At 37.4% G+C, this 71,349-nt stretch overlaps 4 protein-coding genes and 1 long non-coding RNA gene across 9 annotated transcripts in view; all 5 read left to right on the top strand.

Moving 5' to 3' along the window:
* The window catches only part of LOC133873151 (probable LRR receptor-like serine/threonine-protein kinase At1g67720), an 8,104-nt gene extending 7,997 nt beyond the window's left edge, over window positions 1–107 (top strand). For both annotated transcript variants that reach the window (XM_062310880.1, XM_062310881.1), the window contains exon 15: window positions 1–107. This exon is cut by the window's left edge and continues 436 nt beyond it. The gene's annotated coding sequence lies outside the window, so the exon portion shown is untranslated.
* A 12,481-nt stretch (window positions 108–12,588) lies between these two features.
* LOC133872316 (nuclear transcription factor Y subunit B-like) lies at window positions 12,589–52,093 on the top strand. 2 transcript variants are annotated; one of them, XM_062309803.1, is made up of 5 exons: window positions 12,589–12,731; window positions 44,174–44,401; window positions 44,492–45,131; window positions 45,273–45,323; window positions 51,731–52,093. In XM_062309803.1, the coding sequence occupies exons 2-3, from the start codon at window positions 44,187–44,189 to the stop codon at window positions 44,703–44,705; spliced, it is 429 nt and encodes a 142-aa protein (XP_062165787.1). In that variant the 5' UTR covers window positions 12,589–12,731; window positions 44,174–44,186; the 3' UTR covers window positions 44,706–45,131; window positions 45,273–45,323; window positions 51,731–52,093. The 2 variants fall into 2 exon arrangements, with proteins under 2 accessions (XP_062165787.1, XP_062165786.1); XM_062309802.1 differs by lacking the exon at window positions 12,589–12,731 and adding an exon at window positions 43,794–43,987.
* Window positions 19,308–20,756, top strand: LOC133873927 (uncharacterized). Its single transcript, XR_009901185.1, has 4 exons — window positions 19,308–19,388; window positions 19,732–19,834; window positions 19,964–20,022; window positions 20,520–20,756. It is a non-coding gene; the product is annotated as an uncharacterized LOC133873927 (long non-coding RNA).
* LOC133872868 (probable LRR receptor-like serine/threonine-protein kinase At1g67720) lies at window positions 34,193–42,372 on the top strand. Of its 2 annotated transcripts, none has more exons than XM_062310501.1 (15): window positions 34,193–34,543; window positions 35,626–36,160; window positions 36,407–36,912; window positions 37,010–37,142; window positions 37,284–37,355; window positions 37,473–37,541; window positions 37,619–37,690; window positions 37,970–38,038; window positions 39,151–39,305; window positions 39,383–39,624; window positions 40,129–40,255; window positions 40,325–40,393; window positions 40,496–40,682; window positions 41,150–41,285; window positions 41,838–42,372. In XM_062310501.1, exons 1-15 carry the CDS (start codon window positions 34,465–34,467, stop codon window positions 42,171–42,173), a joined length of 2,787 nt encoding a protein of 928 aa, XP_062166485.1. In that variant the 5' UTR covers window positions 34,193–34,464; the 3' UTR covers window positions 42,174–42,372. The 2 variants fall into 2 exon arrangements, with proteins under 2 accessions (XP_062166485.1, XP_062166486.1); XM_062310502.1 differs by having other exon boundaries at window positions 34,199–34,543; window positions 35,629–36,160.
* Window positions 52,094–58,580: 6,487 nt separating the features above from the next.
* LOC133872275 (E3 ubiquitin-protein ligase UPL4) lies at window positions 58,581–68,914 on the top strand. Of its 2 annotated transcripts, none has more exons than XM_062309752.1 (18): window positions 58,581–58,826; window positions 59,454–60,144; window positions 60,255–60,365; window positions 60,473–60,589; window positions 60,705–60,863; window positions 60,959–61,120; window positions 62,489–62,641; window positions 62,723–62,844; window positions 62,928–64,083; window positions 64,260–64,307; window positions 64,719–65,948; window positions 66,063–66,293; window positions 66,393–66,497; window positions 67,682–67,762; window positions 67,846–67,914; window positions 68,010–68,138; window positions 68,236–68,319; window positions 68,475–68,914. In XM_062309752.1, the coding sequence occupies exons 2-18, from the start codon at window positions 59,503–59,505 to the stop codon at window positions 68,538–68,540; spliced, it is 4,665 nt and encodes a 1,554-aa protein (XP_062165736.1). In that variant the 5' UTR covers window positions 58,581–58,826; window positions 59,454–59,502; the 3' UTR covers window positions 68,541–68,914. The 2 variants fall into 2 exon arrangements, with proteins under 2 accessions (XP_062165736.1, XP_062165737.1); XM_062309753.1 differs by having other exon boundaries at window positions 59,390–60,144.
* Window positions 68,915–71,349: the final 2,435 nt, after the last annotated feature.

Genomic DNA, 71,349 nt, shown 5'->3' with positions numbered 1-71,349 from the left:
CTTCTTGATGTTGTTACATTCCTCCTTAAGTTTTGAACATGAAAAACCCATTGGAGCGGTGGTTTTTTGAGTGTTAATATCTAGTTGTGGATGAAAGGTTTTCCTAATGAATCCAGCTAATTCATGAAGCATAAATCATGCCTAATGCCTATTTGCTTGTCACAATGCCTAAAATTGGTTGGGGGATTGCACATGTCTAAACGACAAGTCAAGGCAAAACCTTGGATGCTCTCCTCAGGAGAATTATCTAGTAGCTCTAGTGCTCTACCGTCTTCAACTGATGTATTGAATGCACTTTAAAGGTAAAGGTGGACTGTACGTTGCGGGATCTTTAACGGAAGTTCACGGAAACGGATCCTCTCCATTTCAAATGAAATGGATAGGAGTAGTTAGTTGATTTATGAAGAGTAAAATGGTTATTTTATTTTTTAAAACAATTTTATAGGTAAAGGTTGATTGTACATCGTAGAATCTTTATCGAAAGTTCACAGAAACGGATCCTCTCCATTTCATTTGAAATGGATAGGAGCAGTTAGTTGATTTAGGAGGAGTAAAATGATTATTTTATTTTTTTAGATAATTTTATCTCTCCTAAGCCCTTCTCCACTCTAACTGGTCTTGTCTATATTATTTGAGAGGTTATTATTAGCCATTCAATTTACCCGTTATACTGCTGACCTAAATGGCTACTTTTTTACATTCATTTTACATGGGTTGAGATAATGTATTTTAAGTAGTATTTTTTTTTTTTTTTTTTTAACATAAAACACATTAAGTTAGCTAATGTGAAATGAATGTGATTAATGAGTGTGAAAAATATTATTACTCTAAAGAAACTTATACACTAAAGTGCTTGACAACTGCTACGATGGGATAAAGACCCTTAGAATTTCTTTGTTTTCACACTATTTGATTTTTTTATTTTTTTTGGGTAGACATGGGCAGAGTTGTATAGCAGATTACAAAATAACGTTTTTCTTAGTTTATAGTATAACTCGACCTTGGAGTTTTTAAAATTATAATTATTAATTTATATTAATTATTTCAACATTTTGAGAATTTCTAAAACTCTCGATTTTTTTTTTTTCAAAATTTGCTTTCCAAATTATGTGTTACAATCCTATGAGATAGTGACACATTTTTCGAAACAATAAATTACATAGGATTATGGTACATCATTAGAGCATTCCTAATAGTTTCATCAAAATTTTCAAGCTAAAATAGTTAAAAATTATTTTTCTTTATTTTAACCATCAACTTTTTTAAAGTACCCCTCAGCAGCTTAACTATTTTAGTTATCCACTATTACTATATATATATATATATATATATATTTCAGATTTCTTTATTCTTTTTTGAATGTTTATCTTTCTCTAATGGTCCTATTTTTAAAATTTTGATTTTTTTTCCTTATGGTCATATTTATGAATATGAAAATGTACTCTCATATTAGAATCTAGAACATTTCTATTTGGATGCTAAGAAAACATAGGAAAAAAAATCAACCAACCAACTAAAACGACCCAAGACCTCAACAACCGTAAGATTAAAAAATATATTCAAAATTTTTATTTATTTATTTATTTATTCTCATCAAGCCATTACTCAACGATCAACATTCTAAGGGAGAGGATCGAAGAGAATGGACAGTGTGGGAAAGAAACGAAATAAATAAATAAATAAAATGGAGTGAGAGAAAACGAATTTAGTGATATTTTGATTATTTGGTGAGTGAACATTACTCACTATTGTTGGCGAATACTCTTCACCCACCAAAACTTTTTAGTTATAGTAGTGAGATTGTTGGAGTGTATTTTTGTGTGTTTTCATCAAATTGCTTGAGGCTGCTAGGAATGCTCTTTGGGGAGCAAATTTTGGACAGAATTTTTGAAAAATGTAGAATTTCTCGGTGGTAAAATTTGAATAATTTAATAAAACAAATTCATTATCCCAGAAAATTGAAAAGACCTTAACATGTAAGACATAATATAATGAATTAAGGAAAAAAGAAAAAAGAAAAATTAAGAATCTTTTACAAGTAGAAAATTTTAAGATAATAAAATATAAAAATCATTTAATTGTAGAGACAATTGTTATGAACTTATGATTCTAAGAACTTCACTTTGGAATTATTTTTAAAAAATGTAGAAGATATTCTATTATAAATATTTTCTTAAATTCCAACCTATATTTTGAAATCAAATATATAAGATTTTTAGAAATAATAATTACTTAATCCTAATAATTTAAAATGAAACCTAATTTATAAGATTTGATTAAATATACGTGATATAATATCTTCAGAATTTTAGAAGATTTTGATAAAAAAAAAAAAAAAAAAAAAAAAAAAAAAAAAAGTCTAAAGGATCTTAATTCAATATGATGAATTAAAAGAAAATTAAATGGTGACTACACACTAGAAGGACTAGTAACGACGTCGTGTAGGTAATGAATGACTTATGACAGCCCCAAACGAGCGGTGAAAACACTGGTAACCAGAAACTCTAAACACGCAATCTAATCAGATCGGCGAACCCAATCCAGAACAGAAACCGCATGAAGACACGGAAAAAGTGCAAGCAATATAAAAAAAAAAAAAAAAAAAAAAAAATTCAAGGAAACCCCCACAAAGCCAAAGAAAGCCCCTCCCCCAAAAGAACAAAAACCAACGGTGCTTATACACCTCGTTCTCTCATCTCAGTCGTCTCCTTTCTCCTCTCCTCTAGCGTCCGATCCCCCTTCCATTCCCACCCGATCTAAAGCCCCTCACTCTCTCGCGCCCAAATACAAATTCGGTACCAAACCCGCTGGCTCTCACATTTTTCACTCTCTCTCTCTCACATGTGCACACAAAGCCACACATACACGTACACAATCACAACCCCCTCATTCGCTTTTTGTTAGGGTTGATAATTTTTTATACGACTTATAAACTCAGCAAAAATACGACACAAAAAATATTGAGTTTATGGAGCAGAGTAAATATAATGCTGGTGTAATGGAGGAAATTAATGAAGGAATGCTGGTAGAAGTAGTAGTTGTATTGATGATAGTAGAGCAACAATAATGGCAGAATTCGAGGTGCCACCCTCCAGGAGACAAAGCAGTAAATGCTAATAGAGATAACCCTAATAACCTAGAGGCCTTATATTTATAGCCCCTTACAATTAGACCCATTAATTCATAGACAAAATAGACCCAACTAAGGCCCAACGCACTGGTCCTTATTTACTAAGATCGGTGGCCCAGGTCTGCTGCCCCAAAACGCACCGTTTGGACCCACTCCAGCTGGAACGCAACTTTCGCTACTGTTAACCTTCTGAGCCACGTGTCCCCATCGCAACTCCATTTCTTCCCAGACTTCTCCCAGTCTCTTCACTTCTCCAAGACTCCATCTTTACCCCTCTTCTCCTCTCAACACTGTAACAACTACCCCCCTGTTCAGAACACCTTGCCCACAAGGTGTGGGTAAGCGTCCTTGAGACGGTGGTACTCTTCCCAAGTGGCGTCGTTGGAGGTCTGCCCCTCCTAGCGAACGAGTATTTCGACTAGAGCCCGGTTGTTCTTCGGTCGCGACTGGCGGTCCAGCACCTCCACCGGTTCTGGCTGCAGAACCCCTCGTGCATCGACGGGAGGTAGTTTGGGTATGGGCACCACCGCGGATCCAAGCTTCGGCTTCAGTTGGCTCACGTGGAAGACCGGGTGGATTCGGGCCTCCGGCGGTAGCTCGATATCATAGGCCACTTTCCCCACCTTCCGGAGCACCCAAAACGGCCCATAGAACCGAGGCGAAAGCTTCAAGGCGCGGCAATGGGCGATGGTGGTTTGGCAGTACGGCTGGAGTCTCAGGTAAACCTCTTGGCCCACCTTCAATTCTCGCTCAGCCTTTTTTAGATCTGCATATTTTTTTATCCATTGTTGAGCCTGCTTGATGTTGTGTTGGAGTAGTTGGAGGATTTGCTCCCGGTTTCGGAGCACCTCGTCCACCGCCTCCACGCGAGTGGTACCGGGGACATAGCTGAGGAGTCGCGGCGGTGGAACCCCGTAGACTGCCTCGTAGGGTGTCATTTTAATGGCGGAGTGCCAACTGGTGTTATACCAGTATTCAGCCTAGGGAAGCCAGTGGTTCCACTCCTTAGGGTTGTCCTGTGCAAAACACCTTAGGTAGTTTTCTAGGCTTTTGTTCACCACCTCCGTCTGCCCGTCGGTCTGTGGGTGATAACTTGTGCTGAGCTTCAGTGAGGTTCCCTGCAACCAAAATAACTCCCTCCAGAATAGGCTAGTAAAAGTCGGATCCCGGTCGGAGACTATTGACTGGGGCATCCCATGGAGCTTGAAGATATTCTGTATGAATAGCTGAGCTACCTTAGCCACGGTGTAAGGGTGAGAAAGGGCTGTAAAGTGGCTATACTTAGACAACCGGTCCACCACTACCAGAACCACGGAGTGCCCTAGTGAGAGGGGGAGGCCTTCAACAAAGTCCATAGAGATGTCAGTCCATACTCTAGTTGGGATGGGAAGGGGCCGAAGAAGCCCTGCCGGCCGAGTATTTTCATGCTTGTTTTGCTGGCAAATGTCACATTCCCTAATGAACCTCTTGATTTCCTTTCGCATCCCCTTCCAGTAGAAATCCCACTTAGCCCTTTGAATGGTTTTGTCATACCCAGAATGCCTCGCCATTGGATCACTGTGGACAAACTTGAGCACTTGGGCCTTGATCTCAGGGGACTTCCCTAAGCCAATTTTCTGTTTATATAGTAAAACTCCATCTCGGGTAGAGTATTTCCTACTGTCCAGCTCATTCTTCAACCACTTCTCCCATAGTGGTTGTAGGTCTTCATCACTCTGATACTGATGCTTAAGTTCCTCAATCCATTCTGTCGTGGGGATAGACAGCAAGAAGAGGGTTCCATCTTCTTCCCAACCCTCCTTCCTTGATAGGGCATCGGCCACCCTGTTTTCCACTCCTTTCTTGTACTCTACTACAAAGTCGTACCCGAGCAGTTTGGTGATCCATTTTTGCTGAAATGGCATGCCAACCTTCTGTTCTAGTAGGAATTTTAGATTATGTTGGTCAGTTTTTACCACAAAGGGCTTGCCTAATAAGTATGGTCTCCATTTTTGAATTGCTGTCACCAATGCGAACAGTTCCTTCTCATAGACTGACATGTGTAGGGCCTTGCCCTTCAGAGCCTTACTCAAGAAAGCTATCGGCCGATTACTCTGCATTAACACTGCTCCTATGCCCACCCCGCTAGCATCACATTCAATTAGGAACGGCTGGGAGAAATTCGGAAGGGCTAGAACAGGGGTTTGTGAAACTGCGTTCTTAAGGGCTTGAAAGGCTTCTCGGCCCACCTCAATCCAAGTAAAAGAATTGTGGCGCAACATGGCTGTTAAGGGTGCAGCTATGGATCCGTAGCCTTTTATAAACTTCCGGTAGTAACCGGTAAGCCCTAGGAAACCCCGTAGTGCTTTGGTAGTTTTTGGGAGAGGCCAATCAATCATAGCTTGGATCTTCCCTGGATCAGCACAAACCCCCTCAGCCGAGACGATGTGGCCTAGATATTCCACCTCCGAACACCCGCACCTACACTTGGAGAGCTTGGCAAAAAGCTGGTTCTGTTTCAGCAAGGTCAGGGCCTTTGTGAGGTGTTCTAGGTGGGAGTCCATATCCTTACTGTAGATTAGGATATCGTCAAAAAAAATGAGCACAAATTTCCATAGGAAGGGCTGAAAAATGTGATTCATTAGACTTGGAATGTGGACGGTGCATTGGTTAGCCCGAAGGGCATAACCAGAAATTCAGTGTGCCCGGAATGGGTTCTAAAGGCTGTTTTAGGTATATCGGATTCCACCACCCGAATTTGATGGTAGCCGGATCGAAGATCCAACTTAGAAAAAATCTTAGAGCCCTATAATTCATCTAACAACTCATCAACCAAGGGAATTGGGAACTTATCTTTTACTGTCACCTTGTTGAGAGCCCGGTAGTCCATGCACATCCTCCATGTGCCGTCGGCCTTCCGCACGAGCAAGACCGGTGATGAAAAGGGGCTGTGACTCGTCCGAATCACCCCGGAGTCCAATAGTTCTTGGACTATGCGCTCTATTTCCTCCTTCTGAAAATAAGGGTATCGATAGGGCCGAACTGAGACGAGCTGGGCTCCTGCCTCCAGCGTAATTGAATGGTCATGGGCCCTCGAGGGAGGAAGTCCTTTGGGCTCTTGAAAGATCCCCTCAAACTGTTCCAACACAGCTTTAACTGGGCCCGGTATAGGTGGTTGCTTGTCTGGCCTTAAACTCGCTGATTGACCCTGTATCTCTCGGCCTTCCTGGCTGCCCGTGACTGAGTGGCCCACTAAATGCAGCAGTAGCCCCTTTTTCTCCAGCCGAGGGAGCTTAAAAGAATCTCCTCCTTCTAGGTTAACCCTAGGCCCTTGCCGTAGGCCTTGTAGGGTGAATGGTACTCCTCCCAAAGTGAACTGCATAGTGAGGACCGAAAAATCCCAAAGAATGGGCCCTAGGGTTCGGAGCCACTGTATGCCCAAAACTGCGTCACACCCGGCCAGTGGTAAGATGAACAAATCTGTCCTGAAAATAACCCCTTGTAATTTAACCTCGACCTCCCTACTACGCCCGGGACTAGCCACTTCTTGTCCGTTAGCTATTTGGACCGTAATTCCGTCCCTGGGCTGAGGCTAGATTCCTAGCGAGGCTGCCAATTTTGCATCCACGAAATTGTGGGTGCTCCCCGAGTCAATGAGGACAATAACCCTGTGGAAGCGGATGACTCCGACGATCCGCATGGTTTTCGGGCTTGGGGTTCCCGTAATGGCACTCAGCGATATCTCCGGGAATTCCTCTAAGAAAAATTCCCTAGGGTCCTCCTCGGTTGGGATAACCGGATTACCTTCTTCTTCCTCCTCCTTTGGCATGCCCTCGGTGAGGAACAGCTTGGGCACAGTGCATACATGGCCGCGAGTCCATTTGGAGTCACACGAGTTGCACAAGCCACGTCGGCGTCTCTCCTCCATTTGTGCTTGTGTGGTTTTCTGCACCGGAACCAATGCCTGGTTCGGTTGTGGACCCTATTCGGATTGAACCCGTGTCTCACAGGGGCTTGTGAATTCGGCTTGGTTTACCCCATTGAGGTAGCCCAAGGAAAAATCCCCTTACCATTACCTAGAGGAAGCTCTAAGCTCATGCTCCGCGGGGAGTGGTTAAATGGGGTAGACCTCCACGGGGGTCTGACTCCACGTACCAGGCTGGACAGACACTCCTCCTGAATGCGAGCCAGGGAGTAGGCGTCTACTAAATATTTTGGGTTGAACATCCGGACGGGTAGCCGGATTTCATCTTTCAGCCCACCAAGGAAACAGCTGAGCTTATGCTCATCAGGTAGCCGGTGTACCTTAAGAGCAAGAATATCAAACTGGTTCTTGTAATCCTCTAAGGAACCCACCTGGCACAGCTTGGAAAGGGTTTCCATGGGATTGTCGTAGGGACCCCGGCCGAATCTGATCTGAATTGCCCGGGTGAAATCCGTCCTAGAAGAGTTTGCATTGCTGGCCTTGAGCTCCTGGAACCACACCAGGGCTTTTCCATCCATGTGGAAGGCGCAAATGGAGAGACGTTGAGTGTCTGGTGTGCAATACATTTCAAAGAACTGCTCAGCCCTGCAACACCAAGTCTCAGGGTCTTCCCCGTCGAAACGTGGGAATTCCAGCCGAACAGTCTTGGGTTTAAGACCTTCCCCGGAATAAGAACTTTCCGGAGAGGAATGGGTCTCACCGCCCAAGTTGGTGGGGGGTGGTGGGTTAGGAACATGTGGGTTAGGTATATGTGGGTGGGTATGGTTGTTTGGGTCGAGATGGTGGTGGATATGGTTGTTTGGGGAGTCGGTGTTTAAGTGGGTTTCAGTGTTTAGGATGGGTTGTTTTTCTGGGTTTCTGGGACGGTCATCCATAAGGAGCTGTACCATCTGTGTTAGGCGGTCTACAGCCTCACGGGTGTTCTGAATTTCCGCCCAGGTGGCCATTTCAGCTTGGAGACTAGTAACTTGGCCTTGAAGCTGAGCCAACTGTTGGGAATCTTCAGCCATGGCAGAAGAACGGGTTTTCATAGGCTGGGATCGGGGCTCTGATACCAAATTGGAGCAGAGTAAATATAATGCTGGGGTAATGGGGGAAATTAATGAAGGAATGCTGGTAGAAGTAGTAGTTGTATTGATGATAGTAGAGCAACAGTAATGGCAGAATTCGAGGTGCCACCCTCCAGGAGACAAAGCAGTAAATGCTAATAGAGATAACCCTAATAACCTAGAGGCCTTATATTTATAGCCCCTTACAATTAGACTCATTAATTCATAGACAAAATAGACCCAACTAAGGCCCAACGCACTAGTCCTTATTTACTAAGATCGGTGGCCCAGGTCTGCTGCCCCAAAACGCACCTTTTGGACCCACTCCAGCTGGAACACAACTTTCGCTACTGATAACCTTCTGAGCCATGTCCCCATCGCAACTCCATTTCTTCCCAGACTTCTCCCAGTCTCTTCACTTCTCCAAGACTCCATCTTTACCCCTCTTCTCCTCTCAACACTGTAACAGTTTAGGTTTGGGGTAATCGGGTTCAGACAGGGGCAGAACCAGAAGTTTTGGTAAGGGAGGACGAACTTGTTTGTTTAATTTTTTTTACATCAAATTACTCATTCAATTTGAAATTATAATTTTAAATTTGAATGATAAGACAATTTCGAGGATGCCTATGCCTCCAAGGTTCAAAGACTAAATCAAAACAAAGCCTAACTGTTTGTTACATTCATTGGGCTCTTATACTTGCCCCTTATTACACACATACTGCCCAAAGCCCATCTACCAAGCTTAGGCCCTAAGTTTAATAAAACCCACCCCTTAAAGAATGAAACGACAACCCTCTAGAAAACTAAAGCTTCCTCTGCACGCCTCAACCAAGTCGCATACAACTGTTCCTCATTTAGCCTCCACTTGCTATCTATTGCTGCCACGTAACATAGGGGATCGTCTTCAGCAAGTCTTCGCAAGTCCTCACTTCACAACTCTTCCAGAACTCCTTTCCTGCCCCTTTCTAGATTGTACCGTTACATGTTGAGCAAGTGAGCATGGTGGAGAATTTCCTGCTTTTGACAATGGAGTAAGAAGAAGAAGGTGGTGGCGAGCGCAAGGAGCCAAGGAGACCAAAATGAAAGAGGGGTCAAAATAATTATTAAGGGGACAAAAAAGGAAATGAAAGAGACATGTTTTTGGTTTTTTAAAATGAAAGAGGGGTCAAAATATGAAGAAATTATTTTAGGGGGGACAAAAAAATTATTGTAGGGGGACAAATTTATAAATTTACATATTTTAAAATCAATTTCAAAACTTTTGGGGGGACATTCGTCCCCCCACCCATCCACCTGGGACCGCCCCTGGGTTCGGGTCAACCTGATTATGACACGATTATAACACGTTTATTTTTATTTTTTATTTTTTTTTAGAAAAAGTCTCCAAAACGGCAAAAGCAAAAAAAATGAGAAAACCATAGCCACACCACATCACTTTTCTTTTCACTACACCTTCTTCATACGGTATGCCTTCTTCACCTCACCTTCTTCACGTCGCACTGCTCCTTGGCTAACCTTCTTCACTTCACAATTTATCTTGCGTGGGGGATTTGAGCGCCAAGAGCGACTTGTTCAGCTTCGGGATCTTGTTGTTGGAGATCATTAGCGGCAGGCACGCCATCGATGTGCTACAGCCTACCCTCGGTGGTCGACTGGGTGGTGCCATTGATCAAGCACGACAAATGCGCCAAAATCTACGACCGTCAGATCGGTTCTCAAATCCAACTGTCCAAGCCCAATCGAACTTGCTCTACCTCGTCACCTCGTGTCCTCCGTCCTTGTGGCTTGTGGGGTGAGGCAGTGCCGATGAGCATGAGCACGTGTTATCTGAATGAGCAGTGCTTTACAGCCAGCTATTTCAAATATACAGTAGTTATCTGAATGCATTTTAAAATAATATACATCAAACAATATTCTGCGCATACCTGATTGGAGCTTCATTATCTGCACCAAACTTGAGTTTGGTCCCCATCTTTGCCCACAATGCCTTCCAAAAGTAACTAGTAAATTTGACATTCCTATCTGAAACGATAGTCGTAGGAAGACCATGGAGACGAACTACTTCTGCAAAAAACAAAGAAGCAACACGGGAGGCATCAAAAGTCTTGGAACAAGCTAGAAAGTGTGCCATCTTTGAAAAACGATCAACGATTACAAAGATGGAATCATGACCCCTAATTGTTTTAGGAAGTCCTAGAACAAAATCCATGCTAAAATCGAGCCAAGGAGCACTCGGCACAGGTAATGGGCTGTATAATCCTGCATTGGAACGGTTCCCTTTTGACAATTGGCAAGTTCGACACCGAGCAATAATGGTCGAAACTTGCTTTCGCAACCCGGGCCAATGAAAACAATCTTCTACCAAAGAGATTGTTTATCTCTTCCAAAATGTCTTGCAAGTCCACCTGCATGTAATTCACTAACCACAAATTCACACATGGAAGAATTTGGTAGACATAACTTTGTTCCTCTAAAAACAAACCCATTGAAGATGGAATATTGACCCTCCAAATCTTGTGGATTGTTGAGTAATTGCTTGTAAATCTTCCCAAAATCAGGATCCTCGGGATATTGCTCTTTCACACCGTGGAACCAATTGACATCGACGGTAACAGTGTGTAACAAGAATGCTTTACGGCTGAGTGCATCAGCCACTCGATTCTCAGTGCCAACCTTGTGCTTTAGCACAAAAGTGTATTGTTGGAGAAATTCGACCCAACGAGCATGCCGTGCATTGAGGTGTTTTTGTGAATGAAGATGTCGTAAAGAATCATGATCCGAAAACAGCACAAACTCACGATGTATAAGATAATGACGCCAATGCTTGAGGGATTGAATGACTGCAAAAAGTTCCAAGTCATACGTGGAGTACCTTTTCCGAGCATCATTCAACTTTTCACTGCAAAATGCTACTGGATGACCGTTTTGGCTGAGCACGGCCCCGATGCCCAAGTGAGAAGCATCACAAGAGACTTAAAAAAAAAAAAGGGAATCTCAAAATTGGGTAGTCTAAGTATAGGAGCTTGAGTAAGCTGTACCTTGATAGCCTCAAAGGCCTTTTGAGCCGTCGTAGTCCATACGAAGGCTCCTTTTTTCGTGCATTCTGTAATGAGTACCATGATGGAACTAAACCCCTTCACAAACTGCCAATAGAAAGAGGCTAATCCGTGAAAACTTCGAACTTCATGAATATTATTAGGTGATGGCCAATCACTGACAGTGCACACCTTTTTTGGATCAGCGGCTACTCCATCAGCCGACACAATGAATCCCAGAAAAATAACCTTGCTTTGCGCAAATGTACACTTTTTGAGATTAATAAAAAAACTTTCAAAACGTAATGTTTGAAATACCTGGAGGAGATGATTCATGTGGTCTTGGAGGCTTCGGTTGAAAATGAGAATGTCGTCAAAATAGACAACCACGAACTTATCAATGAATGGTTTCAAAATCTGGTTCATAACACGTATGAATGTGCTTGGGGCGTTTGTTAAGCCAAAGGGCATAACTAGCCACTCAAAAAGTCCATCCCTTGTTTTGAATGCAGTCTTCCACTCGTCCCCTGGCCGAATGCGTAGTTGGTGGTAACCACTTCAGAGATCAATTTTTGAGAAATATGTAGATCCATGAAGTACATCAAGCATATCATCAAGGCGAGGGATAAGAAATCTGTATTTTACAGTAATCTTGTTGATAGCACGACTATCAATACACATGCGCCAACTACCATCTTTGTACACAATTAATATATTTTTGTCCCCAAGGAGTAGCTCAATCAGCTGGAGACCATGTCACATGAAATGGAAGTTACTAGTTTGAATCCTCCCTCCTCCTCTTGCGCGGATATGTCAAAAAATAAAATAAAATAAAATAAATATATTTTGTACTATTATATTATTTTAAAGATTTTTTTTTTAAAAAGAAAAAAGAAAAAGTTGTAGTGGTGGCCGAGCCACCCCTTTGGGCCACATGGGGTGGCCGGCCACCACCATTTGGCCTAGGGTGGCTTGGCCACCTCCAGACTGCCCGGTCTGGGGGTGGCCGAACCACCCCCAAGCCAAATGGGGGTGGTTTCGGCCACCCCCATGTGGCCCAAAGAGGTGGTTGAGCCACTCAGAATTTTTATTTTTTTATTTTTTTTATATATATATATAAAAGAAATCATTAAAATAATAATCACATCAGCGCTGAAGTGTATCACGGGAACAGATGTCGTGAATGCATGCCGACACCTGTAGGATAACGTGCCTATACGTTAGTTTTGGATGGAAAATTAGACGAAGTTACCATTTTCGTCTTTTTACATACCACATGTACCATCTATGATAAAAAGTAAAACTCAAAAAGCAAAAAATAAAGTTTTAAAACCACGGGGCAAGTTTCTATTTAACCCTAAAAAAAAATCAAGAAACCCACCACAAAGCCAAAGAAAACCCCTCCCCCAAAAGAACAAAAACCAACGGTGTTGATACACCTCGTTCTCTCATCTCAGTCGTCTCCTTTCTCATCTCTTCTCCAGCGTCCGATCCCCCCTCCATTCCCACCCGATCTAAAGCCCCTCAATCTCTCGCGCCCAAATACAAATTCGGTACCAAACCCACTGATTTGCTTTGGGCTATGGATACTTTAGGGTTTGAAGACCACATCGATCCGCTCAAGATTTACCTGGCCAAATACAGGGAGGTAATTTTAAATCTTACCTCTCTCTCTGCTTGTTTGCTGAGAAAACGGAAAAAATGGAAACTGAGAAAAAGAAAATTTGGTTTGATGTTTGTGTTGTTGCCTATTCTTTCCCTGGCCCCAAACAATGAAATGCTTATCCTAAATCATCTTTCAGTTTTTCGGTTGTTTGGACATTTGATTTGTGATGTAAATTCTTCTTGTTTGATTTGATACTTATGAGTTTCTGTATAAGTTTTGACTGACAGTGTATTTTTCGTTTCCTTGTTTTATGGTTATTGGGTTGCTGCAGATCGAGGTATGTTAAGTTTATCTCTTCCATTGACGTGGCTGGTTATTAAAATTTCTTAATTTTGATGTTTTTGGTTTATTGTTCTCATTCTCATAAGCGTCTCTTAATTTCAAATGTTGGATTTGCAAATTATGGTATTTGATAGGGTGACACCAAGGGGTCAGCCAAGGGTGGAGATGCATCTACTAAGAAAGATGTTCAACCAAGTCCAAATGCCCAGGTGGAATGAGATTCTTTTACACATCTAGCTAGCCTTTTGTTTTTTGGTTTATGTATGAATTGGGCTTACTTTTATTGATTAGAATTAATGTGCAAGCTTGTCATGGCATCTTATGGTGGCTGTCTTGATGATGTCTGTCAGATTGGTCGTCAAGGTTCTTTCTCGCAAGGTATTAATTACCCAACTTCTCAGGTAATCTCTCTCTCATTATAAACAACATAAGTGCACATCCTTGCTGAATTATATTTTGTTAATAGAATGTTAATAACCTTTTGGGAGCTTTTTAAAAATCAACTCAGAGTGGTTCTGTCTCTAGTCGCGACCTCTCCTGACAGAGTATTGGGCAAATTTTTTTTGGGGTGACCGGTCAGTGCCACGTTAGGGAGTATAAAAAGTGGGAGTAAAATGCAAGTGTCTAACATTTTTCCTCTACTTTTATTAAATAAAAGTCAACTTTAATTCTTAAGCATTATAATTTGGATTACCACTCCAATCAAGTTATCGTTCATTTAGTATGCGGAAATTTTGTTTTGTGAAGTGTTGAAAAACAAAGCAAGAAAGAGATGATCCTAATCTTTTTAGGCACTCCAATTTTGTGAACTTTTCAATCAGCATAATTTGAGGGGTACGTGGACTTTTTACAAATGTTGTGAAGTTTGTGGGACATTGTCAATTAGGTATAATTTTTTTAAAAAAAAATAAAAAATTACTAAGGGTATTTCTATGATTGGAAAGACATTGATAATTTGGAAGAATATTGTCAATCGAGTGGTATTTTGAGAAAAGTATCTTATAAGCCAAGATACAAGTGGTTTGGCTAATATCCATTGTGGAATGGGACTCTCTAGCGGTGGTTATGGCTCTTCTGCAGTCGTTTATTGTGCAAGATTGAAAAATCGCTGACGTCATTTCAGACTCTTATCCCTGCCATTCCAGCCGCTTCTTCTTGCAAGGCTAAGAAGCTTCGTAGAAGTGTCAACTTTTGTACCCATTCATGTGACTAATTGGGCCCTCGAATAGAGTTCACTCTAATTTTGTTCCTACTTTTTTCTTTTCCCCTTCTTATCCCATCTGTAGTGAAAAATATTTCCCTCCCGTTTGTTTGCAATAGTTTTCCTTGTTTTGCTGTTTGTCTTCTGTTTTGATTTCTTTTTGGAATGTACTTAGGAGATTTCATTTACTCTTTTCTAAATTCAAGTCACTGTTGAGTGGGAACTGGGAACTCTCTTCATGATGGTCAACCATTGGTAAATTGCTGGTCAAACATTTCACTAAATCTTCTTGATTTAATTCAAAATATGTATTTTTGATTAAAAACAAAAAGTAAATATTAATTCACAGTCAACTAATAAAATCAATGTATTATTGGCTTAGGTGTCGTAAAACGTGAAAATTTAGCTCTTTTACTTGATTTCTTGTTTGTAATTTTTTGAATTTATATTATTTCTTTGGAATTTTTTCCTTCTTTCTTTGAACTATAAAAAAGCCTTGAGTGGATTGAACATGCATGCCGTGGCATTTCAGAGGTTTGGGGCCATTTGATAAAGAGTTTTGTTGTGATTTTTTTTTTTTTTTGTTTATATAGTAACAATAATGGATTGATGTGAGATGAATGTGAAAGAAAGAATATTTGATTTTTTTGAGAGAAAAAAAAATGATAATAATAATAATAAGAAAAAGGGAGAAAAAGAAGAAATGAGTGTTGCGAGCCACATCCGGATCAGGATTCTCTCAAATTTTCTTTAACATTTGAGATCGTAAATTCTTAAATCCTAGTCATTCTTTTAATCTAACAGTTCACATTCAACACGAAATAATGTTAAATGAATTCAAAACTCATAAATATAGACAAAAATGCCCTTCGAGTCTCACTGCCCTTTAGCTGTGATGTTGACGGTGATTCGGCTGTTTTGTTGAAAAAGGGCCAGATTTCAGCCAGCGATGGTGATTTGGCCATACTGCTTGAAAAGGGCTAGATCACGGCTAGTAGGCTGGAATCTGACCGTTTTGGACGGGGAAGGGCCTCTCTTTTATGAATTTTTTATGTTGAAAGGCATTTTCGTGTCTATATTTGTGAATTTATTTTGGATTATTTTAGCATTTATTTTATGTTGACAACTGGCACAATATGAGCCGTTAGATTAAAAAAAGGGCTGGGATTTAATAATTTGAGATCTTAAATTGTCAAAAGAAATTTGAGGGGTCAAAATTTTTCTACAAATCGGTTTGTAAGAAATTTTTTACAATCCACATATAAGAGTGACATGTGTCCTTTAAGTATTTGAGAATCACATATTTTTTTATTAATGCTATTAAAAAAACATGTGATTCTCACATACTATTAAAATAATATGTATTTTTTACATGTCAAGGAATACATGTCACTTTTATATGTGGATTGTAAAAAAATTTTGACAAATCAATTTGTAAGAAATTTATGTCGAATTTAAAGGATCTTAATTCGTCGTACCCTGGGCTATCCCTCTCAACCAGAAAATCTTTTCTTCTCCAATTTTCTTTCAAGCTGGTCAACGGACGACAAAGCAGGTGAAAGAAAACCCGTTCGTAGACCGCGTGTCTTGACACTTCTGTATATTTAGACCTTATTTACATGCCGTTCGTCGGTTATCTAGTAAAACACCATTTCATCAATCCAGCAAAGAATCCGATTATGTTGGAAGAGGATAGGCCCACCCTCATATAAAACTGCTTAGTTATTATTATTATTTTTTAATTTAGTCACCCAATCCTTTAATAGATGTAAAAATTAAAAATTATTGTGTTCAATAGTTACAATATCAAAAAAACTGCTTGTTTGGTTTTTTTTTTTTTTGAAGGAAAAAATAAATCTTTCATTAATCAACATAAGTTACATAAGGGTACATAATAAACCACCATATAGGTGTACACAAGACACCCCCAAATAAGTTTATATCCCACCTGAGTTAAAAGACTCAGATTATTACAGACAGAAATGCTACAAATAAAACTTAGCCAAACAGAATGGTGTCTCTACAGTGACATAAACTTTTACGAAAAAAGGGAGTCGGTCATACATTCTAGACTAAAAGTAATGATTAGGGTGATTCGTACAAAGCAAACTACCAAAAAGCACACCAACAACCAATCCTATTGAATTTACACCGAGGGGACAATAACTTCACACAGCCCAAGGGGTTGGGAGACTTTAACCTTCACTGGGAAACTCAAGAAGGACCAAAACCATCATTAGCTCAAAAGGCTAAGGGAATACAGCAATAAGACACAAAAAAAAAAAAAAAAAAAAAAAAAAAAAAAAAAAAAGAAGAAGAAGACAACTACAACAAACAATAAAATAAATAAAGACAATTACAAATGTAATGGCCAGACCATTTTCCCCACTTTCCCATTTTGCGCAAACGGTTGGATGCACCTTTTGAGACTCCAGAAAATTCTGGAAACGTTTCATGAAATCGCTCCTAAACCGCACCCAAGAAACCATTGGATACACATTATGAGGCTCCAGAAAAATCCGGATTCCTGCCATGAAAATCGCCCCTTATCCGCACCCAAAAATCGGCCTCAAACAAAACACTGTTGGTCTGGATTTAGAGCCGCACGTCGCCCTTATGGTGAAATAAACGGTGAATCCAAACTGCCAGAACCGCTATTCCCCCTTTGTGCTTGAGACCACCGTTCTAGAAAAAGAACCCATGTCGCCTTTGCTACACGCAACCATGAACAAACCCTAAGCAAGTACTGTCTCCGACGTGGGCATCTAGACCATCAGTAGCATAGCAAAATTTCCCAAGCATTTTTAGTACTAGGCACCACGAAAGATCGAAAAATCCATGAAAGAAACCCAAATATGAGAAAACTTCCACCATTACACCCCCCTAATCGAAAGAAAACCACAAGAAACAAACAAACCCTTCACCTGTACAGAGCCAACGACGTCGGAAAAGAAGAAAGGAACAATTAGTTATATACAGACCTAACACCAAAGAACTGGGAAGGAGGGAAGCGTAAGGCTTTCCTCCTCCATTAACACGCTCCCACAAGGTTGCTGCAGTAAAAGGAAATAATTGCCAAAGCCGGCAATAAAAAATATAACTAAAAAATTAAAAAAGAAAAAGAAAAAAGTGCTTCTTATTATATGGAAGAATAATATTACACACATTTTCACTTCTTTAAATTTATTTTTATTATTTGAGGTGGCTTTTAAAACTATAATTTAATTGAAATTCAATAAAGATTCATCTAAAATACAATGATGGTTTTAAAAGCTATATATAGGAGTGTGAAAATGAGCGTAAAAAAAAAAAAATGTTTGTGTACGGCATTACTCTTAGGTGAAACATCACTTAGGTCATGATTAGGAATGGGGTTTTTTTTTTTTTTTTTTGTGAATAAAGTAGCTAATATGAAAAATTACTTAAACTACGCACGCCAACATTAATTGATATAAAATGAGTGTAAAAAATATCATAAATATTTTTTTATTGAAGTAAAATGAAAAATATCTATTTTGTTGCATTTAGGTAAAATAAATGATAGATTCAACATATGACAATCATCGTGAAACATGCAAAATTTAATCTATATCATAGAATAAAGGATAAATATACATACTTCATCTCAAACTATTATTTTATTGTCAATGTTCTCCTTAAATTATCAATTGTGTCTTGTTTTCCCTAAACTACCAAAATAATGTCAATGTCCCCTAACGACCAAAATACCCTTCATAAAATTATAACAAAAGGACTAAAAGAAAAAAAAAATCTAAAAAAGAAAAGAAAAGAAAAACCAATGGGTCATTTTAATTTTATTTTTTATTTTTTTTAAATTAGGTTTTTTTCAGAATTTATAAAGCTATTTTTGTCATATTAAAAAAATATTAATGTAATTTTTGTCTTTTTGCCGGCTTTTGAATAAGACATTGACATTGTTTTAATAATTTATAAAAAATATTGACATAATTGACAATTTATGAGAGATATTGACAATAGAATAGTAATTTGCACTTTAAAGAGTAAATGTAGTTTCCCCTAAATAAAGTAATAAACTCACTCAATTTCCCCAATACTAAAAAGAGAATTTCAGACTGCAACTAAATGGGGATAGAATGATAATAAATGCTCCATCATATAAAGTAGCATGCCATATGTTGTATTTAATTGAAAGCAACTTCTTCCAAAATTTTAAAATCCGATGTAATGTTTCCTATATTTGAAAAGTTAGGGGTACTTGCAAATCTTTATAAACAAAGGTTTACATACATGTGGCTTTTTTCAATTAAAAAACTTAAAAATGTGTAAATTTCCGTCTCTTAGTGTAGTACCTAAATCCACAGTGAATCCAAAGGACGAGGTTGCTGGCGACCGTTGGTAACATTACCAAGCGACCCTAATGAGAGATTCGGCTAGAGATCCGGTTGGAAACCCATGTCGGTGTGCATGGTTTTTCAGCCGGATCTAGTTTTCCTGCTAGAAACTCACGTAGGTGTGTGTGGGTTTGAGAGATCCGGCCTTGGGAACCCACGCACATCGGCGTGGGTTTCCAACCGGATCTCTCGTCGAGGTTGTTCGGATCTAAGTTTCCTATCGGACCAACCAAATTTGGCTGGATCTTTCAAACCCACACCGGTGTGTGTGAATTTCTCGAATTTGGTTGGTCCGACTAGATCTTTGGTTGAATCTCTCATCGGGATTGCCCGATAATGTCACTAATGTTGTGCAAATTTTATTACCTTACAAGCACACAAACCGTTTGCACTATAATGTGTGTGCAAGTATGAGGTCAAACTCATAAAAAATTGTATTATGAAAATTAATCTCTATTTAAATTCTAGGGCTTTTTGCTGCTGCTGCCTCCTTTCATAGGTTGTTGCTTGTTTTGAGATAATGGAATGTTTTTACTAAAACAGAGTTTTAACAAATTCATGTATTGTAGTTATTGATGAACTAAGATGCTTTTGGAATCATTTTACAGGGAAGATGCCACAAGGAGCGTTCTGGATTTGAGGGACCCTGGACCACCAACCCTCTTATTTTTGGTAACTCCTACTTCAAGTAAGACACATCTCTCATTGATTTCTTGTAGATGGTTCTCTGGTGAAATTGATTGTATACAACGTTTTCTTGTGTAATCATCTCATCAGTGGTTTGCATATGCTAATGCTACACTAAATATCAGTAAACTAATGAATATATATTTAGTGTTCTATTCCAGTGTTACAACCAATCTAAGAAGTAAGAAATATGAATAACTATTTAATTCCAATTTCTTCCATTCTATTAATTTTCGTAATGAAATAGTCGTTTCGTGTACCAAACATGCCCTAAATATCAGTAAAGATAGGGCTATGACAAGGAGCAGCCAGCTAATTGGTGTGAATCTAATTCTTTGAAACAGGAAACTCCTAAGCGGAGAGAAGGAAGGTTTAATCCAGCTGCCATCAGATAAAGCTCTTCTGGAGGATCCAATCTTCCGTCCTCTTGTAGAAAAATATGCTGCCGTGAGTGTCTATTCCCGTTTTACAGTCCTATTTATTATAAACATATGAAGTAGTTTTCGGATAAAGATTTTTCCCCACTATCTTGACAATTATTTAAATTAATTGCTGGTTTTGGCAATTATGCTTCAGGACGAGGATGCCTTCTTTGTCGATTATGCTGAAGCTCATTTGAAGCTCTCAGAGCTTGGGTGAGTGAGAAATATGCCACCTTCTTTTTATTTTGCGAAAAGTACATATAATCCTCTCAAACTATCACTCCATACCAATTGTGTCAATCTCTCCCTAAACTACCAAAAAAAAAAAAAAAAAAACGAAAAAAATGAAAAACCTAGGCGATCCTTGGTTTTTATTTTTAAAACAATTATTATTATTTTTTAATTTTCTTTTTAGTTTTTAGTTTTTTCTTTCAAATTTATAATGATATTTTTGTCTTATTGAAAATTTTGTTAGGTCATTTTTGTTTTTTTTTTGTTGGCCTTGAGAGGGACATTGACATTGTTTTGGTAGTTTATAGGAGAGATAGACACAATTAGTAATTTGTGGGAACATTGACAATGAAGTAATAGTTTGAGAGGGTATATGTACTTTTTCCGTTTTTTTTTTTTTTTTTTTCCCTTAAATTGCCTGATGCATGTTCAAATTTGTTCCTCAATTTGAGAACCGGCTTTTTATATCACTTGTTTAGATTTGCTGCTGCTGAATAGAGAATCGGAGAGGTGAAATGCCGTTGCTGTCGGGTCTTTGGTCTGGAGGTTGGTGTTATTCTGAAAGTTTGCGCGCTTTGATTTATGGCTATTATATTATCTTGTGATTAGTGTCTCTAATATAACTGGTATGCAAAAACAGCTAAGCTTGGTATTTGATGTCTTGGTGCAACAATTATGAGACGCGACCCCATCATAGAGATGTTGGTATTTTGGTGGGATATTGTTTTGGTGTTTGGTTTTATAAAGCTTTCTTTCATAAAAAAAAAATAAAAAAATGTTGGCCATCAGAATAAATGCTGTAGCAATGGGTTGAAATGCACGCCGTTGTGGATTGGGCCGTGTTGGCTTAGTTGTTAAGATTTAAGTTCAATGGAGGTTTAGGTAGGCCGAACCTAGAGCTAGACCAAGGCACCTTGTCATAAACACCTCTCCCCTCGAAGACTTTAGGTTGGAAAAAAAAATACAAACTTACAAAAGCCATGTGTCCCTCCTCTATCAACTCCGGCCAACTCTCTCTCCATCAACGTCTTCTGCTGGGATGCGTGTACGCCACACGCTGCCATGGCATGCATGGACTGCACGCGCCAATGCCATTTTTGGTTTCTTCTGGTAGATTTGACGGTCCTTTACCTTTGATCCTGTGGAGCTCTTTTGCTACAAAGAAAATTTCATATTCATATCTGGATCATTAAATGCATTGGCCTTGCTATTATTTGTCTCACAATCCGTGGTGATGACTCATTATCTTATTGTAGCACCCCTCATCCTTAAGAGTTTCAGTGTTTCACAATCATATTACTTCTTCTATGCAACTTTTCAAGAGGAAACATTTGCCAATTTTTTTTTCCCTAAGCATTTGCCAAATTTGGCTTGCTTTGCACTGAACTCGCCCTAATTATAATGAAACTATTCCAATTTGCAGCCTAGTGATTCTTCCCCTTTTCTAATTTTAGTCAAATAAATATACAATAAGATAAGAGGGGTGCTACACATGCACCCCTCATCCCCCTCTCATCCTTCCTTTTCATTAAAATCAATTTATTTAATGAAAATGGGGAAATGAAGAGATATTTTTTAGCATTTCTCCTTGAGGATACCCGACTCAAAAGGCAAAAGAAGGATAAAATCAGAATAATCTGGGGCAAACCTGCAGAAGTGACATGTAGCATACAATTCACAAACACTCACTTACATCTTTCCGCCCGGTGTGAAATTAGAATTTTAAGTAGAGGAGAAACTAAAATAATATTTTTTAAGGTAAAAAATTAATTTGAGAAGGTCTATCTCATAAAAGAAAAAAACATATATTTTAGAGAACATTTTAGAGTATATACTTCCCTCCCAGGGTATACCCCAGCACACCTCTCTGGCTCTCCCTTTCACTCAATTTCTATTCCCTCCCGATGCTCTATATCTCACTCTCTATTCTCTAACGCAGCAAACAAATAAATGAAATTATATTATTTGATTACAATTGCTGTTAGTTAATTGTTATTAAATTTAGAGTTGGTTTGACCCTGTAATTTTGCAGGCTAAAAATGTAATTTTAATCAAAATCATGAAAATTGTATCGTTTTGACTTTTGAGTGTGTATTTTTTAAAAATTATAGTTTTTTTTTAAAAAAAATTGAATTTTCAAATCGAAGATAATGAAATACCTTTTTAAAAACCCACGATTTTAAAGACTTAACTATGATTTTGAAAATCGAGATTTTACCAAAACAATTAACTGTGTTTTTAAAAAACGCATTTTTAAATCAAAGGTTTTGAAATCGCTATATTTAAAATTGAATCTATTGAAATCACAAATTCAAATGGACTCTTAATGTTTGTTTGGTTTATCATTTTCAAAATTTGTTGTTTGAAAAAATAGAGATTTCTTAGTGTCAATTTGATTTATAGTTTCAAAATATGTGATTTTAAAAAAAATAGAGATTTTTTAGCTTCCGTATAAATATGCGATTTTAAAAAATAGAAATTTCAAAATTTAGTTAATGAAAACAATTTTTTTAAAACGCGGTTAAGTGTTTGGCCAAATACACCCTAAAAATAGTCAAGAACTTTGTTACGTAGTTATGAATAAGGGGTATGTATAAAATGACTTCTTCATAATTCATCTTCCTAAATTTTCCTGATCGAGTCTTGACAAATATCACATGTAAATTTAGACTAGCAACAGGGTTTAGAGGAAATTTTAAAAAAAATTAATAAAAAAAATTGTTTGGTTTTATTGCGCAACACATCTCTTATTTATCTTCGTATGGGAAATGTGTAAATTTAACATTGAATATATTTTTAAATTTAATGATCGATTTAAAAAAGAAATGGACAAGAAATATGTTGGAGAATGAAACCAAACATTTATGAAAAAAAAAAAACAAAGTTCTTTGTTTTTTTTTTTTTTTGAAAATTATGAATATTTGTTGGTGAGAATTGTTGCATTTTGTTGTATATAGAAAGAAAGAAAAAAAAAAAAACAAAAGGAATTAATTGATAAAAAATAATTAAAATAATTAAAAAAAAAAAAAAAAAACCGTGCAAAAATTATAGAATTTAAGAAAAACTTCATTTATCCATAAACTATCAATGTTGCAAACGAGCTATTATGTTCTTCACCTTGTACCAAGTTTTTGAACCTTATCTTAAGACTGACTTCAACTCTAAAGTTAAATTTATATTATAACAAGTTTTGACATTGAATTTGACAACAATATAGGATTTTTTTATTTTTTATTTTTTTTGAAAAAATAGTACTGATTTGCTAATTTCTAAACCCTTACTGTCCTTTTTTAAAATGAGATATTATTTTTAGATTGAGCCCATTTTTGTAGCTGCCAAAATAGGTGGTTCGGCTACCCGCTACAAGTCACCTATTATATTCTTATTTTATGTATTGTCATTTTCTGAAACATTTATTTAAAATGAACTGCCCAATACTAATTGTAACACCTAAATATTGTACTATAAATTAATCCTACGAGGATCTTCATATTTTTCAAATGAGAGCCCCTTCTATAAGGATTAGGGGTGTGCAAAACCCGCAGTACCCGCCCCACCCCGCAGCACCCGCCCCACCCCGCCCCGCAGAAGATCGGATTTTCGAAATTTGTTGCGGGTTAGAATCCTAATTTGAGAAATTTATGCGGGGCGGGGCGGGTTGCGGGTTTAGACTTTTAAAAAACGCGGGTCTCCGCCCCGCCCCGCCCCGCACAAAGAAGGAGAAAAAAAAAAAAAAAAAAAAGGGAAAGAAAGAAAACCTAATCGTCTATTCATTCACTCCGAAACACTCATTCCTTCTTTTCCCTCAGCCCTCTCATTTTCCCTCAGCCCTCTCCTTTTCTCACGCCGTCACAGTCTCACAGAGTCGCAGGTCTCACCGTCGCAGCCCTCGCCCAGTCGCCCCTTAGCCCTCACTGCACTGCACGGCTAACAGTGCACGCCTCACCGCCCTTCGTCTTAGACCCTTAATTTTATGGGATGTTAAAGTGTACATATTTTTATTGTATTGTTATTTGAAATAATCGTTTCATTACTTCTGGAAAAGACAAGAAAATTGATGATATGGAATAGTGAAATATTATAGCTTTTTATTCTTGTCATTTATTCATTATGCTTTGTTGATGGGAGAAAATAGAAATTATGTTTCTTAGAATTTTATCTTATAATTAATAGGACTTTTAGTTTAAAAGGCTAATCCATGGAAAATGTTCTTGAATGGAAATATGAATTTAATTTTTTATTTAAAAAACTAGTATTTTTTTTGAATTTTTTATTTTTTACAAAATAAAATCATAATTACGTAAATGCCACTCAAAATATCCGCCCCGCCCCGCAATCCCCGCCCCACACAAACCCGCCCCGCAGTGAACCGCACCGCACGGTTATTCTCTATAAAGTGTGGTTTGCGGGTTGGAAATTTCCAACCCGCAAAGGTGCGGGGCGGGGCCAAAAAATGCCGAAACCCGCCCCACCCCGCCCCATGCCCACCCCTAATAAGGATGGGCTGTAAAAGTGGTGTTTTACAGCTTCCAATAAAGAGTTGACATATCATTTAAAAAGATTAAATACACTAGACATGAGAGCACCGAATCTTATTAAAAAAAACTTTCCAGTTTTTCCTTTCAAGAGCCCAACCAGCCCTTAAATCCCACCACCTCCTCTCCGCCCAAGGCACTGCCGGAGGCCACCACCATCATCTTCCTCAAGCTTTTTATTTTTTTATTTTTTAATCAGACCTCAAACAGAACTCTAGAAGCCATATATATGTTTAGGGGGAAGGGATCTTAATTCATAGTCATGCTTGAAACCTCGAAAGCGCCCACTCTTTGTGAACTTTATCTTTCTCTCACTCTCTCCGCGGTTATGTCACACAGTGACTTCCTTTCTTGAATCCCATCAAGAACCGTTGGTTTTTCTTTCTTGATTGGATCAAGACTATCTCTAGTCTTTCTTTATCGAATCACACCTGTGGATTCCACTGGAACAATGAGGATAGAAGATAGAGTTTCGGGGCGAGAGAGAGAGCCCATGCATGCCTTGGAGATTAACTTGATCTCAGCGAATAATCTCAAACCCCCATTGATACAGATCTGGCCGTTTTTTGCCAAACCAGCACAGATCTGGCCTTTTTTGACCAAACCGGCATAGATCCGGCAGTGACTCCGTGTGTGTGTTCAACATATTCTCTATGATGAAATCTTATATTGTAATGAGACTATATATCAATGACTGCTTTGAAAGCAGCAGATGCAAAGATGAATTCTCATTACAGCTTTTCGTTTGCAATTCCGTGTGTGTGTTCAACCTTTTCTTCATGATGAAAACACCCAGTAGATGATACGATACAATCAAAGGATTCCGGCGGCAGCGTTGGCTGTTGGCTGGGAGAGGTGCAGTGGTTTGTGGGTTGGCTCATTAAAAGGAAATAAGAAAAGTGATCATCCGGTGTTTTAAGCTCTAATGTATTCAGTGTCTTTTAAATGATGTGTCAAATTCTTATTAAAGGCTGTAAAAGTACTGTTTTACAGATGGTCCTGATTAAAGGTTTTCTCTTTTCAAATAAAGTGACAGAATCTGTAACTTGACTCAATTGAATCACTCTGGTAGCTATTTTTTTAAAAAAAAAATAAAATAAAATAATTTTAGGTAGATCGTCATTGTCTGTGAAGGCGTCCGGATTTGATGAAGAATATGAGGATTCCAAGATTTGATGTGTAGTCCTCAATTGACGTGGGTAGAGAGGGAGCTTTTACTAATGGCTATTATTTACTGCAGCTTCTAAACTTTATTCTCGATAATGCCATTAGGGCGGTGCACTAGTGGTTATGGTTTGCGATTATTAATTAAAATTGTTAACTGTAACTGTTTAAAGTAATTATTGAATTTTAACATTCGCAAACACCTCCGTCTTAGCGGTTAGCGGTTATTATGTATATAACCGACAGTTTGAAAACTGTTTTTTAATTTGAGCTTTGGACTCCTTTTTTGATAGGTTTTAATTTTTTTTTTAAAAAAATAATAATAATAATAATAGTTTTTGGACATTTTGGTTCAAAATTAACAAATCTAAATACAAATTCAAAACACTACAAATCCAAATAATCAAATACAAACAAATTTTTAATATATATATATATATATATATATATATATATATATATATATATATATATATATATATATATATATATATATATATATATAGATGTATATTAAGAATAGACGGTTAACAATTATTAACTATCTCCGCTTAAACGATTAGCGTTATTTATAACCGCTTTTGAAAGTTCCAATCGAATATATATTTTTTCAAGGCCGTAATCAGATAGAAAGAAGTGTTAAATTCTTATGACACCAAAAAGAAAATGCACGGAGACCGTTGTCTGCCGGAGTAGGCCCAAATCCAACGGCTATCATTATATCAACGTGAAGGTTGGCATATCATACTGACAAAAAAAATATAAAAAAAAGTCATATCAACACAAAAATACAAAACCAAGTGGCTGCTTCTTCGTTTACTTAGACATTAAGAAAAGAGTTTCTATTTTGTTTGGTAATCCTAAATATAATTGGTGAAGGCCGCAATTATTTGGTCAAAAAATATAACCAAACAGCCGGGTTTGAATGTTTGATTCCCACACCCAACTCCAACGGGAAAAGAGAAAGTGGAAGCCTTCAAAAAAAGACGAGAAAGCAAGTGCTTTTGTGTAAAGGTAGAACAAAGTCACACCCTTGATAAAAGGCAAAGCCCTAAAATCAACCCCCCACGAACAATGACCCAATGCCCATCTTCTTCAAAGTTTGAAAAAGTGAAGAAAAGGAACTCTTGTGGTTCCCTTTTGTCATGAGTTTCAACTTTCCAACACCATTGTGCTTTGAATCCAAACTTATCACCACACTTTGGAAATTGTCAAATTAATATTGCCAACTACTCCAACCGAATCCAAAGATCGTTTAATTTATATCAATAATAATCTTGATTAGGTTAAGGGTCTCTAGTTTGAGTAATTGCTACACTACTCTCGTTTCACTTTCTCTTGTCTACGCAGGAGTGGTCGGGACCACCAAATAACACGTCGGGGGTGGACACGAATAGAAGCGAAATTAAAATTTTAAGTGAGGGGGCAAAAAATAAATTGGAGATTAGAAGATCAATTTTAGGAGTTTATCTCGTAAAAAATTTGAAGGACTTTCTAAGATTTTGGGAGCTTTTTAAAAATCAAATTAGAGTGGTTATGTCTCTAGTCGCGACCACTCCTAATGGAGTATTGGGCAAAAGTTTTTTTAGGGGACCAGACAGTGCCACGTCGAGAGTATAGAAAGTAGGAGCAAAATGCGAGTGTCTAACAATTTTTCCTCTTACTTTTATTTATTTATTTATTTGAACAAAGTTAAATCTTTTTCATTGATGAAATAAGACTGATCCCAAAAAGAGAATCTAAGTACACAATCGTTCCTAAGTACATCATGCAAAATAAGAGGAGTGATATCTCAAGCCATACCGAATCTACTTTTATTAAATAAAAGTTAACTTTAATTCTAAAGCATTATAATTTGGATTACCACTCCAATCATGTTATCGTTCATTTCGTATACGGAAATTTGTTTTGTGTAGTGTTGAATTTCAACAAAGCAAGAAAGAGATGATCCAAATCTTTTTAGACACTCCAATTTTGTGAACTTTTCAATTTAGTATAATTTGAGAGTTACGTGAACTTTTCACAAACGTCGTGAAGTTTGTGGGATATTGTCAATTAGTATAAACATTTTTTTTCAAATTTTTTTTTTTTTTTTTTTGAACAAGTAGCATGTGCTACGATATATTACTGAAAAAGCCCGAAGGCTTACATATTGAGACAAAAGGTACAAGACCCTTGAACTCTAAGTCAGAAGGATCTGACTTAAAAAACAGCTGCCTATGCAGAACACAATTATTACAAGAATAAACATTTGAGCCTCCCTTTACAATAACGTTCACTCTCAAAAATAAAAGGGGGCTGATCTAGCAACAAGCCAACAAATATTCCCATAAAAACAAGGGCACTACAACGGCAGACTGTACCGGAGACATAAAGGGAATACACACACAACAGATAGAAACACCCAATCCAAGTCGGAAGCAGAGAGGCAGAGGCAGTTCTCGTCAAACGACGGCGTGTGTGGGACACGCGCCGCCACCGACAACCCCCAAATAGCAAATTGGTCGTCCTAAACCCCAGAAACCACCGTACATGGCCTGAAATATTGGAACGTGACCCACGCGCGCGACCCAGGGAACAAAGCTCCCTGGCGCGTGAATGCTCCGACGATCGGCACGACCACAGCTTCCGGCGGCTGGAGCGGAGAACGAAGGACAATGCTTCTGGGCGGTGCGTGTCTACCAAAAATCGACGAGGATGAGTAGATCTGGCTTCAAACAATTAGAAAAAGTGAAGGTCCGGCCAGAGAACCACCGTCGATGACACAGCACAGAGCGGTCTCTCCCCCAACTGATCGGCTTGAACTTAAGTCTTCATGCCTGAATCAAAAGAAAAAATCTAGAAGAAAAAACAAAGAAGCAACAACCACCATAGCCCAACACAAAGACTAGGGAAAACAGCCGCCACCGGAACTACCGGGGGGAACAAAACTCCACAACCCAAATGGCTGGAGAAAATCTAACCTCCATTGGTACACACCATGGAGGAGTAAAAATCACTCTATAGCCCGAGAGGGCTAGGAGAAAGCACTTACCAGGACTCCGGGAGGAGGGAGGCGTGAAGCCACCCTCCCCCGGCAACAAACTCAAACGAGCGGCTTTCTCTCTCATAGTGGAAAAAAAAAAAAAAGAGTTTCTCTAAAAAAAAAAATTATTAAGGATATTTTTATGATTGGAAAGACATTACTAATTTGAAAGAATATTGTCCATCGGATGGTATTTCGAAGAATGTATGTTATAGGCCAAGATACAAGTGGTTTGGCTAATATCTATCGTGGAATGCGACTCTATAATGGTGGTAATGGCTCTTCAGCAGATGTTTATTGTGCAAGATTGAAAAATCACTGATCTCATTTTAAACTCTATCTCTTCCATTCCAGTCGCTTCGTCTTGAAAGGTTAAGAAGATTCATAGATATTTCATTTACTCGTTTCTAAATTCGAGTCGCTGTTGAGTGGGGACTGGAAACTGGAAACTCTCTTCATGATGGTCAACAATTGGTAAATTGCTAGTCAAACATTGCACTAAAACCTTTTGATTTAATTCAAAATAGGTATTATTGAATAAAAACAATAAGTAAATATTAATTCACAGTCAACTAATAAAATCAATGTATTATTGGCTCAGGTGTCGTAAACGGTGAAAATTTAACTCTTTTACTTGATTTCTTATTTTTGTGATTTTTTGAATTTATATTATTTCTTTGAAATTTTTTTCCATCTTTCTTTGAACTATAAAAAAGCCCTTGTGTGGCTTGACCATGGCGTAGCATTTCAAAGGTTTGGGTCATTTGATAAAGAGTTTTGTCGTGAATTTTTTATTTATTTAAATTGTAATAATAAGGGATTGATGTGATATAAATGTAAAAAAAAAAAAAAAAAAAAAAAAAAAAAATATTTTTGTGAGACAAAAATTAAAAAATTGATAATAATAATAATAAAAATAAAAGTAAAAAGAAGAAGAAGAAAATGAGTGTGTTTCAAGACACCCTAGGGCCTAGGCTATCCCTCTCAAAGAACAAATGATATGTCGACTGTTGAGTCAACCAAGAAAATCTTTTCTTCTCCAATTTGAAGCTGGTCAACGGACGACGAAGCAGGTGAAGAAAACCCGTAGACCGCGTGTCTTGTCACTTGTGTGTGAATATTTAGACCTTATTTACATACACTTCGTCCGTTCCTCAGTTACCCGGTAAAACATCATTTCATCAATCAAGCAAATAATCCGATTACGTTGGAAGAGGATACGCCCACCCATATAAAACTGCTTTGTTTTTGTTATTAATTTTTTTTTTTTTTTTTTTTAAAAAAAGTCACCCAATTCTTTTATAGATGTAAAAATTAAAAATTACTAGGTGTGACTGGTAAAAATTGTTGAGTTGATTTTTTTTTTTTTTTAGTAGTAGTAAGAAGTGATTGATGCGATATAAAATATAAATAATTTGTATGGAAAAGTGATAGTTTTGTACTGTAGTTAATTTTTTTTATTTGACTAGTAATAAAAAATTTATTAATATGGTATAAAAAGTGAAAAAAAACTAGAATATTTTAAAGTTGATTGTTTTAAAAATATAAAAATAAATGAATGGAAAGGTATGTTGCTTACCAAACACCCCTACTATGTTCAATAGTTACGATATCAATAAAACTGCTTGTTATTAGATGGTAGAGTAATATTACACATTCTCACTTTTTTACATTTATTATCACTCTTTTACATGGCTTTTAAAATTAAAATTTAATAAAGATTTATCTCAAATTCAATAATGATTTTAAAAGTTGTAAGTGCGTATAGAAATAGGTGTAAAGATGTAAGAGTGTACGTATACAAACATTACTCTTAGATTGAACAATACTTTTATTGGCCACGATTAGGAATAGGCTTTTTTAAAAGTAATTGATATGAGAAATCACTTAAAATATACAACGTCAATTGATATAAAATGAGTGTGATAAATTGGTGTAAAGAATAACATTACTTTTTTTTTTATTTGATTAAAATAAAAAGATATATTTTGTTTAATTTAGGTAAAAATAAATGATGATTCAACATATGACAATCATCGTGAAACATGCAAAATTTAATCTATATCATAAAATAAAAGAAAGTATACATATTTTGTCTCAAACTATTATTTCATTGCCAATGTCCTCTCAAGTTATCAATTGTGTCATTTTTTCTTAAACTACCAAAACAATGTCAATGTCCCCTAACGATAAAATTATCCTTCATAAAATTATATATATAAAAAAACTAAAAAAAAAAAAAAACAAGGGGTCATTTTAATTTTTTAATTATTTTTTTAAAATTTAGGATTTTTTTTTTTCCAAATTTATACGGCTATTTTTGTCATATTAAAAAAATAAATAAATAAATAAATAAAAGAAGAAGATAACTTTTGTCCTTTTACTGACCATGGGAAGAGACATTAACATTATTTAGATGAGAATAACTTCTATTCGGTGGTGGCAAAAACCACCACCTTTCTGCCCACCAATAAGAAGCTGACATATCAGCATGGAACAAAAAAAAACACAAAAAGAGTAAGTGTGGGCAAAACACCGGGTCATCCTCCTTCCTTCACTCTTTTAGTCTTTAGAAAAAAAACCAAAAATCCTCCTCCCAGCCACTGCCCCACGCAGCCACGCCAGACCTTGAGATCGGCGGCGACTCCACGGCCAGATCGGCAACTCCACGGCGTTGGAACTCGAAGGAGAAGACGAACGAGGTGGGTAGTCCCTGGACGGGAAGGATCGGCTCTTCTTGGACCCAAAGTTGGCCAGGGGTGGCCTTTGGGCCAGCCCTAGATGGATCTAGGGCTGGCCTGATGGCCACCCCAGGCTCTGCGCGGCCACCCTCGATCACTGGGGGGTGGCTGTCGATCCGTAGGAGGAGCAGCGTTCGGTGGAGTGTTCAGACTCGGGAGTTGGCGGCGTGTTCCGGCCTGGGTGGTGCTGGCAGCATCTAGACCCACGTCGGAGGAGCAGCGTTTGGTGCCGTTGGGTTTGACATGGCTGGTGTTCCGACCCGACCGGTGGCAGCGTGGTCCAGTACGGGAGTTGGCGGCGTGGTCTGGCCTGGGCGGTGTCAGGGGCGTCCGGCCTGGCTATGGCAGAATGTCTGCTTGGGCATGGGCGGTCTCTTTCTTTTCAACTTCTTTGAGAGGGAAATGGGGCAAGAGATTCAGTGTTACATCAACACTTGAGATTTTTGAGTTTTGTTTTGTTTTTTGTTTTTTTTGTTTGTTTGTTTTGTTTTGTTTTGTTTTTTTTTGTTTTTTTTTTTTTTTTTTATTCTGAGATGATATGTCAATATGTTATTGGAGGGCAGAAAACCCTTGTTTTATGCCATGACCTAATAGAAATGACTCTCTATTTAGATAGTTTATAAAAAATATGAACAAAATTGACAATTTATGAGAGATATTAACAATAAAATACTAATTTGAGAAGTACATGTACTTTCTCCTGGAATAAAGTCTCAATTTCCCCCCTATACCATGGAGAGAACTTCTGACTGCATCTAAATGGGTATAGAATGATAATAAATGCTCCATCGTATCAAGTAGCATGCCATATGTTGTATTTGATTGAATGCAACTTCCTCCAAAATTTTATAATCCAATGTAACGTTTCCTATTTGGGTCTACCCATTTTTGCCATTAAAAAAGGAAAAATAAAAAACAAACCTATTTGACACTTGACAGTGCCAGAATGTCTGTAGTGTTATTATTATATTATTATACTCTTCTGTCTATATACAAATTAAAAAATGCTATTTATCATAACAAAGTAAAGTACGTTTAATAATATTACGTACATTTAATTTTAATTTATAGATAATGAGATAAATTAATAAATAAATGTTTTTCCCTTTTAAAGTTAATAGTGTCTATGATATTAATAAATTATAGCTGACTATAACCCTTTTTTTTTTTTTTTTTTTTTTCTTTCTAAGTAATAAGGTTGTTTTTCTAAGTCTCTGTGTTAGTGAAAAAACCCAAACGGTAAAAGAACATATGGCTCCACGGCTGCAGAGGAAGATAGAAGGGCTATCAGTGTACCACAGCCCAGCGGTAGCACCAATCTCTGCAAGCGCGTGAAAGAACATGCGCGCTTGTGTTCAAAGGAAATATTCTCTCTACCCCTTCAAAAGTATCTAATTTTATGAGAGTCAATTTGTGTATCTATGGTGGATTCGGATGGTGTTGAATTGTTAATATAAAATTTATATAAGTTAATTATAATTTAATATATTTAATTAAAGTGGATTGAAGAGGTTGGACTCTTTAAACAAGTTATACTTAAATTTATTAATTTCATGTTAAGTTCGTATCAAATTTACATATTGTAAAAAAAATTGTCAGCTTTATAATCTATTTATCAAAACGACAAGTTAAACAAAAACAATAATCAATGGTTTGTGCAAGTTGACAACTCATTGTGATAAGCAAAAAATATATTACATAAATAGGTCACCTACAATGAAAAATAAAATAATAAAGTATGATTGACGTTGACGTAATATTTAACGTTTTTTGTAGATAATTTAAACGGAAATTGGGTGCAAGAATATATTTGTAGGGCTGACAATTTTGACATGAAGCACGAACCCGACACGGCATTAAAGGGTTAATATTTGGCGTAAACGAGTTTAAGTTATAAACAGGTTAAACCGCTTAATTTGTTTAATAAATGGGCCAATCACAGGTTGACCCGCTTAACTTGTTTATAAAAAATATATATATAAAATAAATACATGTTCAAACGAATCAAACATGTCATGTTTAGGTCGAAACGAATCGTGTCAAACAGGTTAACACAAATTGCTTTTGAATCTAAACAGGTCAAACATGCGTCAAGTTCATTTAGGTTAAATAGTGTAACTTGTTTAACTAACTGTTCGTGTTTGAGTTAATGGATAAACCTGAAATGCATGATGTGTCTACTTGCTTAAATTTTTAACAAATTTTTAAACCACATAAAGCTTATCTTAAATCAGTGTAACCACCTAAGTTGATCTTGCTTTTTTTTTTTTTTTTGAAAATTAAAATGGGGGATCCGGATGATCCTTATCCTTGTTCGGAGCGTGTGATACACCTCCAGCCCAGCATGGACCAAGATTCCTTAAAAAAATGAGAACACAAGAAAACTGCAGTCTGCAGGAGCAAAAAGACAAAAAAAAAATATATATACAAAAGAGGATTAAGAAGGAGAAAATGGAAGTGAAAGGAAATTGTGATGTGATGCGACGCTGGTACAACACCAATGGAGGGGCGTCTCAGTGGCAGGCGAATCTTGTCCCTACATCTGCATCTCTACGAACTTCGAGGCCGTAAGCTTCTCCGCCTTCACATTGCTACCTTTTTGGTGGGTCCTCTCCAAGCACCCATCCGCCGTCCCCCAAACATCCGGTCCAATAGTTCACCGTAGTCAGAACTCGAAGACTCCTTCTCCCTCAACAACTCACACACTCACACTCACACTCACACTCACACTCACACTCACGCATGGACTCTCCATAAATAAAAGGAGAGTCCCCTCTGTTTTATTCGTTTTGCATTATTGTTTTTTTTTTTTATTTAATAAAAACAAAAGATGTTTGTTAGTGGCATTTTGTAACTTTTTATCTGTAGCACAGGGTGGCTTTTCTCTGTTCTTTCTTCCTTTTTCCACCATTTTTATGATCTCATCCTCTCGGGCTCACTTCAGCTTTTCACGCCCATAATGGAGACTAGGCTTCTCCTATACTCTCTCTTCTTCTTCCTTATCCTTCTCTTCCATGCCTCTTCAGCTCAGATGCCAGGTACTTTCAGTACTCCTCGCTCTTTGTCTTGTGTATGTGTATAAGCAAAGTAGTGAAATGCTTTTGTTTTTTGCTTTTTGTTTTCAGTTCTTACTGGGTTTATGGTTGATTGGTTTCTATGCGATCTCTTGTTAAATATACAGTCTTTTCTTTTTGGGGGGCTTAAAATCCTCTGTTCTTTTGGATTGCTCTGTGTATGTATTCGTAATTTTGGCTTCGGTTGTCATTTTTGACATCTTTAATTTGCTTTCTAAATTCGCATGCTAAGCAACTAGGAAGGGAAAGTAACCATCTTTACAGCCCTACTCTACAGAACTAACGTCCAAGCGAGAAATTTGAAGAATTGGAAACAATCGAAGCAAACGGCACAGTGCTTTTCGTCGTCTTGGTGGATCCAAATATTTAATCCTATTCTTCAGTATCACAGATTCTGAAAAAAGAAAGAAAAGAAAAGAATATAGGCCATAAGTTTTAACTGATATGCAAACCCTTAAACCCTGAACTTACAATCGTCTCATACAAGTTACATTAACCATGTTCCTTTATAACTTACAACTACCTAAACTGTTAAGGCTTTTTAGGTTGTCTTGTAAGATTTGAAATGCATAAAATGTCCCATCTTTTAAATAGTTCTTTTTGCAAATGAAGTTAACATAAACTAGATACTGTGTGGTAAATAGTTGATCAAGATTAAAGTTGAGGCACATGACGGATCCAACTAGTTTACGGATTATCCAATTTTTTCTATTTTATTATATTGGTCTTACACGCATATGAACCTTTCAATCTTATCTTGAATTTAGGTTTGACTTTGAATTTCACTATTATGGGGGATGAGATTTAATTCTTCTCTCTCTCTCTCTCTCTCTCGTGGCTAAAATGATATATGTTTTAAGATAACTCCCTTATTATGCTTATTCCCCGTTCTTTTATTATATCTTTGTTTATAATTGCATAAGGTTGTTTGGATTTTTATCCATCATCTGATAAAAACACTAGATAGACAATAGCATGCAGTTCCTTTTAAAATTTGCATGGAGTTTGGATTTACTCTTCTTCTGCACCAATATGGTCTTGTGAAGCAGGTTTTGTCAGTTTTGACTGTGGAGGTGTAGAAAATTTCACCGATGACATTGGCCTGGTGTGGACTGGTGACAGTCAACTTGCTTATGGAGAAACAGCTAATATAGATGTTGCAAACGAGACACGCAAGCAATACATGACCCTGAGGCACTTTCCTGCCGATTCCAGGAAGTATTGTTACACCCTTAATGTCATAAGTAGGACTAGGTACCTTCTGAGAGCAACATTCTTGTATGGTAACTTTGACAAAAACAATGTTTATCCAAAATTTGACATTTCCCTTGGGGCTACTCATTGGTCTACAATAGTCATTTCGGATGCTGGTACTATAGAAGTCCGAGAGCTAATATTCCTGGCTTTAAGTCCTACTATCAGTGTGTGCCTATCCAATGCTACAACTGGGCAGCCATTTATATCTACTCTTGAGCTCCGACAATTTAATGGTTCAGTTTATTACACAGATTTTGAGGCGCATTATTACCTCAGTGTCTCTGCAAGGATAAACTTTGGTGCAGATGGTGAAGCTCCAGTCAGGTATGTGCAGAATATTTGCTTACAAGTGCTTTACAGCCTGCTATTTCAAATATACAGTAGTTATCTGAATGCATTTTAAAATAATATACATCAAACAATATGGGAAGAAAACAGATTTAGTCAGTCAAGTTGATCTGAGACATGTCGATGCCTAACAACCTATGAGCTAAGAGGTGTACTATCTACACATTTATTGTTTGAAGATTTGTCCAAATTATGAAAAGATCTGTATCTCTGTTATTTTAGGTATCCTGATGACCCTTTTGATAGAATATGGGAATCAGATTCCTTGAAGAAAGCAAATTACCTTGTTGATGTTGCTGCTGGAACCAAAAAAGTGTCTACCAAAATGCCAATTGATGTTAACATTGATGAGAGGCCACCTGAAAAAGTGATGCAGACAGCGGTAGTTGGAACAAATGGATCGTTAACTTACCGGTTAAACTTGGACGGTTTTCCTGGTTTCGGATGGGCTGTCACCTACTTTGCAGAAATTGAAGATTTGGGTCCAGATGAGTCTAGAAAATTCAGATTGGTACTCCCAGGCTATCCTGATATCAGCAAGGCTGTAGTCAATATTGAAGAGAATGCTCAAGCAAAATATCGTCTTTATGAGCCTGGATATGTCAACTTATCCTTTCCCTTTGTATTATCTTTTAAATTTGGGAAAACATCAGATTCTTCCATGGGGCCTCTTTTGAATGCTATGGAGATCAATAAGTATCTGGAGAAAAATGATGGTTCTTTAGATGGTAAGTATAATGGAGTGTGTGCATAAGATCTAAGATCATGTTTTTTGACTTGTTTCTATTGACCATCATTTTTTACCGTGAACTTTATGCGTTGCAGGAGCGGTTATTGCTAATGTAATTTCACCCTACTCATCAGCAGACTGGGCACGAGAAGGTGGTGATCCATGTCTACCAGTTCCGTGGTCATGGGTGCAGTGTAACTCAGATCCACAGCCAAAAATTGTTAAAATGTAATGGTTAAATATTTTTAAGTTTTTAGCTCATGAGTATCTAATAGTATCTGCATCGTTTATGTGTAGTCCCCCCTACATAAATGAATAGAAATGTCACTGATCCAATCACAACTATTTTGTGTTTCTGGTGCTTGGCAGTTTACTTTCTAGAAAGAACTTGACAGGGAATATCCCTTCAGACTTGACAAAGTTGACTGGTTTAGTTGAGTTGTAAGTATAATACTGCCTTTCCATTTTTTCTGGATGGTGACTATTGGTTTCAGTGTGTACGTCCACAATTATTGATGACCCTTATATTATAATCATCCCTTTGTCTTATGGCTGCAGGTGGCTTGACGGTAATTCACTGAATGGTCCAATACCTGATTTTACTGGATGCATTGACTTGAAAATCATGTAATATAAGATGACTTGCTCTCTAAATCATGGGTATATTAAAAAATTAAGCTAATCACGATCTTTACCTTTTGTAGTCATCTCGAGGACAATCAGTTGACAGGTGGGCTGCCTTCCTCTTTGATCAACCTACCAAATTTGAGGGAATTGTAAGTTATTGGGACTTCTATATCGGTAATTTTTTTTGATATATACTCGGTAATTGTATTGCCTTACAATTTGAAGGCTCTTTGTAAACTTCTATTAATTAACTTGAACCATAAATCTTACCTTAAGGTGATGCGTCTAGTTGATGACTCAGAGATTATGTATATTATTACAAATTATAAGTAATATTTTTATTTTTATTTTTTTGTTTATTTGAAGTAAGTATTGCCATGCTGTTTGAGCGGAAGATCTTATATACTCTATGCATCTCATGGTTGCAGGTATGTGCAAAACAATATGTTGTCAGGAACTGTTCCCGCAAGTCTCCTTAATAGGAACTTGGTTTTAAAGTGAGTATGACTTTTTACAATTAGAATTGGGATTCTATAAAATGAAATGTGAGATGTTAAGAAGGGAGGAAAATTGTTGACATGTTCAAATCTTATAAACTTTAACCTCAAAGCGTATAACTGCATTGATGTGGAAGCATTAGTATATAGTTTTCACAAGTTCTTTGCTTTTCATCCATATACATGTATTTTTTTTTTATTTACTCATATATATGTTAAAACACTGACACCACTATTAGACGAAGATGTAGCTATAGAAGTTCATGTCAGCAATGGTTTTTGGGACATGAAAATGAGTCGGTTCAAATCAAAGGATATATAGTTGTACTCAAATGGATTTTGTAATTAGTTTCATTAGTTGCATGATTTTAGACTGCAGAATAGATCATCCTTTTTAAGCAAGATTTTCCTTATGGATGGCCGCACAAGTAATTATGGAAGTAATGATGAATTAGATGTCATTTTGAGGTAGCTCCATCTAAGAGGCATATTTTTGTTAGACAACCTTTAGTTTTTAGCCCTCATCAAACGTATGTTGTTTTGAGGAAGATTACATTGCTTACAATGGACTTTGACAGGAATTGGTTATGTATGTTTCTACATGGCTGATTACAATGTTGTTCATATGTTTCTAATTGTGAAAACTAAAATGACTTTGAAGGCCCTGCCATATGGTTCTATGCTTTAGATAAACATAAAAATAGTCAGTTCATGTGTCTTACTCCACATTATGTCTTAAGTTACTTTTGCATGACTTTGAAGGCCCTGCCATATGGTTTTGTGCTTTAGATAAACACATAAAAATAATCAGTTCATGTGTCTTACTCCACATTATGTCTTTAAATTACTTTTGCATGCTGCTATGTTGAATTGAAATCCTCTTGTCAGATTTAATATGAAAAAGTGGATTTGTCCAGATCTTGCCTCACACAAATATCTTTCTGGTCTGCATCAATGTAGTCATGCTTCGATCTATTCATATTGACCTCTTTATGTAGCCATTATTTTCTTTCTTTTTTTTTTTTTTTTTTGGTGGGGATGGGGGGGATGATTTTGTATGTGTCCGTCACTCCAGTATGCTAACCTTTACTTGCTACTTTTATTCTCCTCAGCTACTCTGGGAACATTAATCTTCAGAAAGGGAACAAAAGAGGAAGCCACATTAATATAATTATTGGTTCATCAGTTGGGGCTGCTGTTCTGCTTATAGCTACTATTGTATCTTGCCTATTTATGAGCAAAGGGAAGAAAAAGTATTTTGAGCAAGGTATGAGTCTGAAGTTCATCTCTTGCTTGTATAAAAATTACAGTTGGTTCAACAAAACTCGTTTTGATTTGTTATAGACCAACTTGAACATTCCCTACCTGTTCAAAGACTAGTTTCTTCCAAGAATGATGCTCACACAGAAGCCGCAAATTGCTTCACTTTCTCTGAAATTGAAGATGCTACCAGAAAATTTGAGAAGAAAATTGGTTCTGGAGGATTTGGAGTAGTATACTATGGGAAAATGGAAGATGAAAAAGAAATTGCAGTCAAAGTTCTAACCAGTAATTCCTACCAGGGAAAGCGGGAATTTTCAAATGAGGTAATTTTCATATGAGTTGAATCTCTTTCTACATTTTGTTTCTGTAGTCATGTTACCTTGACCTACTTCTAAACTGTTCAAGATTCTTTTAATTCTTTTATCATGGCAAAAATAAAATGTAGAGTAGTGGAATTAATGGGACTGTTGCAAATTTGGCCATTCAACTGGAATTAAACAAAAAGAAGTGGAAAGGAGAGGGCTTTACCCAAGTCCTTTTGGCAATATTTGTACCTTGCCCAGAAATTTTATACACAGCTTTGTCACTTATATTTTTATCGACATCTCCTTGCTTTTCCTCCTTTTTCTTGTCGTTTTTCCTTTGGACAAATTTGCTGAAACAAGGTGATTTCGAACTTTGATCTCTTCCATTCTAATCTTTTTTGAAGTTAAAAGTGCTGTTAATAAAAGTTGTTCATCATTCTAAATAATTCCTGTTGAATTTGGTGGGACTATTTGTGTAAGACGTCAGAAACTGGTTCTTATGATCGCTTCAATTTCATCTAGGTGACTCTTCTTTCAAGGATACATCACAGGAACCTGGTACAGTTTCTTGGGTTTTGCCAGGAAGGAGAAAGAAGTATGCTTGTTTATGAGTTCATGCATAATGGAACTCTCAAGGAACATCTTTATGGTGAGCTCAAATATTTCTGAATTAAGCAACAGGAGTTTGAATGCTCAACCGTGCATAAATTTTTGATAGGGCCATTAACACGCGAGCAAAGTATCAATTGGATCAAGCGACTTGAGGTTGCTGAGGATGCTGCAAAAGGTTTATAAGCTAAAATAAATCCTTTATTATATTGCTCACAGAGAAGCCTTTCCTTTATAATAGAGTAATTAAATGAACTCATGTATTGTCATGCTTGTTTAGGGATTGAATACCTTCATACAGGCTGCGTTCCGGCCATTATTCATAGGGACTTGAAAAGCAGCAATATTCTTCTCGACAAACACATGAGAGCGAAGGTTTCAGATTTTGGTCTTTCAAAACTTGCAGTAGATGGAGCCTCTCATGTATCAAGCATAGTTCGGGGCACTGTAGGTTATCTAGATCCTGAGTAAGGCTTTTCTCTGTCTTTCTTAAATTCTGGCACATTTCCTGAAGATCAAGTCAAGCATCATATCTGCTTGAATACATACTGCTTCTACTGTCGTATAATTATAGAGCCTATTGGCTAATTCATTTGTGCTATCTTTGACGAGAATATGGACAAGCAAACAAGTAGAGATAGATTAACTCTGGTGAAAAAATTGTTGTCATAAATCCTGTAGAAAATATAAACACGCTGTGCTACACGTGTAGCTGTTTGCACTTTTGCAGCCGTTATCACCCTGTGTTGTCTTTTTTTTTTTTTTTTCTTTTTCTTCCTCTCTCTTCGAACAAATTTTTAAATAAAAAGTCTTCAATCAAAAATTAACCACTCGTGTTTGAGATGGTTGGCTTCACCTGTTTAGAATTTTCTTGGATCAGTTGGCCACCATTAAATGTATTACATTATAAAGAATTTTTCCTCATGATGTGCAGGTATTACATCTCGCAACAGTTGACAGATAAAAGTGATGTTTATAGTTTTGGTGTCATTCTTCTTGAGCTAATATCTGGTCAAGAAGCCATATCTAATGAAAGCTTTGGTGTTAATTGCCGTAACATAGTCCAGTGGGTAAGTGTGTGATTTTTTTTTGTCCTGGGCAGGTGACTGGTTTTCTGCTGAAGCCGGCATTTGTGACTTATAAAGTCATCCCCCTATTCCATTAAAGTAATCATTTTTATTAAACAATTCAAATTAGTTTTCATTTTCTAAAAATTGCATATTACTTTTCAACATGGTCCATCTTCTACTGGGTTTCTCCTATCATTTTCTTTTTTTCTTTGAAAGGTTAAAGTCATTGGTATAGAAAGAGTAATGTTAGAAACCACACTATTATCCTAATATCTCATCCTGCTAATATGGCAATGCCAATCAGCCTTTGATTTTTAATTTATTTATTTATAAATAGGAATTGATCCAAGGATTGATTGACATTACCGGGTGAAATAGTAGTAGGATAAAAATGTAGTTTATAGTATTAGTAGTATAGAAAAGCTACTTGCTGGTGAAAAACATGGACCATTGTTGCAAGTGGTTTGATATAGAAAAATGATTCATAACCCTCCTTTTTATGACATTTGCTTCCCATTGTGTGTTAAACTGCGTGTAATGATTGTGGCACAGGCAAAGTTACATATTGAGAGTGGAGACATTCAAGGAATCATTGATCCTTCACTACACGATGAATTTGACATCCAATCGATGTGGAAGATAGCGGAGAAAGCTCTGATGTGTGTGCAGCCGCACGGGCATATGAGACCGTCAATTTCAGAAGTTCTCAAGGAGATTCAAGATGCAATCTCAATCGAGAAGGAAGCAGTGGCTGCAAGAGAAGGTAACTCAGATGAAATGTCAAGGAATTCTCTTCATTCTTCCTTGAACGCTTGTTCCATGGATTTGGGTGGTGCTGACAATTACCTTTCACTTGATGAATCCATTGCACGGCCTGCCGCGCGATAGTACTCGTTCATGTACAAACACCAAATAGCTCTGTTTTTCCTTTTGTGAAAAAAAAGAAAAAAAATCATATTTTTTGTTAGAGCGAGCTCACAATTTTCCCTTTCTTGATCATGTTGCTTCATTCCTTCTTAAGTTTTGAACATGAAAAACCCATTGGAGAAGTGGTTTTTTGAGTGTTAATATCTAGTTGTTGGTGAAAGGTTTTCCTAATGAATCCAGCTAATTCATGAAGCATAAATATAATGCCTAATTCCTATTTGCTTGTCACAATGCCTAAAATTGGATGGGGGATTGCACATACCTAAATGACAAGTCAAGGCATTATCTAGTAGCTCTACCTTGGATGCTCTCCTAGTCCTATGGAGAATTATCTAGTAGCTCTACCGTGTTCAAGTTCAACAATGCCTTTCCAGGCTTCCAGCTAATGGATTGAATGCACTTTAAAGGTAAAGGTGGACTGCACATTGTACTATCGTAGGATCTTTAATGGAAGCCCCACTCCAATTGGTCCCTATCTATATAATTTGAGAGGCTGTTATTACCCATTTAATTTAACCATTACACTGCCGACCAAAATGGTTACTTTTTTTTACGCTCATTTTACGTCGGTTGAGATAACGTATTCTATTACTTTGTTTTTTTAAGTGGCTGAGAGGAAAAGACACTTAAAATACGCCATTGCTATGATGGGATAAAGACCTTTAGAATTTCTTTGCCTTCACACTATTTGATTATTATTTTTATTTTTTGGGTTGAGATGGGCGGGGGTCCGATAGTAGTCTACGATATAGGATTTCTCTTAGTTTATAGGATAGCTCGACCTTGAAGTTTTTAAAATTAAAATTATTAATTAATATTAATTATTTCATATATTTCTAATTCTATGTCAACATTTTGAGAAATACTACAATTCTCAATTTTATTTTATTTTTTCCAATTGTTATGAACTTATGATTCTAAGAACTTTCAGTTTGGATGTTAGGCATGTTAGGCACGAAGGAAACAAAGTGGCCCATACTCTGGTTAAGTTTGTTGTTTTCCAAAAGAGAAATTAAGTTTGGTTCGAAACTTATTCGACATGTTTGTCGGACACTTATAAATTTCAAGTTCACTTTGCCTGTTTATTAATGATATTACAAGATCTTAAAAAAAGAAGAAAAAAAAACTTCACTTTGGAATTATTTTTAAAAAATGCATAATATATTCTATTTATAAATATTTTCTTAAATTCCAACCTTTATTTTTAAATTAAATATATAAGATTTTTAGAAATAATAATATGATGAATTAGGAATATACCTAATTTATATGATTTGATTAAATATACGTGATATAATATCTTAGGAATTTTTAGAAGATTTTGATACAAAAAAAAAAAAAAAAAAATTAAAATTCTAAAGGATCTTAATTCAATATGATGAATTAAAAGAAAATTAAATGGTGACTACACATTAGAAGGACTAGTAACGACGTCGTGTAGGTAATGAATGACTTATGACCGCCACAAACGAGCGGCGAAAACACAGGAAACCAGAAACTCTGAACACGTGGTCTAATCAGATCGGCGAACCCAATCCAGAACAGAAACTGCAGGAAGACACGGAAAAAGAGCAAGCAATATTAAAATATTCAAGAAATCCACCACAAAGCCAAAGAAAGCCCCTCCCCCAAAAGAACAAAAACCAACGGTGCTGATACACCTCGTTCTCTCATCTCAGTCGTCTCCTTTCTCCTCTCTTCTCCAGCGTCCGATCCCCCCTCCATTCCCAACCGATCTAAAGCCCCTCAATCTCTCGCGCCCAAATACAAATTCGGTACTAAACCCGCTGTTTCTCACATTTTTCACTCTCTCTCTCTCTCTCTCTCTCACGCGCACACAGCCACACGTACACGAATCACAACCCCTCCTTCGCTTTCTGTCTAGGTTTTCGGCGCGACCGAGGGGCTAGGGTTTCGGGTCCGACTGACGATGTCGTTTTGTGATTGGTGCTATGAGATAGGGTTTTGGCGAGGATGGCCGAAGCTCCGGCGAGTCCAAACGGAGGGAGCCTCGAGAGCGGCGAGCAGAGCCCCCGCTCGAACGTTCGCGAGCAGGACCGGTTCCTCCCGATCGCGAATATCAGCCGGATTATGAAGAAGGCGCTCCCTGCGAACGGGAAGATCGCGAAGGACGCCAAGGAGACCGTGCAAGAGTGCGTCTCTGAGTTCATAAGCTTCATAACCAGCGAGTACGAGATCGATATTTATTTTTGGTTTTATTTTTAGTTTTCTTGTTTTGTGGGTTTAATTAGAGGGTTTGGTGCTTGAATTATGTGTAGGGCTAGTGACAAGTGTCAGAGAGAGAAGAGGAAGACTATTAATGGGGATGATTTGCTTTGGGCTATGGCTACTTTAGGGTTTGAAGACTACATCGATCCGCTCAAGATTTACCTGGCCAGATACAGGGAGGTAATTTTAAATCTTACCTCTCTCTCTGCTTGTTTGCTGAGAAAACGGGAAAAATGGAAAGTAAGAAAAGAAAATTTGGTTTGATGTTTGTGTTGTTGCCTATTCTTTCCCTGGCCCCAAACAATGAAATGCCTATCCTAAATCATCTTTCAGTTTCTCGGTTGTTTGGACATTTGATTTGTGATGTAAATTCTTCTTGTTTGATTTGATACTTTTGAGTATCTGTATAAGTTTTGACTGACAGTGTATTTTTCGTTTCCTTGTTTTCTGGTTTTATTGGGCTGCTGCAGATCGAGGTATGTTAAGTTTATCTCTTCCATTGACGTGGCTGGTTATTAAAATTTCTTAATTTTGATGTTTTTGGTTTATTGTTCTCATTCTCATAAGCGTCTCTTAATTTTAAATGTTGGATTTGCAAATCATGGTATTTGATAGGGTGACACCAAGGGGTCAGCCAAGGGTGGAGATGCATCTACTAAGAAAGATGTTCAACCAAGTCCAAATGCCCAGGTGGAATGAGATTCTTTTACACATCTAGCTAGCCTTTTGTTTTTTGGTTAATGTATGAATTGTGCTTACTTTTATTGATTAGAATTAATATGCAAGCTTGTCATGGTATCTTATGGTCGCTGTTTTGATGATGTCTGTCAGATTGGTCATCAAGGTTCTTTCTCGCAAGGTATTAATTACCCAACTTCTCAGGTAATCTCTCTCTCTCTCTCTCTCTCTCTCTCATTATAAACAACATAAGTGCACATCCTTGCTGAATCATAATTTGTTAATAGATACTAAGCTAAAATACTTCTAATGGAGTAATTATCAAAAAAATACTTCGAATGGAGGATTCCAATGATTGATGAGTTGTGTAATTTTATCTAATCTCCCAAGTACAGTATAGGACTTATACTGGAAATGGGCATGCTAGTATTGGTGCTAGTGAAGTTTGTTGCAGTACAGTAATATAGACTTTGGTTTAAGCCTCCCTTACGTTTGATCATTGTTCTCTTTTACCACTTCTAACAAGTACGTAATTCTTGACTATTTAAACAAAAGACTGAGAACTTCTTTGGATCTTTGTTGCAATGGCAACTTAGCTCCTGAAGGTTTATTTGGTGCTTAATTCTGTTAATCAACGTTGATCATCATAAACTGGTTATAATACATCATTACCTAGCATTACAAGGTGTATGGTCTATGGAAAGGCATTATTATCTTGTAGACTTACAAAAATAATTGGTTCATTTACTTAATATTTACTTCCCTTTCTCATCAACTTTAGCAATTAAAGGCATTAATTTGAACTTAATTCTATCAATCAAGTTTGGTAACTGTATTGATAGGCGTACATGCTAGATATCACAATACGGTATGTGCAGCTATAATTTGGTATTGAAAAATTATATCAGCCAATATGTTGGAAAATGACTAGAGCCATGTTTAAGATTGCATGCCTTTTCACTTATTAAAAAAAAAATAAAGTCTTTTCTAAGTCCAATTTACATATCCACCCCTCTCCTCCCCTGATCGATTCTAGATTCACCAAACAGTCTACAGTATCTTGGTGCTGGGTTTTGATAGGTGTTTCCAAAGGAACTCTCGCCGGTATGGAAACAGGGTTTTTCCTCTCCTAGCATTCTAGGCTTCCAGAGGATGGAGCGGTGCTTCTCTGTGGAAGCCAAACGCTTCTTCATTTCGGTGAAGTCTGAAGTGGCGGATTTACGTTTGGAGGAGAGGAGAAAGGGGTTTTGTGGGATCATTTTTTTGGGTCTTCAAAGTTCTATTTGGTTGCTGGAAATCGTCGAAGAGGCTGCGAAGTTTTTAGTGAAGGACTTTGTTAAGTATTTCCGGGAAGATGTTAAGGTTTTGATGGTTAGAGGGGGAGAGAACAAGTCTGGCCGCTACTTAGAGGTGGTGGTATTCTCTGAGGGTGGTCGGAAAGGGGCTATTTGGCTCCTAGAAGGCCGTAAAGGTGGAGGGTGGGCTCGGTTTGCGAGTGAGCTGCGGAAGATGACATCCTTCCTTGTCTCGAAGGATCGTCCTGAGTCGTTCACTTCGAAATGGCTTGGTGCGTCTTCTAGTCGGCAGGATGGGTCTCCTTCCTACGCGGCCGTAGTTCGAGGGGTAGATGATTCTCTCGTCAAGCATGCAGGGATGCAACGCTCAATGGATGAGCCGAGTGGGTTGGATTTGCTCCCGGAGTCGTTTAGGGTGGTCGATGAAGGAAGGAGAGCGGTGAATTGCTTTGACCTGGAGGAGCAACCGCACGGATCGCCGGAGAATGCCTCTTCACACGGCCTGCCACCTGATCCGTTGGTTAAGGGTCTGAGTTTTCGTCCGCTAGGTAAGAAGAAGATTCACTGTGCTCACTCTGCACGAGGCGTGTCATCACTTTTGAATTTGAAATTGTATGGGTGGATACGCAAGCTTGTCAGCTCTACTTGGGCGTTGGGCCGGGTTGTTCGGAAGCATCTGGGCCGGTTTGCTGGGTTCGGTTTGGGCCCTAAGTGCAAAGGGTTCCGTTTGGGTCGATTTTTGCAGAAACCTTGTCTGAGACACGTTGGTAGAGCCCCTTTTCAGTCGGTTATCTCTGAGGATGAGGGTCCGGTTGTCGACGGCCGATCTTGGGCGTTCCTCTCAGCTGGAGTTATCGTCGCCTACAGTTTATGGGTTGGTTCCGGGGCGACAGGGACAAAATGACCCGTCGACGGCCGATCGTGGTCGAGTTTCTCAGCAGGAGAATTCATCACCGTCAGTTTCTGGGACGATTCCGGGCTTGTCTCCTGTTCCAGTTTCGGCCTCTCTGCCTAGTTTCGTTTTATCTCAGGTAGACACTATCGAGCCGTCCCTTCCTTTCTCCTTCCCTCCTTCACTGGTTGCTCAAACGGCTTCGGCGATTCCCCTTGTTGGGTCTGGTCTTTTCGGTGGACATGGTCTTGATGCTGCCATCGTGCCTTGTTGCTCTGGGTTTGTCCCTCCTCCTCTCACAGGGGCGGCCGAGATGGGTGATAGAATTCGCTCTTCTCTCCCTGTGTTGCAGCCGTTTAAGCCTTTCCAACGTTATTACCGAAAAGCCAGGGATCTCAGGGAAGGTCAAGTGAAATGCAACGATGGGCTTCTTGCTGATTCCATGGAAGCTTTGAAGAAGACTGGCGGCTTTTGCAATAAGGCTTCGGTTGTAGAGCCTTATTCTAAGGAAGATTCTGCAGCTCCCCCTTTGAAGTCTTCTGAAGATACGACGAGCAATGAGAAGAAGGTAGTGAGTAATGGGAAGAAAGGCTTCCTTCGGAAAGGATTTCTCAACCAGAGGTCGTCTGTGTTGGCCCCTTCTACCAAGTCCTCCTTGCCTTCTGAGTTGGCCCTGTCTTCGACTCCGGAGGTCAAGGAAGTTGGTGTTGTGAGGGACAGCGGCATTACCAAGTATCAACAGTGGCCGGTTGGGTTCGATCATTCTGAGGAGGCCCTGGTATGGGAGCAGGATGAAGAGTCTTGGGATGGGGTGCCAATGGTTTGGGAGATGGATGATGTGGAGTCGTTGGCAATTCACGATGCTATTTCAGAGGATTTTTTTCGAGATCGTTTGGTAGCTCGCAAAAAGACTAAAGGCAAGAGGTAGCTTTTGAATTTGAAAAGCTCCGTTAACTATGGAGATGTGAGCGCTCCCTCAAGTCGCCGAAAGAATAGGATCCCTTGACGTAGGATTGTGTTCTCCTTGGTGGGTTTTGTGGTTTTGGGCTGTTCGGTTTGTAGGGTTTGTTTGGGATCCTTTAGGTTCTTTTGGGCTCTGCTTTTGGCTAGCTTTTGGTTGCTTCTATGTATACTCCCGGTGTACTCAGGGGCGCCTTACGCTTTTAAATAAAACTTTTATTACTTATAAAAAAAAAAGATTGCATATTTTAATCAAGATTTATATGTATTCAAGTTTGCAGCTAGGGAGTCGAGTTGATTTGTTCTAGTGGTTGGATTGCTTTTCATGTTATTCGTCCTGTCTTTTGTGTTTTGTATTCCATGGCAATATGGCATCATGTATCAGCTAATATGTACTAATAAGATATTATGTAAAATGATTTTCACATATCATGGAAAAATACTATTCATTTACGGTAGATGCTGTCTATTCTATTGTTACAACTAGAGCTTTAGTTCCCCCCACCCCCCCTCCCTTTTCCCCTTCTTGCACCACAAAAAAAAAGACAGTTGCTATTGTCTTTGAAATAGTAAAACATGTCAATTTCTAAATATTATTTAACATACTCATGGCGTTGATTCTGCTTCAGAAAGCATTATGTAGTAGAAACTGGGCCATATGTGGGTTTTAATCTACCCTTCGTTCATCCTTTCATATTTTATGTCCTGTTGAAGCATTATTGTTTCCTCATTTTTATCCTTTGCCTCTTTTGATAATAAGAGAAAAATGTATGACTCTTGTTTGATAGCAAAGGTGTCATCCTTTCTTTGAGAATGATTGCTTTGTATGAGTTAGTGAACTTAGGTTGCTAGCTTACGCTGTGTGCCCTTTGAAGTTTTTTAAGAGTGAAATGTTTATTACACCATAATTTTATGTTAAAATGTTGATTTCAACTTTGTTTGCATTCCTTTATATCTTCTTGCTGGGTAATTTGGAGTTACTCTGGAACCATGAAGTGCTTTGGAATAGTTCCTTCGGTGGCTAGTCAGGCACCTCAAATGATGCAAGAGGCATATGAGGAGCTTATAAAAAGATCCATCATTTTCTAATGAAGTGACCAAAAAACCTCTTAGCAGTAGCAGCCTTTAGGGAAAGGGTGTTTCTTGCATGCCTTTGTTGAATTGAATAAGCTTTTCGGGTTTATTTTTTCCTGAAAAATCACAGGGATAAAGGCAGCACATTTGATTTTTTCGTTGTGACTAGAATATAGGGGCTAGTCTAAGATACTTGCAAAGAGACAAGGAGACCAGCCAAATGTAAATAGCTTGATTGACATCTTTAAGTTTAATGTTGACAGGCGTTCATTTTGGTTATTTAACGAAATGGGAATCAGAGGTCTAGGTATAACTGCATGTTTAATATCTAGACTATTGGTGCTGCTAATTCTTCTATGGTTTAGACTTTAGCCACTTCTGTGGTTCTCGAGGATGCAGTTCCAATTTTTTTTTCCCTTTTATCTTTATAAGGACAATACAGTTTGCATTGTAGTTAAAAATCCCCTTTTTTCTAAAATTTACCTTTTAGAAAGTGCTGGCAAATTTTGGATCACCTTCACTAGGCTAATTCTTGTATGTTCTTATCATGTTTGACTTACTTTCTCTCTGCTTGCATGTAGTGAAATAAATTGAAAATAGATACTTCATATAAGCCAATTGATGAAAATGCAAAACATCTTCCTTAGTCCTGCACCTTTTTTTTTTTTGGGGGGGGGGGGGGGAGGGATCTCCCGACGAGTGCTGGACATGGGTGGAAGCAAGAGTTGCATCCTTAAGTGTTTGACTAGTCCAATATTTGATAGAAGTCTCCCATAAATCAGAGATTTTTACTGCATTTGGGGACGATGGAGCAAATCATTCTAAAAAGGACGGTCAATTCTATAAAAGAATATAAGTTGTATTAATCATCTTATTATATTTAGTTGTTGTAGAATGATACTTGGCTAACTCAGGATTTACTTGGATCGCAAATTGTTCTTTTATAGTTCATATACCAGTTCATGCATATTGATTTCAGCTCATACATCTGCCTTGGAAGGAGCACTTTGGAATCAATGTTAAGAAACCAAATAGAAATTTGTTTAACATGTCATAGATGGATCAAGGTTTTTAAAATTGGGATCCTATCTAAGATTAGTTGGATGACTGTGAGATATCACAAACTATTAAAATAACTAGTGAGCGATTACAATCTAAACAACTAACTTTGAAAGAAACAGCAAACACAATCAGAGTAGATAACGTGACTACCTTAGTTGAAAGTTTTGCCAATAAAGGTCAAGCCTTTGCTAAAGTTTCTCTTTGCTCACAATTGTAGCAAAATCGAATGCAGAGTTAGAAATGTATAATTTAGAGATTTATTGGATAATTCTGCCTACTTCAACCGTAGGGCAGAGACTGTATTTATAAGAAGAGAGTTAGTCCTTGGATAGGACTGTACAAAGCTATCGTGAAACCATAGAGAAGTCCTTTAGTAGGACTGTACAACCAGTAGATAAGGATTGTACAACCAGTAGATAAGGATTGTACAACCAGTAGATAAGAGACCTAAAACTATACAACTTATAGTAGTAGAAACATAAGATAATGTAGAAACCTAAAGCTATACAACTTGTAGTAGTAGAAACATAAGAGAACTAATTCTTGACAGATTTATCTTTATCAGAAGATAAAGATATATCTGGTCTAATAAGAAACACCCCTTCCAGAAAAGGAATCTGTTGTCCTTTATGCACACAATCAATTTAAAACATTTGAATAGTCTCTGCATGTTTAAGTCCTTCATATGTACGGGCCTAAATAGAAAAAAGTTAAATACAGTTTACTTTTGAGTTGGTAAAATTGTAAAAAAAGATTGGGAAAAGATCCTACAATTAAAATTGAGATCCTAGTTGGATCCCAATTGTTAAAAGATTTTATTTAAAGATCCAAAATGTTTGGGGCTTTTAAGATCATAAAATCATAAGATTTTGAGATCTAGATCAATTTTTATCAAACATGAGATGGATAAATATTTGGTAGTACTGTTACTGCCTTTTAGTTAACTTGAGTTCATATGCTTTGAAGTCATGGTGTAATACGTGAAAGCTGTACCCCACTTTGATTATGTTCATTGTTCAGTCTAAACCTTTCTTTTGTGTACTAAATAGTAGAGTTACATCCACTATTAGGTGTTTTAATCTTTATTTTTGTCTCTTCTGATGTATTGTCTGCCCTGGTCCTTTCTTTTCAGTATGTCCCTTTGATATGATATCAACTATTATTATTATAGTCTATTGGATGCCTTTTCTCTTTATTTAGTTTTCCTTACTATCGTTTGGAGAAATTCTGTTGATTAAACAAGTATTTTCTTTGTTCTGCTAGCTGTTGAATTATTTTGGTTTAGTTGGCTCTAATACCCGCATGCTGGGCTCTTGTAATGTTTGTAGTCTCAGGCCCAGCATCTTATGGTTCCAATGCAAGGCACGGAGTAGACATCTGCTCATCTTCAACTGATTCCAAAATTTGGCATCTGATCGAGGAATATCTTGTTTAGTGCCCACAAGAAATATTTATCAAAAATTCCTCTTCTTCTTATGTGAACAGTGACATTTTAGGGTCATTTTGGCACTTGTCTTGTTTCCAGATGTATTTCAGGTGAAGGTTGTATATTTATGGGAATCTTTGGGAGTATAATGACTATTTGAAGAAGGTATTGTAAATTTTGGGTCCCGTGATTTGTTGACATGGTGTTTTAGCAAGATATTTCTGACCCTTAAAAGTTTCTGAAATTGCCATTGCATTGATCCGAAGCTATCTTTGTTTTCAATCTCTACCATGCGGTCCTTCCAAGGTGCGATCTTTAGTTGGGTTCTGAGAATCTTGCCAGTTTGATTACTGTCTGATGGAATTACAGATATAACGATATTGTTACAATGTCGCGCATTTTCTTTTTGGATGGCAGGAAAAGAGGAAAGAAAGGCCCTAGGTCTCCTCAGTCTTCTTGGACTTGGTTTATATTTGATTCCACTCCACAGGTATTGCCCATAGGGCTGCCAAAATGGCTCGGAAACAAACAAAAAGGTGCATAGTCGAGGAGCAAGGCAGGAGTAGATAAGATTGATTCTCGAGGAGGAATCGCATAGCACTCCTTGAGGAGCAAGCAAGTCTTAAGGTCATATCGATGATTCCCTCCTTTTTTGGGTGCACTTAACTTCCTCCACGACGATGATACAATAGATTTATTACAACACCACAAACAAACAAACTTTTGTACATTGGCTATTGAATCATTTCGCATGCGGAACCCAGACCGGCCTCCTGCACTTTTTGGCGATGCGACCCTAAGAAGAAGGGTTATGATACATGCACAATTCCGATATACATTAGGGTGGGATGGGACTCACACATAAGAAGGGTTGGGATACATGCACAACTCATGTGGGTCTCGGCATAAAAATACGAGAAATGTTAGAAGTACTAAATCTTTTACAAAGAAATGGATATTAATACTCCGTTTGTTTCGGCATAAAATTTTTTCTGAAAAATGTTTTTGACATTTTTCGGTGTTGTGGTGTGGGTCCTATCCCAATGTATATTGAGGTTGTGCACTAGTTGTGCACTTGTATTTTTAGCATTTCTTGAAAAAAAAATGATAGTACAAAAATACGAGAAATGTTAGAAGTACCAAATCTTTTACAAAGAAATGGATATTAATGTTTTGTTTGTTTCGGCGTAAAATGTTTTCTGAAAAATGTTTTCAATATTTTTCGGTGTTTTGTGGGGGGTGAAAATAATAGTCAATCTGAAAATGATTTTCGTTTGACTAAAAATGCTTATTAAATTTCGAAAAATGATTTATGCTTTTTATCCAGACGGTAGATACAATCGACCATCTTTTAAACGACGCAATTGACTTTCACGCTCAAGCAGTTGAGCATCGTCGAAATTCAGCAACTGTTGCCAGATTTTGGAACCGGTCGGTACTGGAATCTGAACATTTTTACCAGAATCCGGCGACGTCCGGCAACGGTCACCAAATTTTAGCTAAACTGGTCGGAATTTGGCGGTATTGTGCCAAATTTCGGCCAGCTAGTTGGGATTTGGCTAGAACGGTCGGCTTCCTGCCAAATGGTCGGGATCCGGCTGTTCTGTGCCAGATTCCAACCATTTTGGCCGGATTTCGATCGCTTTGGCTAGATTTCGACCATTTTGACTTGAATCTAGTACAAATGGCCAGATTCCAACCACTTTCGCTAAAATCTGACAACAGTAGCTGAAATTCTGCCAATCAGTGCCGAAATCTTGTCATCGGTGATTTTTCGCCGTTGATGATTTTTTCGTATGAGCCAAACACCGAAAAATATTTTCAGAGTTTCGTTGAAAATATTTTAAGACGGAAATTATTTTACGTCGAAACAAACAGAGCATAAGATGATGCAGTGCCTATTCATTGATACTCGTAACATTTTTTTTTTATTAATTGTTTTGATCATCTCCAATAAATAAAGAGATAGATACCAAGATGATATGATGCTTATTTATCAGTACTTGTAACATTTTTTTTTTATTAATTATTTTGATCTTCTCCCATGAATAAGTACAATATCATCATGATACCCATCTCTTGATAAAAGATTTGGCACTCTAGCATTTCTCTACAAATATTAGAGGGTCTCATTCATTCTAATCAGGTGATTGGTTTTTAGTGAGAGAAGCTCTCATCTTTTCTTGAGAGTAAATTCCTCAATTTCAATTGAGACACCTACGCCTCCTTTTGTGAGTGTCGGGGGAGGAGGTCCGACTTATTTCAATCCTCCTCCCATTCCCCCCTCCAACCCCCCCCCCCCCTTTTTATTTTTCTTTGTGCGCGCGCACAAACACGCCCCACTCTTGCCACCCCCAGCCTCCCCTCAACACCACACTCTCCTCTTCCCTTGTGCGTTGGGGTCACACTCCTCCCCATCGCTCTCCCCTTTCGCTGGAGTTGTAGACTGTTGGCTTATGTCTCCCCTTGTTATGTGTGCGGTGTGCCTCCTATTTTGCCATAGAGACATAATAAGTCGTAGTCCTACGAGCTTCGGTGGTCGGGCACCCTTTTTTGTGAGACTTTGGTTTGAAGATGCTCTCACATTAGGATTAGCTTTGCTTCACTTGAAATAGAGAGAAATTATTTCATAATTAAGATTTTATTTTGTTTTATTGTAACAAGTGATAAGCTACTACTCGTCTTGAACTCTTCGTGAATCTTCAGAAATAGAGAGCGGCTACGATCTACTCTTTCCCATGCCTCACCATTCCCACCAATCCCACTAAAATGCCAACAGGGATCAGAAATGGGACCCGCCCTCTTTGTTTCGTGCATCCTTTTGGCATTTGACTTCTCAGAGCCTTGGAGACCAAGCTTGTTAACGTGGGATACAAACACTCTTTTGAAAGGGAAGTAAGAAGTATATACGCTTATTAATTCTTTATTCTTTATTCTTTATTCTTTGCTGTTACTAGGTTTAGTAGGGGCATGTTTTTACTCGTTTCTACAAGGTTAGAGTCCTTGCTTAATTAGCAAGGATGCACCTATATTAACTTATTATTCTTCCAAGGAAAATTTTAAGGTATTGCGATTTTGTAGATTGGAAGTACGATTTTATACTAAATTATAGAAAATAAATCATTTGAGAGGTACGCTTTTAAAAACATACAATTTTAAAGGTTAAATTGTGATTTTGTCAAACGTGTAACTGGGTTTTTAAAAGTTGCGCATTTTAATTCACTTCTTTTGAAATTGCCAACCCTAAATTCTTTTCATATTTTAAATAATTTTCTTATGTGTTTTTGACATGATGTTATCTCTTTTTATTTTGAGAAAACTTTATCAACCACCTCTGATATTTCATCATTTTTGCAATCATACTCTTAAACTTTAAAAAATGTTAATTTAGTGTATCAATCTTTCAAAAAAAATTTCAATTTCACCTCTCATTTAGGATTTTTCGTTAAATCCGATCAAAATTTCTAAAATAGCAATTTTTTTTTTCTTTCAAAGATTTAAGTATGAGTATTTTTACATATTTTATTAAATTTTCACAGGTGCCTAAATCTTTGTAATTTTTTTCTTTCTTAAAAAAAAAAGAGGGGTATTTAACGTATTTTGACATCCATTCATTAAGATTTAACGAAAAATTTCAAATAAAATTGAAAAATTGATACTTTTTTAAATTTAAAGATATGATTCCTTTTTTTTTTTGGTTAAATTTTCGTTTGCCCTTTTTGTAGTTCGACACAGCTGGCTCGTATATATTAGAAAGGAGGGAGTTTTGATGAGATTAGAATGGGGGCAAGTGCAACGTACGCTGCTTTTGGTACGTCAATTATAAGTTGCTTTTTTGGCGTCAATTTGCTCTTATTTTAGCGCGCTCTAGCTGGGCGTGGTGCTGTACCAATCTCACCGCTTCCTTGCTCTATACGATCAGCTGGTGCTCTTGTGAGTCGATAAAGCAGAGTATAAAAAGGAGCTCTGTTTGTCTTTTTGCTTCCTACTACGCCTTTCCTCTCTACAATGTCGTAAACTACAGATATATATATATATATATTCTTCTACAGTTGATGTTACGCTTCAGCTTCACTCTTCAGACCACCAGCTTTGCCCAGTCTCCTCAGTTGACCTTACGAGAGGGTCCATCAAGGCAAATATTGGACAAGTTCAATCGTGTCTGCCATTGTTTCGAGGTTTTTCTGGGAATGTTCTTCTCTGATGCAAACTGCATAAATTAAAGCCTCACTAATCTCAGGCAAAGGAGATGGCAATGGGGTCACCCCACGTCCCCACCCCATCACACCTAAAGAAAGAACAAGTTAAACAACAATCCTTGAATATAAACAAATAAGCAAAGTAATTTGATAAATTTTTGTTTTGTTTTGGTGTTTTGGTTGAAGAAGTGTTTTGATATGAAATAAATGTTAAAGCATATTTGAATTTTTTGTGTTGAAAGTTGTTTGTAAATGTTTTTTATTTTTTTATTATTTTTTTTTTTATAGAAATGAAAAAGAAAAGAAAGAAGGTGTTAGCAAACAGACCTCTTGCTGGACTTGATGCTTTGCTCCTAATTCTATTTAAGAAGTGTTAACTTACCATTTTTTAATTTTTTAATCTTTTTATTATTATTTTTTTTCTTCTAAATGTTCATTCATAAATGATGTGTTAATTATGGATAAGATCTCTACTATTTTGGTAAGTATATCATTATTTGGGAACGACTTTTGAGAAAAGAAATTTGAAAAAAAAGCATTTTTCATTCTATTTAAAAGCATCAAAATAAGATACCTCCTACACCTAACTAAACTCCTAATTAAACTGTGAGGAGGATTCCTAATGAAACTGAATTGAAGACTCCTTCAATTAGAAAAAAAGAAAAGAAAAAAGAACTGAAGACTCCTAAACAAACTTAAACGTCGTTGTATATGGTGATAACATATACACCAAATCATCCAAAATTATTAGAATTAAGCTCGCTCCCTATTGCAGTTAAAGTAATGTTATTTAATAGACTGTTATACAACTGTATTAGTAGTATATCGGTTATCTATATCCGATGGGTTAAACCTAAATGAAATAACTTCAATAAGGACCTGGCATAAACCAGGTCTTTTTCTGCCGACCAATAAAAAAAAGACACATCAGTATATCACATTAAATCACAGCAAATGAGAATAAAGCAGAAACACAAGATTTTGATCTTTGAACTCAATGTATCAATTGATCGACCCCTTTCCTCATTGAAGAGAAAAGCCACCCCCAACCATTGCCTACTGCACCGAGGTGCTGCCCACACCACCGCCACCGCCCTCTACTTTGTCAAACACTGCTAAGTGATGTAGATCTCTGACTCACACTTACAGTTATGAAGAACACATTAATTTGGTCATCCAAAAAATAACATCATAGTCTAGCAACACTTACTAACCTAGGAAAAAAAAAAAACCATCCATCAACGATCCAAACAAGAAAAAGTGTAAAATATAGCAAATTTAAAGCGTCTAAACGGGTTGAGCTATGTAGCAAGCGCTATTGGGAAAAGCTCACATCGATTAAGAAGAGAATTAGTTATGCGAAAGTGTGCGTGGTGGTGGAAGCATCAGAGGAATTGGTCAATGATTTTTATCTCCAATGTGAGTCTTTGGGCATTCCACTGTTTTATGTATTGCTACAAAACAACTAGTGTCCTCTGGTGAGTGGGTTCCGGTTGGCAAGAAGGGCAAGGCAAAAGCTGGAAGAGAGGTCAGTGGTGGTGGAGGAACCATCAGTGGGGTTCGGGTGTTTTGGTCTTATTTTCATTTGTTGAGAAGATCCAAATCCTGTGTTTTGGTCTTATTTTCATTCAGTGTGATATATTGATGTGTCAACTGTTTATTGGTGGGCATAAATCTCTTGTTTTTTGACCGGATAGAAGTTTCTCTCTAAACCTAAATCCAACTACCCAAGCTATCTTTTTCTCTTCTATTAAAAGGTGAGTTAGAGTTGAGTACTTAAAAGATGTAATAATAGGAAACAAATTCTCTCATATTCAAATGAATTGAAGAGTATCTGTTCTTTGTAAAAGTAAGGGTATAATTGTTTTTTCACATTTTATTGGACAATTCTACCCTTACTTTTACAAAGACTAGATATTCTCCCGTTCATTTAAATTGGAGAGGATCCAAATCTGCTATTTGAATAAGGAAACAAATGCAATGAAATTGGAAAGCAATTTTAGGGTCTAAATCATATTTTGAAGGTGGATTGCAATAATAAATTAATCATCACTTTCCTTTTCAATAAAAAATTAAAGGTGGTATCATCTGAATCTTTTATGGGGTGGGCTTTTGTTTGCACCATTGGTTGTTGGTGATGAATATGGCACTCGCAGATCGTATCCTGAAAATAAGACGACAATTACAAAGAAAATGCAAAAGCTTTGGAAAAAAAAAAAAAAAAAAAAAAAAAAAAAAAAAAAAAAAAAAAAAAAAAAGACAGATAAAGCAAACGGGTACGAGGGCCAGACGGAGGGCCCAAAATGGCAGTGACCATCAAGAAATTGGGCTTGTCCAGACCCGAGGGCCCAAAGCATGAAAAGGCGGTGTTGCGGCCGACCGAACATCAGTCTCCCCCTAATCGAACGGTCCAAATCGCGTCAAGAAATTAAAGACGCCACTTATGTACGGCCTTTACCTGACCCTGCATCAACAGTAATACACCTCACACACACACAGTGCCCATCTGCTAGTATTATAGAAGCTTTTAACCATTATTTAGATTTACATCCCAATATATAATCCTCTCCTCCCTCACCGCCACGCTTACATACACTCATTCCCTGTTCCTCATCACCATCACGATCATCATCCTCACGATCATAGACCTTAATTTAATTGTGGAGCCAGAGAAGTAAACCAAGGCGAAGAAGAAAGAAGAAGAAGAGGAAGAAGCACAAATCCTGAATTGCAGTAGATTCCCATAGAAAAATATAGGTCTTCAACTCCTGAAGACCGATTGAAAAAAACTGTTACTGGGTACCTTACAATCATCAAAATTCCCTCTTTTGTTCATAAAGTTCTATCATTCTCTTTTAGCTGATCTTAAATTTTCTTTTCGTTTTCACCTCTGAAATTGTTTGTATGTATCTGCACTTTTTTTTTTTTTTTTTTTTTTAATATATATATATATATATAATACATATATACACACTAATGTATTTGTCCTAATGCTTAAATGCTTTGGAGTTGATCGCGTTTGTTTTTGGTAGAAGTGATTTATTTTGAGGGTTTTTTTGGTTATATAGGAACAAAACTGAGTTGTTTGTTTCGGATTATTACTAAAATTCTTCTGCTCTTATGCGGTTCTTCCTTGTATGGTACTACGGAATTACTGGTGTAAGATTCAAACACAAGTCGCATTACTGACGATTACTTTTAGGTTTGGGAATTCTCTGTTACTGAGAATGCTAATTCTGCTGTCTTCATCTAAGGAAAGTTTCGAGTTGGAAAAGTGAATTTTTATTGAGCTGGTGTCTGAAGTTATGGTTTTTTCTTTCTTTTTTTGGGGGGGTTACAGTTCTGATGATCAAATTTTGCAGGGGCTTGGAATTTTATGAGAATGACTATCTATACTTCATCTAATGAAGGTATTGAACTATACAGGGTGGCTATCTATTCTCTGCGTTGGAAAAGTTTAGGGATTTATCAGTAAATGGGTAATCGTGGGCAAAAGCGCGCCGAGATGGTTGATGAATTGCCAGCCGATAAGCGGGCATGTAGTTCATTGGATTTCAGGCCGAGTTCATCGAACTCATCGGTTCAGACCCATATGAACTCCTCAAATTCTACACACGAAATCCATGACAATGACATGGAAACTTCTTCATCTGCTTCGGCCTCAAGCCGATCGGAAGGAGAACCTGAGAGGGACTCGGCATATGGGTCTTGTGATTCTGATGATGCTGAGCAAAGACACATCAATCTTCGTAACTATCGTGATTATCAGAGACAGAGATCATCTGGTGATCATGGGAAATTCAAGAGGATTTTATCAAGTTTGAGTGAGGAAACTGGGCCTTCTGGGCAAGTAGCTGCCCTTACTGATTTATGCGAGGTGTTGTCATTTTGTACGGAGGATTCACTCTCAGGCATGGTTTCAGACTTGTTGTCACCGCTTCTTGTAAACCTCGCAAAGCATGAGAGTAACCCGGAAATAATGTTACTAGCTATAAGGGCTATAACTTATATTTGCGATGTGTATCCTCGATCTTCAAATTTCCTTATTCGGCATGATGCAGTTCCTGCTCTTTGTCAAAGATTAATGGCTATTGAGTACTCGGATGTTGCTGAACAGGTAATGTAGTTATATATGATTGATTGTATAATATCCTGGACCTTGTTTTATACAAGGAAATAGTGTTGTTATATGGGAACTTACAGGTTATCCTCTCCGATTTCTTGTAGTGTATGCAAGCATTGGAGAAGATATCACGGGAGCAACCGCTTGCTTGCTTACAGGGCGGGGCAATTATGGCTGTCCTAAATTATATTGACTTCTTCTCAACAACTGTACAGGCAAGCCAATATGTAACATGTTTTTATTTGGAAATATGGTGCTATTTGCGATTGTTTTTAATTGATGGTTCTAAACATGATGCATAACTTTTTTTTACTTGCATCAGAGAGTTGCTCTTTCCACTGTGGTGAACATATGTAAGAAACTTCCTTCTGAATGTCCTTCACCGTTCATGGAAGCTGTTCCCATATTGTGCAATCTTCTTCAGTATGAGGATAGACAGGCATGGATGTTGTAGAGTTATTTTTTTTTATAAAAAAAATTATTTTTCTGTTCAGTCGTCTTTTGAAGTCTTTTTCTGATCTTCCTACATTTTTTTTTTTTTTTGAAATTCACAGCTTGTCGAATATGTTGCTATTTGCTTGATTAAAATAGTGGAGCGAGTAAGTCAGTCTTCTGAGTTGCTGGATGAACTTTGTAAGCACGAGATGATTCATCAAGTCATACATCTTATAGACTTGAATAGCCGAATCACTATATCCCGGCCTATTTATAAAGTAGGCGAATGTTTTGTAATATTGCTTCTGAAACCAGCTTTCCATATATTACTTCTTGCCAGGAGTGATCTGACTTTTTCATTTTGGTTTGGCAGGGTCTGATTGGTATACTTACCAAACTTTCTTCTGGTTCATTTGTAGCCTTCAGAACTCTATATGAGCTCAATATAAGCACCATATTGAAGGATATATTATCCACTTGTGACCTCTCACATGGAATGTCTTCTCCTCATATGGTGGATGGACATTGCAATCAGGTTTACATCTTTGTCCATACAACCCTATTGTGTCTCTTATGGCGACAAAGTTGATTGAATCCTTAGAATATCATTTTGTATTCATGATAATGGAAAGGACAAATTTGAGCTTTCCTACTTTTATTTGCCTTAAATATCCTCCTCTTGGCATGTAAGAGATCAAGATAATTATTGTTTATATGCATTCATGATTGGTTATGAAGGTTTTAGTAGAAATTGTTATTCAATGGGACTGGAGAAAAATATGGTTAGTTTTAGATTTTGCAGAGAGTTTGATGATGATGATTCCATTTAGATGCATGTTTTCCAACTATGTACTGAAGTCTCTAGTAAAAAAAAGTTCTTGTCTCTCTGGAGGTAAGAAGTGGCACAAAATCAAATAGACCTTTTCCCTACATGTGTTTCAGTAATATAAAAGTAGGTAAGAATGCACTTACAAAGATTACATTTAGATGCTTGTTTTTCAACTTTGCAGGTTTTGATGTTTTGTATGTTTATAAATGCATTTCTTATGGGGAAAAGTCTCCTTGCATTTGTCAAATGGTCAAACGAGGACCTGGTTGGAACTGCTATGCAAACCCCTAAACCCTTGCTAAAGATTTTTGTTCGAGACCCATGCATTTTTCCTCTGAACGAGTATGGGTCTGCAAACTCCACATCTGGACCTGTGTCACATTTACATTTTCCAATATGTAAATTGATAGCCCTTATTTTTTTTGAATTTTTAAATGCAAGAACTACTCCTACCAAAGGATTATGGACAGCTGATATGATCACTCCCCCAGTGCTTTTGTTAAGTGCAGAATTATTCCTAGCTGTGGATATAAGGGCTAGATGTTTTAAGGAGTTCAGTGGGTCCAATCTAATTAATAAATTCCAATCTTCTATACATGATTTAGTGAACTCTAGAAAGCTTTTACCCTTCTCTATGAGCATGGCTACAGAAACACTGATTGTGGTAGCTGTTAATAAGTCACATGCATAATGTAAGTAGTGGAATTAAGATTTCTGCGTCAGTGGAATTTGGAATATGAGCTATTGAGAGGATCCCAGGATTATCTACAATATAACATTTGATATAATAGAGTTTTCTGCAAAATTCTGGGGCAAAGATTGTGATAATAGGTTGTGTTTTTTTGTTCATTGATTGCTTTTGATTTCATATATATATATATATATATATATATATATATATATATATATATATATATATATATATTTCTTCCCATTCTTGACTGTGAAATAGTCATTATTAGAGGTTCATTTACTGCATTAAAATTTTGCATATGAATCATGAAATTTAATTCATGTGTTCTATATCATTAGAGGGAAAGGAATGGTGGTGTTATTGCTATTTTCCATTCTCAGGTTTATGAAGTTCTTAAGTTGCTTTATGAGCTTCTACCTACTTCAGCTAGAGATCCAGATGCTCAACAGGTGTCAGATAAGGAATCATTTTTAGTTAATAGCTCCAGTCTTCTGCAAAAATTTGGGATGGACGTACTTCCCTTGTTGATCCAGGTTGGTTTTCTGGTGTATAGCAGTTAAAACTGATTTCTCTCCCCTTGCATGGATTAGTAATATTCTTCACCCCTTATACAGGTAGTTAATTCTGGCGCAAATTTATATGTTTGCTATGGCTGTCTATCTGTTATCAACAAGTTAGTTCATTTCAGCAAATCTGACATGCTTCTTGAATTGCTTAAGAATGCCAACATTTCAAGGTGAACCAGGCTTTCTTGTTTTTACAGTAGTAAATCCTAATATTATTTTCTTTGGAGCTAAAAATTTTCTGTCCAATTGGCAGTTTTTTAGCTGGAGTATTGACGCGAAAGGATCAGCATGTGCTGTTAGTAGCTCTACAGATTGCTGAGATGATCCTGCAAAAGCTTTCTGATATTTTCTTGAACTCCTTTATCAAGGAAGGTGTCTTTTTTGCTATTGATGCACTATTAACACAAGAAAATTGTTCGCAGTTGATGTTTCCGGTGTTCAGTGGTATCCAGTTGTCATTTGACTCGAGTCAGAAATCAGCTTCAAAGGAGGTTCTGAGATGCTTATGTTATGCTTTTGCTACTGGCCAATCTCCTACAGCATCAGAAACTGGTAGTTGCAAGCTTGAAAAGGATTCAGTTCACAATCTCGCAAAGCACATAAGGACAAATTACTTTGCACCAAATTTATGTGACTCTGAGAAAGGAGTGACTGATATTCTTCAAAAGCTTAGAACTTTTTCTACAACTTTAAGTGATTTGGTTAACAGTACCATCGGTAATGATGATTCTGCTCAGCATGAAGAGAGGTTTTATCGTATATTGCATCAAATTATGGCAAGTCTTAATGGAAGAGAACCCATTTCCACTTTTGAGTTTATTGAAAGTGGGATTGTGAGATCATTGCTAAATTACCTATCCAATGGCCAGTACCTTGGAGAAAATTGTAAGGCTCAGGCGGGGAATAGTAATTTCTTTGTTGTAGAAAAACGATTTGAGGTGTTTGCAAGGATATTCTTGTCTTCTTCAGAGCCCCATTTTGTGGAATTACCCCTATTGATGCTGATACGGAAATTGCAAAGTGCACTATCTTCTTTGGAAAATTTCCCTGTTATTTTGAGCCATGGATCCAAGCAAAGGAACTCATATGCTATGATCCCAAATGGACGCCGTGCAATACATCCCTGTCTAAAAGTTCGTTTTGTGCGAGGAGAGGGGGAGACATGCATTTGTGAGTATTCTGAAGATGTTCAGACTGTTGACCCTTTTTCCTCTTTAGATGCCATTGAAGGATTTCTGTGGCCTAAAGTTAGTATTAAAAGAAATGAGAACATTAAATCACCCAGTTGCTCTAAGGGCCAAGCAGAGAGTTTACCACTTGATTTACCATCAAATGCAAGTACTAGTCCAGGAGAAAGTCCAGATGCCATGGATCCTGACAGTATGTCTACAGATTTGCCTAATATGCAGGTTATTTTCATATGGTTTATGAATTGACTTAAGCTAACTTGATTTTTCTAGAGACAAGAAAGCTTCTGATTTGTTTTATTTGGTTCTTTCTCCAAAGGGGTAGGAATTTATCTGATTTACTTGGAGTTTATAAATCTTTAATTATTTATTTATTATCGAGTTATACTTCTCTGCAGGAAGATGATGCGAACTTGTCTCATCCTGCTCCTGAACAAGCAGTCAATGTAAGATAGACTAATCCTGGCAAAACTTCTTTGCATGAAATTTTTACTTTTAGTTGATCTTAGTTGATTCTCCTTCATCATCAGTTTGTAATTGTAACACGGCTGACATTTGCCTTGTCTTTACTAAATGGTGTTGGCTATATAAATATGACTTTCCTCTTTGGGATTATGATGATGGATGTGTTGTTATATGCTTTTTCTGCACTGAACAAATCTTTTCATCATCTGACTCGGGGCTGGCAATGCTGTTGGTGTAATTTGTGTAAGCTACTGAATAATTGGTCTGTGATATTTTTCTTGTCTCTGGCATGACCTGCTAATTTCCCATTTTAAGGGCCATTCTTCTTCTCCTTCCTTAGCACTGAGGTAGCATCCCTGTTTTTAAATGTCTGTTTGTTGTGTTGTGTACAGCAATCTACAAAGCAAGAAATACAACTTCCTTTGGAGCCAGATGCCAGTATGGAAATGCAGCATCCTGCATCTTGTAGTGATGAAGGTGCTTCACAAAAACTGGTATTTTACCTTGAAGGGCAACAGCTGGATCAGACATTGACACTATACCAAGCGATTCTCCAAAAACAAATGAGAGAACATGAATTTATTACTGGTGCAAAATTGTGGAGTCAAGTTTACACATTAACATATAAAAGAGCTTCAGAACCTATACAAGGTAATTCACAAGAATGTCTTCAGTCGGACCAAAATTTGTGTGTATCAGATAAAGTTGGGGCATATATTCAATACACTCCATTTTTCTCTAGCATGTTTGTTTGTGAACTCACTTCTGACTTGGAGAGGTCAAGTTCTACTTATGATATATTATTTCTGCTCAAAAGCTTGGAACGCTTGCACAGGATTACCTTTCACCTGATGTCTCGTGAAAGAATATGTGCTTTTGCTGAAGGTAAAATTGATAACTTGGATAGTCTAAAGGTGGGAGTTCCTTCAGTGCCACAGAATGAGTTTGTAAGCAGTAAGTTGACAGAAAAGCTAGAACAGCAGATGCGGGACTCACTGTCTGTGTCTCCCGGTGGTATGCCTTCTTGGTGTAAGCAGTTAATGGCTTCGTGCCCTTTTTTGTTTAGTTTTGAGGCAAGGTGCAAGTACTTCCGGTTAGCAGCATTTGGTCAATTGCAAGTTCAATCTCATCAATTGTCTCAAAGCAATTCAGGAGCCACAAGTGACAGGCGACCCACCTCTAGCAGCTCGCCTCGTAAGAAATTTTTAGTTTTCCGCAACCAGATTCTGGACTCTGCTGCACAAATGATGGACATGCATGCCCGTCATAAAGTGCCTATTGAAGTTGAATACAGTGAAGAAGTTGGTACTGGTCTTGGTCCAACATTGGAATTTTATACCCTGGTTAGTCATGAGTTCCAGAAGTCTGGCCTAGGTATGTGGAGGGAGGAGGCATTTGCCTCCAGGACAAGCTTGCAGCTCGAGGATATGGGAATTCTTGTGTCACCTTTTGGACTTTTCCCATGCTCATGGCCATCTACATTAAATGCATCCGATGAAAAGTTTGATGAAGTAATCAAAAAGTTTGTCCTTTTGGGCCAAGTGGTTGCAAAGTCTCTTCAAGATGGAAGGGTCTTGGATCTGAATTTCTCTGAAGCCTTCTACAGAATTATACTTGGCCAGGTACCTTCCAATTCTAAGTACTGTTAATGAAACTCTATGTAAGCTTGTCATAATAGTTATTATTCAAGGCTTTGGTCTAATTATTTATTTATTATTTGTTTCAATTTTTTCTAGGAACTTACTTTGTATGACATCCAGTCATTTGATCCTGAGCTTGGTAGGACATTGCTAGAGTTTCAGGCTCTTGTTAACAGAAAAAAGTTTTTGGAATCTGTCATTGAAGAAAATTCACCACCTGAATTCGACTTATGCTTTCGGGATGCCAGAATTGAGGATCTTTGCCTTGATTTTACTCTTCCTGGGTATCCTGATTATGCACTTGCTTCTGGGCCTGATCATAAAATGGTAACAATGCACACCTCAATATGATTGCTTTTATTTTTTCATGATCTTTCAATTGATGATGTACGAGCTTAACTGACTTTATACCTGTTGTTTTACTAGGTTAATATGAGAAACTTGGAGGAATATGTTTCGCTCATTGTTGATGCAACTATAAATGCTGGAATTTCCAGACAAGTGGAAGCTTTTAAATCTGGATTTAACCAGGTCTGTACCATCACACAGTCTTTTGATGTAGTAGGCAGGACTGTATATTTAATTCTTTGACAATCCACCTGCCAAAACTTAAAGATCTTTTCATGTTTTCTGATTAATTCAATGACCTAAATTTCAGTTTTCCTCGAGTGAAAAAGACATGCTTGAATCTTTATATGAATTTCTATCATCCTTGGAAAAATCACTATATGCTCGAAAGATTTGAAACAGAGCATCATGTCCTTTCAGAAATTGATATTTTTTCTTTATAAGTAATAAATCAATCTCATTGAAAGCAAAATGTGCTCCTAAGTACACAAGAAGTATAAATAAGGAACCATGGAGCAAAACGAACAAGAAAGTCACTAAAACTAATTGACAAAGGAGACACATATGTCGCCGTCTAAAGATACAACATTTCAAAGAACATAGAAATAATTTCTCCCATAGTCCTCTTCTTGTCCTCAAAGTTTCTATCATTCTTTTCCCTCCATAAACACCAAAAGAGGCATGTAAGTATTTTTCACACCGCAACACTCCTTGGCCTACCAGAAGACCACCGGCAGTCATACAGATCAATAACACGTTTAGGAATAACCCAGGGCATCCCAAAACGACTGAAAAAAACTCTCCAAAATAGCAAAAGCCACATCGCAATGTAGAAGAAGGTGGTCCACAGTCTTCCCATTCCATAATTGATTTTCAAGTGCTGCATAAACTGTAATGGAGCCAATTGATTGCAGCAGAAATCCTAGTTTTGTCCTCGACCTTCAGTTTGACAATGTTTTTAGTTTATAGTCTCTGGTTAGCTTATTTACTCTTGTCACTTCAGAACCAAACTTCTATTTGACAACTCCGTGATAGCCAGTGCCAGACATTTATTGTTATATATTACTGTGGTTTCTATTGTATGCACAAAGTAAATGAAGGTGACCCGAAAGCATTGAAACTAGAATCCTAATTTAGCCTAGAACTTCAATTTAGATATGGTAGTAGTTCATAGTGTTTGTTAAACTTGTTTACTTCTGTCACTTCCAAGCCATTGAGATTGTCATCTTAAAGTATTTTTCTTGGTCCCCTTTTCTGTTGAGTTGAATTTATCCACTTCCAATAATATTTTCAAATAAATCTTTTATTCATGTTTATGACCAATATGATAATTCATTTTGTGAATGGTTTTGTATTTGGTTTTTCAGGTTTTCCCCATTGAACATCTTCAGATCTTTACTGAAGAGGAACTAGAGCGTTTACTCTGTGGAGAGCGCGATTCTTGGGCTGTATGTATCTTATCACTTAATTTTTCTCTTTGTACTTGGGGTACTGATTATTTTTACTAAGCTTAACATATTCTTTTAATCAGTTCAATGAGCTCCTGGATCATATCAAGTTTGATCATGGATACACAGCTAGCAGTCCTCCCATAGTCAATGTCAGTGTTCTTACGCCTTTATCCATTTATTTATTTATCGAATCAACATTTGCATCTGTAATGTAGAAAATCGCTCACTTGTTCTGCAATTTCAGTTGCTGGAAATTATACAAGAGTTTGACCATGGACAGCGACGTGCATTTCTGCAGTTTGTTACTGGGGCACCTAGGCTCCCTCCAGGAGGTTTAGCCTCGCTCAGTCCAAAGTTGACTATTGTTCGAAAAGTCCGTACCAGCAACACCTCATTTACTCAATTTATCTTTTGCTCTTCCTTTTAAGTTATTATCTGATTGTTTCTTTCTTGTCTGGCGGTTTATACAGCATTGTAGCAACTGGGCTGACACAGACCTACCTAGTGTGATGACTTGTGCAAATTATCTTAAGCTGCCAGCTTACACTTCAAAAGTATCTCTTGGATTTCTACCTTGCGTTTTCATTGGAACTGCTATAGAATAGCATTCTAGAAGTTTCTTGCATACATTTTCATTGGAACTGCTAAGAATAGCATAATAAAGATTTCTTTTTCCTTTCCTTATTTTTTGTGTTTGTGTTTGTTTCAGGAGAGGATGAAAGAAAAGCTCTTATATGCTATAACAGAAGGACAAGGATCATTTCACCTATCATAGCTTCTAATATCTATGACCAACAGGTTCAACAAATTGTGAAAATTGTAATTATTAGAGTAGGTGCTGGTGGTGTAGATAAAAAGAATGGTGTCTGGTAGTGCTGTTGCTGATTGTTGAAGAGGAGCTGATTGCGGTGGAACAAAAGGAAGCTCCTGTCTTCGCTGACCATATTTGGTGGGATATGTCAATAGCTAGTAAATACAGGTGGCTGATTTACTTAATGCTAGGGAGATGTACAGGAAAGAATGGGGGGATTTAAGATAGATGGTTTTCCACTTCCTACATTTCTTGTACAAAGCCTGTGTATAATAGAGATCTTTATTATAACATAGTTGCTCTTTCTACCTGTTTCAATGAAAATAGATTTATAAGCATGTGGAACATACGCTATTCCCTTGGAGCTTCTTGTTATTGTGGTTTTTTGCCTTTTCTCCTTAATGTCATTGTTATCAATTGATGTAGCATAACAGGATCACTGCAATGTTTTATGCACTGAGCAGGGGAATTTGCAGATGGACTGCCTTCTTTTTCCTTTTCTCCCAACATATATTTACGATTTGTTGTAGGACTTGGCCAACTTCTTTTCAAGACTGAAATCAGTAATCCTGGAACTAATGGAGGCTCTTCAGCTCTTAGTAAGTGGTTTTTTTTTGGAAGGCCGAGATGGATGATTTCTAAGTCAGGAAAATACAAAAGTTTAGGGAAAATGATTTTCGGACAGTCTTTTTAATTAAAAAATAAAATATAATAAAAAATGCCATCTGATGTGACATGACATCAGATGACACTTTAATTATATGTCATATTTTCATTAAAAAGGGACTGTAAGGGGACAGTCTCCCATTCCCTGTGTATCACCTCTCCAAGTTTAGAGACACAAGATGCGCTAAGAGATAGGTAGATGAAAGTGGTATGGTGGAAGTTGATTTGATTTTCTCTAGCTATTTCAAAGTAAGCTTTCATATTATGGCTGGCTACGAAGGATGCACCGACAAACAATGATCAAGAAATCACGATATAAACCGTCATATTTATGTTTATAAATATACTTCTCAATGATTACTTACATGAATATTCGAAGGCAAAAAATGTATATACCTTTGGTGGCTCATATCCCCTAGTTTGCAGTGTCAGCTATGACGAAACCATTATATTCAACCCGGCTTATTGCCGCAATTGGTAGCCTAATATCAGCCGTTCACAGCTGCGCCATTTACTGTCTAGCCACTAGCCACCGCTACTGGTATCCTCATTCAGCAATCTGCCTTTGTTTGCGATCCACCAGCAGCCTACCTCCGATCAACAGCCATCATCCGACCACTGTTGCTGGCAAACATCTTTGTATCGCCTTCGCCAGCCGTCCTCCGTTTACCACTCTCTGACATTAAGTCGCCAACCATCATTTGGCTACTGCCATTCTTGAGCCTCTGTCGTCTTCCTCCAACATATGTGTTGTCCTCCAACCATTGTCACTGTCTTCTGGCCGCCACTGCCCTTCAGTCGCTGCCACTTGGCCATCGCCTCTTACAGCACGCTGGCCAATGCTTCTAGTTGTCTTTAGGCCATTGCCTCCGACAACCCCCTCCTACAGCCCTTTGGTCATCACCGCCTTAACACTCCGACCACCTCTTCTAGTAGCGTTCCACAAGCTGAGTTCACTTGCCTAACTTTGCTCGCGTTGCACTGGATCTTTTCCCATCTGAGTTCACATACATTTTTGCACCCTTGCCACACAAGATCATTATCAGCTTCATCAATGGTTCTTAAGGCCAAGTGTAACGATCCATTTTTTTATTTTTATAACAAAACGAATCATCACTGTGGCATGATGATTAGCCATTGAACACAACACATTTCATAACTTGTGCATAACATATCAGAAATTATACATATAGCAACGAAAACTTATAACATTAACTAAGAGAAATAATTACAATAGCCAGAGCCATATAATTGTCTAAGTGTTTAAAGCTTAATTAAATATTGTTTACATGTCAAAAGAATGGCTATACAAAATATGTCACATGCGACATGTGTCCATATACAAAAGTACTACACCAAAAGAGGGCTATCCATAAGTCCAACCCCTGAGAACGATGCGTATAGCCTCGGTCGTAGCAATCCAAATACAAAGCCATAGAGTCATCATCGATGTATGTGTTACCTGTAGCCAACACATCATCATACATATGATCGTGATGGTTGTCACATCTACCGTTGGTGTGGCACTTATTTCTTAAACTCACTTCGTAGTTGATAAGGTAAACACTGGCGTCTTATAAACATGTGAAATCATACTACATAGCTGTGAATATATATACATATTTCAATCTCCCGCTTGGAAACACATACATATAAAGCCATCTACAACATGCTTTATACATATATATATATATATATATATATATATATATATATATATATATATATATATATATATATACACACACACTATATGACTTAGCAATACTTGTATACAAGCTTTCAAAACCTTCGGAAAATGTAAACACATCTAAGCAAGAAACAAATTATATCATAACTCAGCCATACTTGTATACAAGCTTTTCAAACTTTCGGAAAATACAAGCATAAAAGCACATCTAAGTATGAAGTTTTATAAATCATCATATGCAAACCAGTTGTAATACTATACATATGTTCTGTTCTATTCAAACTAATAGGCATACTGATACGTCTAATGTGAAATACCACATCAATCATTCTATGCAATCTAGTTGTGACGGTATATATATATATGTCCTATTCCATTAAAACTCATATACGTATTGATATATCTAGTATGAAAACC

Source organism: Alnus glutinosa, chromosome 7 (assembly GCF_958979055.1).
Source record: "Alnus glutinosa chromosome 7, dhAlnGlut1.1, whole genome shotgun sequence".
NCBI lineage: Eukaryota > Viridiplantae > Streptophyta > Magnoliopsida > Fagales > Betulaceae > Alnus > Alnus glutinosa.
This window is presented reverse-complemented; position numbering and strand designations above follow the sequence as displayed.

Bases quoted from the DNA above. Each gene is read 5' to 3' on its own strand.
- LOC133872868 (XM_062310501.1), top strand. From the start codon at position 34,465: ATGGAGACTAGGCTTCTCCTATACTCTCTCTTCTTCTTCCTTATCCTT. The intron at 34,544-35,625 runs GTACTTTCAGTA...GGTCTTGTGAAG, and splicing joins CTCTTCAGCTCAGATGCCAG to CAGGTTTTGTCAGTTTTGAC. The intron at 37,691-37,969 runs GTAAGTTATTGG...TCATGGTTGCAG, and splicing joins CTACCAAATTTGAGGGAATT to GTATGTGCAAAACAATATGT.
- LOC133872275 (XM_062309752.1), top strand. From the start codon at position 59,503: ATGGGTAATCGTGGGCAAAAGCGCGCCGAGATGGTTGATGAATTGCCA. The intron at 65,949-66,062 runs GTACCTTCCAAT...AATTTTTTCTAG, and splicing joins ACAGAATTATACTTGGCCAG to GAACTTACTTTGTATGACAT. The intron at 67,915-68,009 runs GTCAGTGTTCTT...CTGCAATTTCAG, and splicing joins GCAGTCCTCCCATAGTCAAT to TTGCTGGAAATTATACAAGA.
- LOC133872316 (XM_062309803.1), top strand. From the start codon at position 44,187: ATGGCCGAAGCTCCGGCGAGTCCAAACGGAGGGAGCCTCGAGAGCGGC. The intron at 44,402-44,491 runs GTACGAGATCGA...AATTATGTGTAG, and splicing joins ATAAGCTTCATAACCAGCGA to GGCTAGTGACAAGTGTCAGA.